Source organism: Alosa alosa, chromosome 1 (genome assembly GCF_017589495.1).
Source record: "Alosa alosa isolate M-15738 ecotype Scorff River chromosome 1, AALO_Geno_1.1, whole genome shotgun sequence".
NCBI lineage: Eukaryota > Metazoa > Chordata > Actinopteri > Clupeiformes > Clupeidae > Alosa > Alosa alosa.
In genome coordinates, this window is record NC_063189.1 from 47,466,912 (window position 1) to 47,539,000 (window position 72,089).

Consider the following 72,089-nt stretch of genomic DNA (forward strand, 5'->3'; position numbering starts at 1 on the left):
CTTGGCATTTGATTTGTTATTCACTTCTTTATTTTGTATATTTGTCTGTTTGTTTGTGTTCCACTGGCAGGAGGCCGTTTCCCCTGTGCTGCAGATAACCAGTGTCTCAACCTCTGTTACTTTGTAACTCCCTTTCTGGTTTGCGGTTATTCCAAGTTGATTTATCATTGGCAGGAGGCCATTTCACCTGCGCTGTTGATAACCAGTGTCTTAGCATTTGTTTTGTTATTCACTTCTTTATTTTGTATATTTGGTCTGTCTGTTTATGTTGCACTGGCAGGAGGCCATTTTTCCAGCTGCTGAGAGCCGGTGTCCTACTCTCAGCTATTGTTTTTCTTTAGTTAATTGGTTGGTTGACTGTGTTGCCCCACTAATTGTCCTACCCTGTCCTGTGTCTTTCCTAGGAGCTGAGGCCTGCAGTGGAGGGTCTGCTATCTTCCTGGTGGTGTTCCCCTTCTGGTGTGCTACTTAAATCACGGGTGTTTCAGACTTGACCTGGCGTGTGTGTGTGTGTGTGTGTGTGTGTGTGTGTGTGTGTGTGGACACTTTTGCAGTGGTGTGACCTTCTCCTGGACGCCTCCTCACTAGTTAGCCGGTCCCCTCACTGGTAAGCCTCAGTTCCTGTTGTCTGTCGCCCCCTTTGTGTGTGTGTGGTGTGCTTGAGCTACATCAGCTGTAATTTTAGACATTGTTAATAAAATTATTTTTTTACTTGGATGAAACCACGTCTCTGTCAGTTAATGAACCTGTGTGCATATTAGACCAATTCACTAAACATTTCCCTGGGTGCAATTCCCAGGGTGGCGTAGTCGATCTTACCTGGGTCAGTACCTACGTACTACTCAACTCCCATCTGCCACAATGGGTTTCATCAGGTCCCTTTCAACAGACAATCAAGCACCTAGATTATGAATGCATTGGTGCTTTATTAATACTCCTGTGCAAGGGACCGTATGAAAGCCATGAATAGGCTACTGCTAGGAAATGGACAATACGACTAAAGTCTTGTTAAAACACACAACAGAAGTTGAGCTATAATGTTTGTGTTGTCAACATAGGCTACAATGTTTACTTGGCCTACTCATTTCTGCATAGTTCTGTCTATAAATTAGTGTAGCCTGGCACGTGAATCAAACTTTCCAGGTGTAGTACATTGTAATCTGTAGGAAAAAATGTGGCTGACAGACCTAGCAAGCTGTTTAAGTTATAGCAGTTGGTTATCAAGATACTTAGTATCAGAATGATCCATCCTTACTCATATGATTATCAACAGCAACAACAGACCCTTTGCCTGCAAAATTTTCTAAGCTGTTTACGTTTTATATTTAAAAAAAAATATGATTAGCTATCACCTATACTAAAACTGAAAACAATAAAACACAGAATTCTGCTTTGTTTGCAATTTAATATTATAGTCTAGTATTTAACTACCAGAAGCTTGATGGTGCAACAATTGTATTGTAGGCCTACTCTACCTTTTTTTTTTAAATTGTCCTAGAATTGTTGAGAGAATTGTTTAAAAAGCTTAAACTGTTTACCATGTTAGTCGTTAGGTTATAATGTGTCAGCCTTATGTAATGTAACAACTTCACTTAAATACCTTAGTTGTATTGAACAATTGTACAATTGCAGACATTCCTTGTTTTGGTATAACTGTTAAACTTGTTTGCTTTTGCCTTTTAGGTTCCAGACCAGACCAGACCAGTGGTGATGACCGTGTATGACATTACGTGTGTGCCTGTCTGTGTGCACACCTGTCAACCATACATCTCTGACAATGTTGCTAGCAACATACCTACTAACATACATTCTTACAAACATGTGACCATATCTCAACATATCTGCACATACCATTTAACCATACTGAGACTTATCTGAGATCTACACTGAGACATTCTGAGAAATATATTGTTATGTGAGGACTATACTCACTAACTATATGGAACATGTATACCTGTGAATCATATTTGTCAACCATTCATACCTTTAATCATACCTGTGCTGTAACATCTGTGAAACATAGCTGTGCTGTTAGACCTCTCTTTTTAGACCTGAGCTGTGCTGTGTGAAAAAAAAGTTCTGTCTAAAACTGATCAACTGAAGGGCTGACTCTTTTATTCTTCAGTGTATATATCACCATCAAATTTGACCTAATACCATTAGCTGAGGCCTCTAGCTGTTGCTGCCAGTTCAGAGTTACCACTGATAAATAGATCTGTCTTAGGATAATATGAATGACATTATCAAGTTCTGTATATATAATATTCACAACTGTGATTTTTACTTCAAGCTTACATTGGTAAGTGTTCATTAGTGTATTCTGAGTATCATTCTGCTGTATTAAAACAAAGAATGTTGATCAATATTGAATTGACAATTTATTTTTACTGACTGTCATATACTCTAAGCTAACATCTAACCAAGTAAGTGGTTTTCAAGAATACTGTAAGACTATGTAATCTGAATAATCATACTGTAAGTAATATAATGTTATACACAGCAGCTTTTTTGCATTTACATGCAATGGTAATTCCCTGGAATTGCATTTTCTAGTTTTCCATGGAATTGCCATGACAATATTGGCAAAAAAGTGACGTCTAACGTCTAATTTCTTTGCATTTGAGTTATTTTTTCAGTGGATATTGTCAGCACATGTGTTCTGTGTATCTGGAATGCATTTATTGACAGCCTACCCAACCCACTGAGGATTTGAGGGAAAAAAAATATTTTTCACATGCAGTTTTCTGGTCAAATTAAAGGGTGCATACACTAAAATGGCCACATTTTTTTGCGATATTTTCGGCAGAGCAGACCCTCCAATTAATTGGTTCTTAGGGTCAAAGTTAACAGAAAAAACACAAATAAAAAGTATGGAAGACCATGTCAGGTTCAACCCATTTTTGAGATTTTGGTTCCCCAACTAATTTATTTATCTGTTGGAACTTGTACATTTACAAATCCAGCAGCAAAGGCAAAAGGAAGAATTAAACACAAGGGAGTAGGAACATTATTTCAGTACATTTCTATCCAATTTAACTGTCCAATGTTCAAAAGGTTGTAAGAACTTAGATTTGTTGAGAATTTGAATGAATGAATTCAAAGTCCCACATGTTAGGGCAAATACATTATGAAAAGTATGCAGAGAAACAAATAATGACATAGCAAGGAATTGAACAGGTTGTAAGAACATGACCAGACGTGCCACTGAATGTGTTGTGGTTTTGTGGAAGTTTAAACCTGCTCTGTTGGAGAGGCTGATATGTAGAAGACATAGAGGTAGAGGTCCTAGAGGGGGAAAAACATTTCTGAGCATTGTCCAGGGGAAACCATGTGCTTTAGAAAAGAGGACTTTCTGATGGCTTCTGAGAGCCAAAAACAGGCAAGTAATATGGTTAGACTGAGTAGTCGTATTGCATCAGGCATTTCATTATTTCTGCGCAGTTCACCATGACACCAAAATACACAGCCAGGATGCCTTGTGTGAGGCTGAATGTGGAGCATACAGGACACAACTTTGCAGACTATACCCTATTGTGTTGTATAAGTGTCTATATATATATTTCAAATCTATATGACTGTTATTTTGTTTGTGTTGGATTAAGGTTGTGTAAACAAGTATGACACACTAACACAACAACTATGCAATAAAATATATTCATGCCACTTTAGTCACACATTAGTACTGTAAAATGTAAATATTATATTAAACATGAAATGGAAATAATACAATGTATTTCTTTCTTTTTTTGATTACATACGGGAATACATGGTTTTATTTAGCTGAAATGTTTCCTTGTATGTGATGGATGAAATCGAGGGCAGGCATGCTTGCCTGCTAGACTCATGAGAATTCATGTGCAGTGATGTGCAGAGGTGTGGTACACTGTACAGTAACCTCATACACATTTTGGTGTGTGCAGGAGGCACGCTTGATGGATTCAGCTTTTGCAAGGATGGGTTTAGAACTGCATATGAAAGTCCTGACTGATGAAATGCCATCAGGAGAGTCTCATTCACAGATGCAACAGCCCACTGAACAATGGGGCCATTGGCCAGAGGTCGGATCCCTGAGTGTCCCTCCCTGTACTTGGTGGTGAGGGGTTTTGAAGAAAAATGACCCATTGTCTCAGTCTTCATCCTGCCATGGAGCCTTAGTTGTGGACAGCAGCCTGAAAGTCATCCCTGGATGTTGTGTGCTGGCACATTGGGAAAGCTTTCTTCGGCCCCCCAACACCCACCATGGAGAGGTATGTGTTTCAGTTTCCGTGGGTCCATCAGATGCTTCAAGCTCCTTCCTGTGCATGAGACTCTGACATAATTATGGGAACAGCATCACTATTTGAAATGTGACATTGGGACGAATGCAGACCTGTCTTAAACTGTTGACTGTGGAGGAGATGGCTATTAGTGAGAGGTTAGATGACTAAAGAAGTGTTTTGCACATATTTTGGTTTGTCTTACAGATTTTGTCTGCATTTGAATCTTAATTTGAACATATTGGACACCATGTTGCTCATATCAAATATTCTCATTTGCAGTGTTGAATATAAATAAATAGTTGACTTCATGTATACACGTGGTTCATCTATGTTAGAAAATAGAGGCATTCTGCTGTGCTTTGCTTTGTGGTAATGAAGATGTCTTGCGATGTTTCTGGCTTATTTTTTTACGAACATACAGTATAGATTTGCCTGATCTTAAGTGCATTTGCATCGCCCGAGGCAGTTGGGCTCTCCATAAGAGAGCTGCCCCCAACCCACAGAATTATACTGCAGACAAATGGTTTCACTGCTTACATAATCGTTTTCTTGTTTCTATACACACTGAAAAATAATTATTGTGCAAAGTACAAAGTTCATACAAATTGCGATCATTTCTTGAGGGATTATTTAAGTTTAAGTTCAGTGATATGCTGCTTTCCCGGAATCTCTTTTTATCTGAGGTCATTTCCTCATAGGTCATTTACCTTTGAACAAACACTACTGTAGGGTGAACATGATGTCTTTGTTCTTGTGTTAGTCATGGTCTGTCTTAGGTCTGCTATCATGCCATCAAATACAGCTTTGGCAGAAGGTGTAGTTCATCAGGTTCACAGGTCCATCATTTCTCTTGTGGTCAGCAATGCTCTATGCCAGATTGTTTAACTGACGTGAGGCAATCCTTACAACATCAGCAATACCAATGAATGATATTAATACTTAATTACTCATTATGGCAAAACACATTATCCTTCTTATAGTGCAATTATACTATTTTTTACTATTTACTATTTAGAATAATGTGAAAGGTAATGGTGAGAACAACCTTTTTAACCATTTCCTTACATAAAGTATAATTCATATGAGAATTCATATTTTTTCAGCACAGATGATCTGTGTGGTTTGAAATAATGGATATCCCTTCCATGCCGTACTGCCAACCTACCACAGTGTACCGACCACTTTACTGTGAGACATGAATTTGTCACATTGAATCATTTTTAAAATTCATACTGGTGTTTTTCCATGCAATGGTGACAGTAAATTGCCATATATGGCTATCACAGACTATCACATTTTTTAAAAGATAGACCACGGGCATATGATTTCATAATGAAGTTGCATACTAAGCATGAATTAAGCCAGTTTCATGCTGCATACAACCCAAAGAGACATCACTTCTTGCCCTTCATATAATTTCCCTTAGCTTGCTTTTGCCCTGCACTTCAAAAACTGACAGAGCTGGATGGATGCACAGGGAGTATGTGTGGCCAAACCTCAGGCAGAGCACCTGATGCCTTCCTCTCAAACAACATGTCTGCAGCAGGAAAAAAATATATCATTTGAAAAAAGTATATCCCGAGATACATGCATAATATACAAGAACGTGAGAGTAAAACATGTGAGAGTAAAACACTGCTCTTTCCATTTTAGACATTCTATGATTTTGTGCTCTGTGCTTACAGTTTATGTTATTAGATATCACTGTAAGATAGAGGTGATACAGCATGGGTCCTCTGGCAGAGGTGGTATTTCAACCTCTACAGGGTTGATGGACTGAACACTCAGCATATATTTTGATATGGCAGAAGGATGTCACTCATCCTCCAATAACAGCATGCATACTAGAAAGTCCTTGGACTTTGGCATACCTAATCTAGTGATTTTTACTGTGTACACATTTAGTGAAACGTGAAAATCTATGTCAAGGACGTAATTAATTCCACCCACATATGATGACCATGACTTCTAAAACTTTGTGGCAATCGCAAATACAACTCACCAGCCAATGGTAATGATCTGGAGATTGGTCTGTCGATACTGTTGATGATTAGTGACTCGTCAATGAGGCAATGTCACGGAACAGTTCTGTTCCATTTCCCTGTCTTTGACCATTGACCCTGTTGAAAGTGCAGTACATGTACGCATTGCCCAGGAGTAACCCTTAAAACTCAGCCAGCGCGGCCCCGTGCCACTTACGCAACCTTGGCAACTGACTGATTTTAACTGACTAACACTTTAATTGAAGTCAAGCTGGTGTCTATTGATCGGTTTTCGGATCCATAAAGTAGAACCAACATTACTGCAACCACAATATGTTTTTCAGAATAAGTGAAAAACGTTTAATCTATGTATTTGTGTTTTTGCCAATAATTTATTTGATAATAAATCAGTCAGATTTTAAATATTCTTTTATGTTTGTGTATAGTTGGTTAAAAAAGAAATGCCATTGCTGTAATCATATTGCTTAGGTTGTGCTGAAAAAAAGGATATAAGATAGTCAGTATTGCCCATGAGACCTCTGTAAAGTCTTTATAACATAGTAATGTAAAAAACTACAAAAAATGCTAATGCTAATAAAAGGGTTTTAAGGGTTAACTCTGTTGCCCTAGAACTCAGGTTATTGTATTGGCAACTGTGTAGCCAACTAATCTGTTGTTGTTGTTATTATTTGCTTGTTTTTTAAAAAAAAACAAAAAAACATTTGTCTCTGTTACACTGCTTCACATGCTGTAGTAATACAGTATGTACCGTAATTCTGTTTTGACAGTAGAAACTTTGTCTCATTCAGCATTATGTAAGAAGCCATTGTCATTCCAATGACTGCCATCTAGTGGTTCAAGAAATTGAACAAAGCATGGTTTATACCTTTTTGTAAAACAATAAAAAAGTCTTCCCTCAAGACTTCACCAATCTTTTTTTATTTTTATTTATTGGCCTATTTTATTGAATAAAATGTCAAAGGCATTACTTCTTTATTATTATTATTATTATTATTATTATTTTTTTTTTTAGTTTATTTGCCTTTATAGTTTATTTAGTTTATTTGCCTTTATAAGATAGGACAGTGCAGAGACTGACAGGAAGCGAGTGGGAGAGAGAGAGATGGGGTGGGATCAGGAGATGAGCCGGGTCGGACTTGGACCCAAGGATGGTACAGGTGCCTTGGCCAGTTGTGCCCCCTCCCCTCCTTTAACGTAACTGTGCTTCTCTTTTTATTACACTGATCCACTTGTTCTTATTATTGGGTCTTGTACCAACAGTCATGCTACAGCCCGGGGGATGCAAAATATGAAATAGCAGAGTAATACATTTTACTGTCAATGTTTTATCCATTAAATTATTAATATGTAAGCCATCCATGATAGCATAATGAAAGTCAAAATCTTGTCTCAGCAGTGAGCCTTTGGCAGGGCGATTCCGGGTGGTGGCCTTAATAACACTTAATGCTCTACTCTGAACAAACAAGTGATCCTGAACACAAGGGCATTTCCTTAGGCTTTCCCTCTGCTATTGACTTGGACAGCTAAATACAGATTTTTGACTAGTTTATGATTAAAGGGTGCTAGAGCACATCAGATGGCCAGAGTCATAATCTGTGACCTCTATGTCTGAAGATACAGTAGATTGGCCACTTTTAAAAACTATTCAGTGACTTCACTTAAATGTACAGTATACATCATATCCCATTACTGAGTTCAGGCTAATTAAGTTGCTGTAATCACACTTGCTATAATTAGATGTTTCATGTGATGCCCAGAAGCAAAAATGCTGCCCTGCAGATCACTGAGGGCTGATTATAAGTGTCTGGCCACTCTACAGGAACGAGTGCCTGCTGACTGAGTCAAGGCCATTGTCGTATCGGCACAGGGCCCAGCTGATGTCACTGACAGTGAGACTGTTTGCTAGTGTTCTTTTCCATCTTCAAACAGCTGTAGTAGAAACACATGGCATGACTGCACCATCTCTGCCAACATTTACTTCATGATGACTCTTTGGGGCTACAGGGGAATCTTCACCATATGACCAACATACTGTATGCAGTGTATGTTTGCTTTATGTCCACTTACAGTGAGAAAATCATGTGTTTCTATGATGGCAAGCCCAGAGGCTATAGAGAAATCTATGTCACAAAGAAGCTTCTAGACATTATTAAATGGAAAGTCTATTATATACCAGTTTTCCGTATTTTGTTTTAAAATCATATAAATAAATAGATATTTTCTCTATTTAGTTTAAATGGCTGCATATCTCCTTTCTGTGCTTAACAAAGATATTTAGACACTGTTTAGATATTTAATTTAGATTTGGAAAATGTTGGATATTTGTCATCTCCCACTGTCTATGGCAAAATAAAAACATGTGCTGTGAACGTGACCTCCCAGCTTGTGAGCTCTCAGTTTGGGGTGATGTGAGTTGAGCTCACACCATTTGGACTCCAAATCAGACATACTTTATTGCATTTGATCTCCAATGCGAAGTGAAGTTCTGGTGTTTGCAGATCATCATGCACTTTAATGCAAGTGTTAGTTGACTCGGAGACTCAGGCCTGGCTGGGGGATGCTTCCAGGGCAATGTTGGCATTCACCTCTGGGCTCCCGTTCCAAGTCGCTTCAGTGGACGCCAGTATCTGTCAGAGCCGGCTGAGGGGCCGCTGACCCCAGGCTGCCAAAGGCCTGGCTGATCCAGAAGAGACATGCACAAATGAGACTGCCACTTCTCTGAGGCTGCCCAGTGGATAGCCCCTCTTTTGATATGATGGCTCCATTGCTTGTCTGAGTGCGTTTGCAAGTGTGTGTGAGTGCGCGTGTGTGTTTGTGTGGCTCTGAGGATGAGGGTTTTGGGATAGCATGGTAGTTTTGCTGGTGCCTTGTGTCACTCTTACTCCAGGGCTCATGTTAGTCACGTGGCATAGCCTGATCTGTTACGTAAACAAGGCCCTCGATGGCCCTCGTCCACTTTCATCAACTTTATTTCCCAAGAACAACTCCAAAGATGACATTGGGGAGGGTACAGACAGGCTGGTGGATGCTCATTTCACTTTGAAACCTTCTTGCACCAGAGTCCATTTCAAAGCATTTCAACATTCAGCATTCAACTAATACTATTATCAGCATTCTCGTTAAATGATCTGAAACGATAAATGTGATTTTTATAGTAAAATCAAATTAAATAGATTTTGGATATTACAATTAACTGGGACAAAATGTGTGCCATGTTTATTCCATGTCTACTCTGTTTGATGATGCTAAAAATTTGTTACTAAAATACTAAAAATGTCCTCACCTCTAAATGATTATATATGGATATTTGATTTGATCCGAAACGATGAATGTGATTTTCATAGTAAAATCAAATCAAATAGATTTTGGATATTAAAATTAACTGGGACAAAATATGTGCCATGTTTATTCCATGTCTACTCTGTTTGATGATGCTAAAACTAATTTGTTACTAAAATACTAAAAATGTCCTCACCTCTAAATGATTATATTTGAATATTTAATTTGATCCGAAACGATGAATGTGATTTTTATAGTAAAATCCAATTAAATAGATTTTGGATATTAAAATTAACTGGGACAAAATGTGTGCCATGTTTATTCCATGTCTACTCTGTTTGATAATGCTAAAACTAATTTGTTACTAAAATACTAAAAATGTGCTCACCTCTAAATGATTATATTTGGATATTTAACATTTAACTGAGATTGCTTAAGGGTTGTTGACAACTGGTCCACCATAAGAAAAATGTAGGCCATGGTGTTTAGAGACCTTGCTTACTGTTTAAGGAGACATCAGAGGCATCCACAGACATTTCCTCTCAAATCCCAACACACTTGGAGTAAACAGAGCTTGTCATGGGACCGGCCATCTGCCTCTTTGGGTGGCTGAGAGATTTGGGAGAGATGTGCATGATCCCACTTGGGCAACACGTGCTAGCCTGACTCTGTCACACCCTTAAGGAAGAGCACATGGTTGGGCAGCAGACGCTCAAATGCTCCATTGCTTCCCGCGCCCCTCTTGCTCCGCGGGCGCACCAGGGGGGCCACGCCATGCTGAATGTATTCTGTTGGACATGCTGACATAAAGGCAAGGCCTTTGGATCCTGCACACCACAAGGCAAGAGGGGTGGAGCCTGCTCAGTTGTCAATGCAAAAGGCAGGGATCCTTTGTAGCCAACTTACTGCCTCATGTTCGCTGAGCATACAACAGTCTCTCATGCCTGCTCCTGCTGTGAGTGTGGATGACCCCTCCAGTCAATGAGGGCATGTCTCTTTCCCTGATGTTGGCGGAAAATATAAGCATTACATAAGGAACTGGGGCTGGTTTGAACTTACACATATCTCTGTCAAACCTTGACCGGAAAATTTCTGAATGTTCTGTTTTTTTGTTTATATACATTCTTGTCCTCTGTTAAGATAAATGCTAAACAAAGAGAGACAGAGAGAAATCCATGAGGAAATATTATAGAAACATACTAATGTGAGACTGCCAGGCCTGTCACAGAGGAACTATAACATTTACAAAAGGATCACTTGCATACGTTTCAGGCTGTTGTAGATTATCTCAAGTGACACTGTTTAGCATGAAGCTCGGAAGCTATGTGTTAATGGCCATTCTGTAAAATATCTGAAAGTTCCAGAAGTAAATATGTTATCTGATAGATGGGGGTGGGGTGGGAGTTCTCAATGCAGATTGGTAAAAGGCTTTTAAACTTGTAGGACTTTTTGTGACTATTGTTCTCATATGCCACACCAGACTTTTTATTTTGAGTATATTGCATATAGGTTGTTTGAAACTCCGAGCTTTATAGAAGCAGAGGTAGATGTGTTGTGACAGTCTTACAGATCTGCCAAGACGAAAAACAGATATCTTCTCTCAACATAAACCAGGTACATTTTCTTTCCTAGAAGAAAACATAAAAGGTGTTTTAATCACTTAGATGACATGAAAAGTTCTCGTCACTTGCCAAATTTTATCTTAAGTTACTCAAAAAGGGAACACATTATTTGAAAACTGTGTCTGTATTAGACAGAGGGATTCCAGAGCAGGAGAGTTTTTTTGATGAGGAAGTGAAAGTCATTTAAGCTTTGGCATTTGTTTGTACCAACTCTGTTTTTTGCAAAAGATCATACTGTGCCCAAGTGACCTAGGTATTATGTGCCCTCTACAGTCGAGAGCCCTAGAGCGGAGCTGGTCCAGATGTGTTCCTGGTCTGACCAGTTCTGCTCCTGATGCCACAGCAGTCTGGGCACCGTTCTCTGTCTCTTAAATACAGTACTTAACGCTAATGGGCAGGCTGTACCCATATGCTATGTACTGTTTACGAATAGAGCAGAGTTATTTTTAAGAGACAGGCTTGCCACATACACTTGTGATATTGTGTGTTACAGTGCTCATCCCGCTTAACAAAGAGTCGTCAGTGTAAACACACGAGCCATATGTCAGAAAGGCACAGCGCAACGCAGAGCACAACTTGCCACAGACGCCTATCTCTGGCTCGCTGCCTAGATGGAACGTTTAAATATTATGACACTGGATATGACTGAGCGTACCAGTGGGGCACACTCCAGCAGATCTGCACTGTGTGACAGTGTCTTCCATCTCTGTGAATGGACCTGCTATGGCAGTCTCAATCACCATGGTCATTTTCTGCCATCCACTGAGGCCGATGCTCTTTTCGAAATCAAAGGTTCGCTGTCTAATGTGTTCATAGGTGTGTGTGTGTGTGTGTGTGTTTGAAATGTAAGCTCTGTGTGTGCACATTTTCTTGCATTTGGGTGTGCATGTGTTTTGTTTGCATGTTCAAAAAGAAAGAAAAGAGAGAGAGAGAAAGAGAGAGAGCAACTCAAGCCCACAACATCTGTCACAGCGATTCTGTTTCTGCAGAGGTCCACAGCAGCATGCATGTATGACACTTGAGTGGGAGAGCGGTCTATATGCCAAAATAAATAAATAAACAAAACAGACCCCAACTCCTGAATGGACCACTGCTAATGAGCTCACCCAGCTGGGTGCTCATTTCTTCTCCAGTGTCAAACGTCCTCATGCTTGACCCCTAGATTCAGGGTTGCAAGCCAGAGGCGAAATCCCCCTGGCCCTCTTGCACCCCCCCACCCCCGCCTTTTCTTTCCACGCTTCCTACTTGGGCAGAAGGCTGGCGTAATACAAACCAGACTTGGGCAGAATGTGAGGCATTCAAGAGAGTGGCTCAGTTCCTCTGAGGAAGGGGCTGAGCGAGTAGCCGCGTCCTCGGTCTCACACACATACACACACACACACCGCCACCGCCGCCTGGCCTTTCGCCATGCACACAACCAGTGGCTAGGGTGCGGGGAGGCGAGCGCATCACCGTGGACCATGGGCCGCGTAAGGGAGGACATTCGGACGGTGATACTTAGAAAGCACTGCAACTATGCAGGGAAAGTTGAGGCTGGACTGGCTGTACGGGTGCAACTCCTCAAGGTGGGTGTTGTTGTCAGATTCTTCTTAACGTCTCCCAAGTCCTGGAAACCTGATGAGTAGTGTCAGTGCAAGTGACCAATTGGAGAGGGCTTTTTAGACATTCTACTTCTTTGTTCAATTGCTCTCACTAGTATCAAATTCTGTGTGTTGGGAGTTGTGTGATGTGAAAAGGTGATTTTTCAGTTTAAGATGCCGGTATTGCTTTTTTAGCTGTGCTGTTACTGTTCAGTAATTACAAACTTACAAAAAATTGGTATAGTCTTGGTACAGTTTTTCAGACGGTTGTGTCTATGATTGTTTCTATAACAATTCATAGTAGTTCAAAATGTAGTATTACATTTCACATTAATTTTACTGATTCTTTATGGTGTGAGGACATACATTTTGGTGAGGAAAAATACTGCAACGTAAATATATAATGTAAATTATTTATATTTTACTTATAAGTGTAACATGTACCTATAAATACATTTTTCAAAATGATTGATACATTGCAGTAGTCAATGTTTACTCTCTTTGTTTAAATAGTGTGTATTACTCGGTTTAGTCATTAAAATTATCTGGAAAAAGGCCGTTGGAAATTGTTTTGATTATGGGTAGTGTCACAGCTGACCCAGAGTGCTGAGCTAACCTTTAACCTAAGCATCTTTATTGTGTAAGCTTTGAGCCACTGCCCTTTCCATGTCATCAGCCTGTCCACAAACAAAGCTCTCACAGTTTTCTTAGAAGTGGCTCCAGTGAAGCAAACACACCTCATGTCCCCAAGAACTCACGCAACTAGGAATTGCCCACCACTGTGCCATCTGTGCCCATGCAGTTTTCTCCCCTCGGTGCAGACGCTGAGCTTCACGCCTGGCATCGGGCATTCCTTCCTCTTCAGATGGCAGGGGAGGTAGCATCTCGCGCATCAGCAGAATGCCATGGTTAAGTCATGACAGCAAAATCTATGCAGGCATGTAGAGCAACTGCTTGCTGTTGACACGCAACCAAGAGCCACTTTGTATGCTACCCATATATGTGTTTTCGGCTTTGGTTTGTTGTTTTGAATTAGTACTGTTATCTTAAGCCAACACTCAAACATAAAAGACCTCTGGCTGATTCACTGAGAATGAAAGAGACTGAAGTACAATAACAGAAAAACAAACATTTACACATTTACAGAAATCAGTTACTAGGTAACTGTGTTCCTTCTATGGGTGTCTGAGGACAAATGAGGACAAACTGAGGACTAACCTTACATACCCCCCTGGGGCGTGTGTGACCTAGTTAATCTCCGTTCATCTTATGGGTGTAAACACGGCTTCAACTACACAGCAAATGCAAACAGTGTGGGAGGCATGGAATGTAGTCAAATCCACAACACCGCAGCACCTGCGCTCCCTAAGTGAACCCTCACACTGTTTTCTACCCCAGGCCAAATGTCACACTTGTCTGCCAAATCGCCAAAATAATTGGTTTGCGCACCTTGAAAAACAGTCTTACTGGAGTATTGTCAAACTCAAGCTGAGCTAAGCAACTATCAAATAAAACAATCTTTTGACATTCTTTCATTTTACAATACCTCAGTCTGAAAGAGTGATAAGGGGGGACACATTGCTTTGTGCTTCTGCTTCAAAGTGAATAATTGCTCTTTCTAATGCTTTGAGTTGTTGTGTTTTCACAGACTGTAGTTGAAACAACTTGCTGAGCACCATGAGTTGGAGCTTCCTCACACGTCTTCTGGAAGAGATCCACAACCACTCCACCTTTGTGGGGAAAGTGTGGCTGACTGTTCTCATCATCTTCCGCATTGTGCTGACCGCCGTTGGGGGCGAGTCCATCTACTCGGACGAGCAAACCAAATTCACCTGCAACACCAAGCAGCCTGGCTGCGACAACGTGTGCTATGACTCATTCGCACCTCTCTCACACGTCCGGTTCTGGGTCTTTCAGATCATCATGATATCTACACCCTCTGTCATGTACCTAGGCTACGCCATCCACAAAATCGCTCGCTCTTCAGAGGATGAGCGGCGAAAGTTCCACAGGTACCAAAGGAAGAACCACAACAGTCGCTGGCGAGACAGCCATCCACTAGAACAGGTGCTTGAAGAGGAAGAGGATGACGATGCAGAGCCGATGATCTACGAAGATGCTTTGGAAGTGCAGGAGGCAAAGCCTGACGTGACCAACGTTCCCAGTAGGGATCTGCAGAAGCATGACGGACGGCGGAGGATCGTGCAGGAGGGCCTGATGAAGATCTACGTGATTCAGCTCTTGTCCCGCGCCATCTTCGAGATCGGCTTCCTCGTGGGCCAGTACCTCCTGTACGGCTTCCGAGTCAATCCGTCCTACGTGTGCAATAAGATCCCGTGTCCCCACAGGGTGGACTGCTTTATCTCGCGGCCCACGGAGAAGACCATCTTCCTGCTCATCATGTATGTGGTCAGTTGCCTGTGCCTGGTGCTCAACGTTTGCGAGATGTTTCACCTGGGCATTGGCGCCTTCAGAGACAATCTCCGCAGACGGAGGAACAAAGGTCGGCAGCCTGCCTACAGTTACTCTTACTCGAGGAACATCCCAGCATCGCCCCCGGGATACAACCTGGTCATTAAGTCCGACAAACCTGGCAAGATGCCCAACAGTCTCATATCGCACGAGCAGAACATGGCGAACGTGGCCCAAGAGCAGCACTGCATAAGCCCTGATGAGAACATCCCCACTGACTTGGCCAGTCTACATCGCCACCTACGGGTGGCCCAGGAGCAGTTGGATATGGCCTTTCAGACTTACAACACCAAAAACAACCCTCAGACCTCCAGAACCAGCAGCCCAGTATCAGGGGGCACCATGGCCGAACAGAACCGGGTCAACACGGCCCAGGAAAAGCAGGGGGCGAGGCCCAAAGCTGCCACTGAGAAAGCTGGAACAATAGTCAAAAATGGCAAGACATCTGTATGGATCTAAAGTCACTGCAACAGTGTACAGTAGATGTGTCAAATGACTGGGCATTAGTGGGACCATGCAAGTATTCAGTACTGTATGGGAAGATTTACTGACTAAAAAAATTAACTAACACCACATGATCCAGCACAATGTGCCTGATCTTACATACCAGTGTTACTGTAAGAGTGTCAAAAGTTATCATGAACACTGTGGGAGCAAAACTTGTTGAAAGGAAATGTAAGTCTACCATATTCCATACATTATTTGAGATGTGTTTTTCCCTTGTGCTAGCCTCAGCATTCTGTACTTTTCATGTATCTTACTGGTCTAATTTTAGCATGTCTGAATCATATTAGATATGAGTCTCCTTATATATACTGTATTCAACAGTCTGATATCAGTTTACAGTACTTCCTCATGATGTCTTACATCAGTTGTGTGAGTAGGATACTGTATGTTACACGTAGTGATATCTCTCAGAAAGGTTATCATAAGGTGTGCTCTTTAGCATGAATATCAGTAGTCCCGTCACATGGACTTGGTAAATGAAGTGTGCAGCTTTTGGTTAACACTTATTTTCCAGATGGATGACTGACATATACATCAGAATATTTATTTTTAAAAGGTGTTTACAACAGAGTGACCATTATTGTTTGATTTTTTTTATACAGTTCGCTGGATTGTTTTAACTTCATCCATTTATATACCGAGTTACGTCTTTATTTTGCGTTAATAATATTCTTAGTTTTGTTTAAAAATGTGCACAATTATGGATAAGGATTTTTGATGGGTTTGGGTTTTTAAAGGTATTATATTTCAATATGGGCATTATACAGTTTTTTTACATTACATATGAGTAATGCAAAATGAGATTTACATTAAGCACAATAATTGAGCTACATGGAACTGCCGACCATAAAAATGACATTTTTGTCCCTTCATCATTCATGTTTAAAAATACAAAATAGTTATCTTGCATTATTGTTTTTGAATATATTTTATTTGGGAATATTCATTGCGATGTACCCAGAAGTACTGACCAGTGACAGGTTCACTCGAGTGGAAGCAGAGTGTGTTCAACAGCATATTGCGCATGCAGTTTTGTGTCCTGGTGATTGTTAGCTACAGTGTATGAAGGAACAAAATTCCCTTTCAATCCAGAAGCTTTTTCTGGGTGTTTCTTTGCACCAGTGTGAGCGTATGAGACTAATAATGTCACTGACTCATGATAATACACTGGGATTTCTGATCTGACTGATATATTGCCCATTAAAATACCTTTTCAATTACAGATATTAATCTGTAGGCCTGTGAAACTGTAGGCGTATTGCATAGACAAACAACATGCAAATATTTATGGTAGGCTATGTAGTCAGCATTATTCTGATTGTCTGACCATATGCATCAACTGTATACTGTTTTGAGACATCAAAACATATGCTACTTGGTGAACTACGTTTGAGGTGCATAAAGAATATGTGCATTTCCAATTTCAACCAACAATTTATTCAAGCAAACAACCTGCATTTTCTTATCTTTTATTACAATGCAAGCATCCTACATTATGTAACCATGAACCAGTCAAAATAATATTACAACCTGTTTACTGAAGCCAAATACATCACATGCATTGTCAGATATTTGCAAGGATGGCCCATTGCACATCAGCTGAGCAAATTTAAACATTGCAGGTCCTGACCACAGCACGTGTTGTGTTGGTTGTATGTTGTGAAGCCAAATACCTCACAACAAGTCTATTATAGAGACATGGGAGAATGTGGATTTAGTTACATGCATCGTCAGATATTTGCAAGGATGGCCCATTGCACATCAACTGAGCAAATTTAAACATTGGAAGTCCTGACCACAGCACGTGTTGTGTTGGTTGTATGTTGTGAAGCCAGATACCTCACAACAAGTCTATTATAGAGACATGGGAGAATGTGGATTTAGTTACATGCATCGTCAGATCTTTGCAAGGATGGCCCATTGCACATCAACTGAGCAAATTTAAACATTGCAAGTCCTGACCACAGCACATGTTGTGTTGGTTGTATGTTGTGAAGCCAAATACCTCACAACAAGTCTATTAGAGACATGGGAGAATGTGGATTTAGTTACATGCATCATCAGATATTTGCAAGGATGGCCCATTGCACATCAGCTGAGCAAATCTAAACATTGCAGGTCCTGACCACAGCAGGTGTTGTGTTGGTTGCATGTTTTACGCTGAAGTGGCTTAGTCTGGGGACGAGGCTGTTCCTTTTGTGGTTCTGGATTACGTTTTTAGCAAAAACAGGAAATATAAGTCCAGTCAGAATGTTCTTCCACTGATGGATTTAGATTTGAAAGTGTGATCTGCATCGCTTTAAAATTCATATGGAATTTACATTTCTTTGACTTAAAGTTTAAACATACACAAGCTCTTACTTTGGCCTAGAGGAACCATGAACTAGTATGTGACAGGCTGAACACTTTACCAAGGTTACAATAAATTAGGGGGAAAAGCTCATTTGATACTGCTACTGATTTACTACTAGTACTACTATTGTTACTGTTATTATTATTATTATTATTATTATTATTATTATAAAACAAGACATGGACTGCCCCAGTGTAGGCATGGGAAAGCACCTTTTAGAAACTATTTTAAATGTCTGTGCCTTAAAAATAAAGACTGTTTGTGTGGTTATTCATGCAAATGTGGAAATAAATATTGGGATTAACTTAATACTATGTTGTTCTTTTAGTATTATTCACAGGCATCTTCATTCAGAGGAATACATGATGCAGTGTACTGCAATACATTACACTATTTTATTAAAGGTTTTATTTTGTTGAATAGAAACAATGCTTTTATACCTCCAATAATTCTGAATGCATAAATTGTATTTTTTGTTATGTCAAAATCCATCAGAATTCTAATGACACATGTCCAAGGCCCCTTTTAGATTATAATAAGAAAGAGTAACAAGTATGTAGGCCCTAACCTTTCAGTTGATAACTGCTATACAGTATAGAATTCTAAGCGACCTTTTGAACTTTGCCATCCTTGGTAATTGGTTATGCATTGATATGAAATGTTCATACAAATAGTATTCACTGCTATGTCATGATAATGGTTTCCAATAATTTCTCACTACAAGCATTAAAATGTTATGAATTCACAGTCCATTGGGATAAAGAATACTTAATTGCAATAATTACAGCATTTGAAAAACTAAGGTTATATTAGGCTACTGTATTATGCTATATTGTCTATGTAGAGATGTCCCAGATCATTATATCTTCTTCATAATTGTATTTATTTATTGGCGTGCATAAATGAGAGCCCTAATTTAATTAATTACTATTTAAATAGTGGGCAAAGAGCAAAGGCTAAAGTCTAACTAAAGGTAGGTCATCTATTTCCTAATTTAATACCATGAGCAAGATAAAAGCACACACACATCGGTGGGTTAGCTCACTATGTTCTTAGTGTGATTTTGCACTTTGCCTGTAATGTCATTTTATTTGAAGTGTTCTTGATACAAGGGTTTATGGTTCTCATATTTGGATGGCAGATAACCACATTAGCTACGCTCATTAATAAATACATTTAGGATACATTGAGGACCCTAATTTAAGGAACATGATTACATTTATCTTGTCAAAAAATATGAACCTGAGCCATCAAAGTGGTCATAATTCTAACAAGGCCTACACTTTGCTTTTCAGCCATTTTTTTTATTATAGCCCTATCAGCGACTGCCTATGAGGAGAGGAAAACTGAGGACAACCTTGTGGCCTGCTAGTCAGTGGAGGTCATGAACGCTGCCTAGTGCATACTCAGCCATTTTATTTGCTCTGCTTGCCCTCTTCAGGCCGTTTGTCACACATACACCCAGCGACTTTTAGAACATAACTGGCCTCTGGCCTTGGCGTTACTTTGTGTGGACAATCATTTGTCGTCTTTGTCATGTGATTAGCATGCATTCAAGGCATGTCTGACAAAACAAGCTGGGAGCACTCTTGTGTCTCAAGGTTATGGCAAGCTAATGGATTATGGATTGTTTGGAAGAGATCAGACATGTTTCCTGTAAAATATGAAATAGACCTGTCTTCAGCCAGACAGAATTAAACAGCTTAAGGCAATGGCAAAAAAGCAGATAAGAGTACAGGTGACCCAAGGCACATTGTACACTCAGGAAGTAGCCTAACGCTGGATAAACAAGTTTAGACTTATTTGGGATTTGGGACCATTTCAAGACTGACTTATAGCCTATAAACAGCACTCGACTCGTCTGTGTATGCTAAGAAGAATATAGGCCCTATATATATATATATATATATTATAGATCAAGCTTCAGGCTACAGTGATAGGCCTAACACAGTATTGTTAGGATAAGTTTTTTTTTTTTTTTTTTTTTTAAGTGAGACAGGCACACTTCTCTCTCTTCAATAGGCCTGTGTTGGTATCAAATAATTTAGCTACTATGTTAAACTTTTAAACATGTTTTTCCTTCGTAACCACGTTCAGTCACTCACCCAGCAACCGCACTCGAAAGAGCTAGTTTTGGGATACACGCGCTAAGATTGCGCAATAGAGCAATGCATTGTGGGAAGTAAAATGGTGATCCTCGTCAGTTAGGCTACTAAAACGATACGATGTATGCCTCGATGTCCTTCTAATTTAGTGTCTATAGAAATATAAGCGTCTAGTAGCATATAACCGAATCTGTGAGTATTCTGGGTACACAATGCTCAATTTAGGGTTCTTGCCAGGCGTCGTCAACACTGCTATGAGAACGCAGGCTGTAAAAACGTTCCTCACTCTGTCATCAGTAAGGACCTTAGTTTGGACAAACAAAACATTACAACTCAGGACTTACAGTCAAGATCAGGCGAAAAGTGGATCGGCTAACTTTGTTTATTACAGTTTGCCGCACAGGACTTTAGTTAAAATCAATGGCCATGAGACTAATTCATTTCTTCAAGGACTTGTTACAAATGACATGGAGTTACTGGAGGACGAAAGATGCATGTATTCACACATGCTGAATGTGCAGGGGAGGACGCTCTATGACCTTATTTTTTACAGGTAGGCTGTGTGAGTGTTGCAGTTGCAGTAGTTACTATTTAGTGTGAATTATTTGTCCAATAAGCTAACTGGTGTCCTGAAGCCGAACAGTTGGAATGAAGCATTAGTAATATGTCTGCATTGTTTCACACTTATCAGTTTCAGTTGAAGTTGTGTGTCTACTGATAACAACACAAATTAAGGGGGAGGGAGGTCTGGTTGTAACAGATATCTGGCCTATGGTGGTGACTGGGCTAGTTGTAGGATTCATGGTCATGTTTGTTTGACCTGTTTTCATATTAGACTGGTTCCAGGAGAGGGATTCAGAAAAAACATAAATCCTAGGTGTGCTTAGCATTAATGAGAGGCTTATGCGTTTGAATGTGTGAAACAAGTCCATCTCATCAAGCCAGGCCACTGAACTATGAATTAGAAAATGTGTGAGGCTGGGTATCACTTTTTAGGAAGTAGTATACCCTAGATAGTAATGTGGCTACTGTTAATATGGTCAAGTGCCAAATCAATTCCCTTGTTGTTGAATTATTATTATTATTATTTTTTTTTTTTTTTTTGTTTGAGAGGAAATTCCACAGAATCCAGTCTTTTACTGGAGTGTGACAGCACAGTGAAAGACGCAATCCTAAAGCATCTGAAGGTGTACAAAATCCGCCGTAAGGTTTGCATCGCCCCTTGTCCTGAACTTGCCATATGGGCCCTGTTACCTGTGGACAAGAACAGTTCATCAGGCAAACCAGAAGTGACTGCCAACAAAGACAATATTGTGCTGGAGAGGGACCCAAGAACTGAGCTTATGGGGTGGAGACTGATTGTGAGCCATGAAGTTAATCCAAAGGACATCATTGCTTCCGCTCAAGTGGGAGACGCAGAAGAGTATCACAGGCACCGTTATAAAATTGGTATGTTAATCTAATTTATTTGTGGTATCCTCTTATTTTAGGTGTAATGCTACCTGAATGCTACTGTATCTCATATTCCATCCATATGAAGTTGGTTTGGGAATGTGAAGTAGTATTATGGACTAAGATGTGTTTTTTTGTTGTTGTTGCAGTAGTTGGTACTTTGTGTCGTGTGTGTTAGACTCAGGCCTATTGTTAATGTACTGTCCAACTTCCCAGTATTTGAATATTGTTATATTTACCTATGTCTGATTGTAGGCTTGCCAGAGGGTGTGAGCGATCTTCCTCCTGGTGTTGCTTTGCCACTGGAATCCAACCTGGTGTACATGAATGGAATCAGCTTCAGTAAAGGCTGTTACATTGGCCAGGAACTCACAGCCCGAACCCACCACACGGGTGTTGTGCGCAAGCGCTTAATGCCCGTGTGTCTATCCACGCCAGTCGACGGACTGAAGGAGGGAGTGGCACTGCAGACAAACTCTGGGAAACCAGCAGGGAAGTACAGAGCTGGGAAAGGAGAACTCGGACTGAGTCTCATCCGCTTGGCACACGCCAAAGAGCCACTAGCACTGAAGGCATCTGGGGATGACAACACTGTGACTCTACAGGCCTCCATGCCTGAATGGTGGCCTAAAGAAGCCAAGTGAGCCAAAGGCAAAATTGCACAACATTCTGTTAAAACACATCAGGATCACATCAAAGTTTGGCCCTTAATAAAAATTATGTGGCAGCTTTTTAACTAGTTCTACACTGCATTGAAGACCACACATAAGATATTACATTTTATTTATTTAGGTTCTGAAACTTGAAATATGATCATTCACACACAACAATAGAACACAACAAAGAAATTATTTGTTTATTTTGTTTGTTGAATAAACATTTTAAAGCAAAATGTGTATGTTTTCTGGTGAGAAATGTTTTGTTTAGGGTTTGACTGTCATACACTAGACCTTGTAGCCTCTCGTATTTCTTGAAGTAGTGCCTCTGGCTGGAACTTTAAAATTGAAGGGTCAAGTCTCTTGAAGTCTTCATTGTTAAGCATACTTTCAAGAATATAAGTGACTCTTTGAAGGTCAAATGTTGCATGATGAGGACCCAAAGATTCAAGGGCTTCAGCAAGATGTCTTGACTGAAGAGAGTTGCTCGCTGGATAAGAGTTCAAAAAAGATATGCGACTGTTTGCAATTATCTTTAAAAATGTGGCAAACTCTCCATAGTCAATTCCAGTGCATGACTTCATGATTACCTGCAAAAAGTCAGAAACATGTTTCAATCACGACTCATAACCAAAACTTAATGTCACTGATATTTGTTTCATACCTGGCAATGTTGATGCCAAGAGTCCATGGTTTCCCTCCATTCTTCAATTTCTCTTTGGACAGAGGCAAGTTCATCTTGTAAGAATTGCCACATGATGTCCAGATTAGAACCATTTAACCAGTTATGGTTAATAGAAATGGTATCCTCCTGCAAAAGAGGCCATTGTTTGAATTATATTTTCTTTCTTCTGTTCTAGTTATTTCTGCACTTGGTATTATTTACTTTCCCTAGACTTGACCACTGAATTAGTTCTCACCAGATTGTAAACTTGATGATGCCAGCCACTTGGCACAAAAATAATTTCCCCTGCTTCCTGAATGATCTCCAGAGGCTGGCATGCTTTGTCTATGTGTGGGTACTGCCCTTTATCTTGAAGCATTGGCGCTGTAACATCATAAGCCAGAGTGCCATGGCGATCTCTTAAAAACTCCTCTTGGCCGGGGGGATAGAGGAGCCACTTCTTCCTCCCACAAATGTTAGCTGACCAGCTGTAGGAGCGGAACACATCTGCATGGAAGGGAGTCCTGGCTCCGGAAAGGCAAGAAGTGCTTCATGTGAGTATCACAAATAAACAACTGTTATAAAATACTTAATTCATACTTATCCATGTGTACCAGGAGCCTTTAGGACCCATGTAGACAAAGCGATAGTCATCCACTTCAATTGAATCCCAGTATTCATTGAGCCAGTCTGAAGAAAAGTATATGGGTGTTCTGTAGCTGTTGTGCTCAGGAAAGTTCCTGAGATGAACATAGAACAACACACAATACCAACCTGTGTATATCATATGTCCTCAAAGACAGGTACATTTACAGACATGTGCAGTAATTAACCAGACAGCAATTTACAAAATACAATTGTATTGATATAAATATACCCCCATACCTGTGCATATGCCAGTCTTTCAGATAAAGACATCCTTTGGGTGAGGAGTGTCCATTTTGAATATATTCTCTCCAATACTGGATGAATTCTTTAAATGGGATTATTTGCTTGGGATTTGCATTATATTCCTTAACATTACAGTTTGCCACAGGCACTGGTGTTTCTTCTGTTGGGATGACATGGAAACAGCACAATTTCACACAAAAAAAATCTGCAGTAGTCTATGTGATGTGGTGTGTGTCTCTGTGTCTGTTTCTATTGACATACCAAACTGTTGCAGAAGCCTAGAGAAATTAGGCTTCCCCTCCTCTGTGACCCAGTATTTCCTGCAGTTCCACTCTTCTGTAAACTTCTTTGAAAAAACACAGGGGTGGTTTGGAATCAAGTAGTTTTTAAAGAATCTGGAATAGCTCATGTTCTTTTCGATGTAGTCGACAAAATGAGAAGAACACCGCTGATGCGTTTGTCTGGGTATTTTGATAAGACCGGAGGAGGTATGTAATGTTTCCCTGTCCATATTGATGAACAATGACACAAGCACAATCCAGAAGGTTTCAGATTCGGATTTGTCCAGTCACTAAAGACAGAGGTTTGTTCATCCAGCCCAGTTCACCATATTTCAATTCAACTGCTTTGTGGTAAATGCATGCTGCACTTCATTAGGCGAGCATGATATTTCACGGTACAAGGCCCATGAATGCATAGATACACCTAAACGTCGTTAAGCCAAGTACAAGAATAACCCAGCGGTGCAGTGCACGATAAGTAGCAGATCGTACGTGCAAAATGCGTTGCCTACGGGCACGCGATAACAATAGCAAATCTGTGCAAACTATATCGATTTTGTTTCATCCATTAGCTTTTTTCCTCATGTCCCTCTACGTGGATATATAAATGATCGGCTAGGCATAAGAAATGGCATAGGCGCAGTGTCATGTTCTACATGTTTACTTCAATTACAGAATCTTGTGGGCGGTACTGATGCCGACCGACACTGTGCGCCGGGTAGCCCACAGAGCAAACTTGCTGTAAAAATATTGTGACCTTGTTCATTTTCATCAAGCCAATGACATACACGATGACTCTTTGACTTTTTAAAACGCCCTGAAGTACCCTTTATTTTATTTTATTTCCAAACAAATCCTCTCAGCCACCTTGATATAAATCGTGGTACATTGAAGACTGCTAACAGAAACTTTCAGTACGGACTGTAAATAGGAGTGTTCCAGCTTAGGGCAACTTCCGGTTTCGCAGTAAATCGCAGCAGTGTTTATATTCTACTAAAGGCCGTGGTGCTGGCTGGCAAATGAGGTTGCTTAATCAAATACGTTCACTGGACTTTCTTTGACGATTGGACTGTTAATGATTTGATAAACACTGAAATGCGTTTTTTATAAGTTATACGCCACAAATACAGACACAGTAATTCATTATTTTTACATACCTACGTCATTGACGAGCCATCGTCAGTTAGATACATCTCATGTCTACAAAGGTACTGTGAATCAGCAACTTGTTTTCAGTAAATTCAATGCCTTTTTAGGCAGTACAGTATGCTGACAGTTCTGCTTTGTTTGAGGAGCTGTGGCCAGTCCAGTAGCCATGCTTGCCATATACTGTTTTTAAATTATTATTATAATTATTTGAAATATTATGTTGAATAAATTAACTGAATTCTCTAATTGTTTTATAATTAATGTGTTGTGCCTCTAGTGGAGTGTTCTTTTGAAGCCGCCTGGACACCCCAAAGATGAGTCGTGACTCTTCCATTCATAGTTGGCCTGGGTCCTACTACATTAATAGTGAGAAAAGATGGGTCAGTGGCACACTGTCGCTGAGCAGAACCACCCTTCGCTTCACCACAGAGCAGAGCAAAGACAGCCTGGCCAGCGTTCGCCTCTCCCGCATCATGGAGATCAAGATGGAGTCCTCAAGCTTCATCTTTAGTACTCTCACTGTGCTAGAGGAAGGCAACATTAAACACTGGTTTGGGTCACTGCGCCCCAACCGGGTGGTGGTCTACAATGTGCTGGAGCACTTCTGGAGGGAACGCCTGCTGTCTCCCTCACAGAGCCGTGGGGCAGAGGCCCCACTCAGCAAAGGCAGGGAGCTCATCAACTTGGTTTCTGGGGCCCAGCGCAGACTGGAGGATGCAGGGAAAGTGCTCAACCACCAAGGAGAGCAGTTTGATAATGTGATGCAAGATCTGGGCAAGATTGACTCAAATTTGGGTGTTGCAGACAAGTAATTTTTTTTATTTTCACTCTATGATGTTAGAAATAAACCACAGGGAATTTGCTGTGTTGCTTAGTTTTTAGTAATTATTCCATATGCAAGTACATATGGTACGCCTACTAAGCTATGCCTGGAGAATTACATGAAGAATTACAGAAGAAGATTGATTACTGTTGTTGATCTATGTTGACCTCATATAGCATTTCTGTATGGACTGTAGACCCTAGACAATTTGTCAGCCTTTGACTGCTGAGTTTGTATGTTGCTTCTGTTCCAAATGTTGCCTGTATTTCACACTGGGTAATAGTGTACATAGCTCAGGGTCATAGCAGACGCATGAGTTTGTGCCAGCTTCAATTTGGGTTTGACTGAATTAGAATCAATATCAAAGTCAGAATCAAAATAACTTGCATGATTAACACACCCACAGGACAAAGAGGCTCCCTTTAATGGTATATTTTTATTTCCAATTTAATGTAGGCTATTGTCAGAATTGGAGTCGCCCCCCTGGTGGCCCTTTGGAAAGCTACCATGGAAGAGCCAGCAGGACGCCAAGAGCATGCAAGCAGCGATGGCCGCTTCCTGTAAAGGACCCGGGAAGGGCCCAAGGGTGATCACAAGCATACCTGCTCTCATCTCTAAAGGCGCAGAATCAGACTGGAAACCTGGGTGTCTGGTGGTGCTGATATCCTCACTGGAGATCAGGGATGCAAATTCACATCTGCTGCACCACTTTGAAAGGGATGAGGTGGATGACATAAGGATCCACAGTCCGTACGAAATCAGCGTACGGCAGCGGTTCATTGGTAAACCTGATATCTGCTACCGCCTCCTCTCGGTGAAGATGACAGATGCCCTGTCTGTGCTGGAGATGCAGTACAAGAAAAAAGTGGAGTTCACCAGTGACTTTGCAGCCTTTCGGGCCAGCCCTGCTACAACTCCAGGTGCCATACAGGAGGACGGATCAATATGGACTGCCGGTGGAGGTTGGCGGTTTCATATTATCCCTGCATCACAATTGTCAGTCTTATATAATGTGTGAGAGTTATGTGATTGTGTTATCTTTTAGGGCTTAAGTTTTTGAAAAAAAATATGTGGGTGGTTTTAGGGGAAGTGTAATTCCAGCATCTGGCCTTTTCAGTTCAGTTCCCAAATATTGAATAGGCCTGCAGAACAGAACAAGAGCTATTTGGACAGCTGAAAATGTCTGGCAAGGTGCCTAGCCATCCTCATGATAACTTGACTCATGTGAATTACAAAATAAGCGTGAAAGCAGAAATAAAAAATAAATCCTTTGGGATGTTATAGATGTAATAGAAAGTATTCTTTATTAATTTACAAATAGTCTTTCTTGGAGAATGTAATACCACAAAAGACAAAGTCCCCAGCTAGTTACATGAGCGAACACATTCCACATGGCAAGACATGAAATGCTGCTTTCAGTGTATTACATACTCTTTGCCACATGGTGGCAGTTATGTACTGTGAAGATATGTTCAGGCACCAATGCAAAAATGATTCTATTCCATTAACAAACCATATCTATTTCAGTAGATAGTTTTGAACAGTTTGATGCATCCATGTATATTTTACTGGATTATATTTTAATCTGAAATTAAGTCTCATTCACCCATCATATCTCTTATGTTCAGGCTTCTATGAATCTGCTTAAATGTGCTAGTCTGCCAAAACAAATCACTGTGAGTGTTAAGAAAAGCCCCTTTCGACTCAGCAGTATTTACCTTCAGCTGCAGGGCAGTTCCAGCTCGGCCAGGAGACAGAGGTTCCTGTGGAGATCCCTGCTGGTGAACTTACTCAGGTCCAAGTGCAGGTCCTTCAGCCCACCGTCACCGATGCCGAGGCCCAGGAACTGAAGCAGGTATGTCCGCCCTGTCCGCTTGCCTGCCTTTCTCACTACCCCGAAGGGTCACTCAAAATGTGCCGATTTTTCTTCCTTTGACAAAGTTTCATTGCTGTTGAAATTTCTGCTTGCCAACAATGACTCCAGTGCTTCCTGCTAAAGCTGGCAATGGATGATGGCCCTACCTCCAAGATACCAGTGCACAGAGAGTTCAAAATGCCCAGTAACAGGCTTGTTGCGCAAAGCCATTTCAAGTGCGGGAAAGGGACACTTTTCTCATCATGTGTCCTTATCTGATTGAATCCTTTTTTTTTATTTAGTTTTTATTGTCCCTGTTGTTTGAAATGATGGTGCACAAAGACAATGCGAACTCCAATAAGGCTGTCACATAGCAGTGTTTCTTTAACAGCATTGTTCAGGATTACTTCTCATAACTCATAGTTACTTTTCAAAAAAGAATATACGGTGCATTCCGCAACTAGTATCAATTGCTAGCTACTTGACAAGCTTCACATCACCAAGGTGTTCTTGTCATGTTTTAACATACTGAAGATCACAATCAGCAGCAAGTGTTCAAGTAATCTCTCATGAGTACCCCATACATTCTTGAATTTCCCCTTGAGGATCAATAAAGTATCTATCTGTCTGTCTATCTACAGGCCCACTTTTCCCGCCTCAGTTGCGGCAGCTCGATGTGCTCTCTGTAAGTCTCTCAGCAAGCATAGTTTACACTTCACCTCCAGTAGATTATACCAGCGAGTACAGCAGCCACACTTGAGATGGGTAGGGCGGAGTATTTAGGGCCAGTGTAATCAAGGCTGTTCCTGGACGGCCACAGTGTTTGCAGGGTCTCTGCTGAACATGTGTGTGTTATTTATTTATCAAGGGAGTTGAGATGAAATAAAGAGGGTGGAGAGGGATGTCAGTTGGTTTTTCAGGCCTTTTTACAAGAGAATAGTTTTTAAAACATACATGATTTATCTCCAGTAATAAAGTGGCTGACTGTTGGTGTACTTTTGTGGAAATTGGTTAGCTTGTTAAGGATGTACATGTATTGATTTAATTATCTGTGAGTAGTTTGCAGTCAGTGTGTTCGGTTTACCTTGTGAATTATTATGACATAACATTTATAGTCGATGTAAAGTAAGGGACAGCTGATCAACTTCTGTGTTGAGAAGTGTAAATCGCATCCTTGTTCATGGTTTTTACCCTTAAAGCTGACAACAACCGATAACAAATAATGATTGAGGCATATGAATGGCTATAGGCCACCAGTCAGTTGTTGAGACCTGATCTGTGAAAGCATGAGGTTGGTCCCATGTGCACCCTGCCACCCTGAAATAGCCTGGTCCTACCAGACTCTCGTACATTTCATAATGTACAGAGAGTCTGGCCACTTTCCATTGCCAAGCGTTAACTTCCTTGAAGGCGAGTACTCTGTTGAAGTTTAAAACTATTGGATCTGTCATAACCAATCTCTAACGTTTGGTCGTGACTTATGTCATGCTCAAACTAGCACACGACCTCAACGTCATCGTTCTCAGCCACCCCCTCTGTTCGTTGATTGGACAGGTAAAATTTGGCCTGAGAAAACCTGCTAATATAATCCCAGACAACGTACTGAAGGGAAATGAAAATTGAGCGGAAGTACATAGGAGGGCGGAGCCAGGCTAACCCTGAAAGTCCATTAGCGAATTGTATTTAATGTTAAAGATAAATTTAAAGTTGACTAGTATTTAGCAGACGCTTTTGTGACATGGACTTGCATCGAAGCAGTTGCTCCTCCACAATGCCTGCAAAAGGCACTTTGACTGACTTGGAAAGGATGCAGTAACCAGTAATACAAAAAATCTGAATATACAAAGGATGGTCAAAAACTGTGAATTGAGTGTATTAGAGAGTTGACTGGAATTTAGAATTCCATTTGATGTGTGTTGCAAAATCACAGCAGATAAACAAACACAGATATTTTTATTTTTATTTCCACGCAACAATGTTGGTGTTAATTGTGTGCGAGGTTGCTCAGTCCATGGAAAATTCCAAGTCCAAGTGGTTCTTGTTTCATGGCAGGTCAGCAGATGTGTTGAGTAATCTATTAGATAAAGGGAAAAATGTTTTATTGAAACGCATTGTTTTTGATGATATGAACCTGTAGCACCTTCTGGATGGGAGAAGCTGGAAAAAGAGGGGTTGGGTGAGAGATGTCCTTGATTATTTAATTTGCACAGTTAAAGATTCTGTGTACAAAGTGTGGAATGAGGGAAGGTCACAGCTAAATATATTGGCAGCTTTGGTGACAATCTGCTCCAGTTTCTTTTTCGTTTGAATGTCTGAAGACACTGATAGGAGTGTACAACAGGGATAATATACAATAGATCTTTTTTTACAACAGGGATAATATACAATAGATCTTTTTTTACAACAGGGATAATATACAATAGAATTATTTTTTTACCCCCCGAAAAATCATTAGAGATCTAAATTTAGGTATACTCCACATATTTTGTCACCTCTTGGGTTAGGCGTCATTGGGCAGTTGTGGTCTGTAGACTGTAGCCTCTGTGTTCGTGTCGATTGCAGGAGCAACTTGTAAAAGAGTTTCCCCTTCGTCCACATGCACACACACACCCATTAATGTCATCATGTCTTTGCCCACTAAGCATTCGGTGCAGTAAGCATCTGCTAAGGAGGGTCTTACTGGGAGCTGCATGGTCCATGGCAGCCAGACATAAACAGTGACGCATAATCGCTCCATCATTCTCCCTTTAACACGTTATTATGGGTTGCAACAGAATGTTGCTCTGTATGTTGAAACCATTTCAAAACACAATATTATTGCTGCTACCAAAGATAATTTATGGTTGGTGAACCATTACAGGTATCATTTTCAGTTCAGGATGTGTTGGGGTTTGGAAATACAAGAAGCCGTAATATGCGAAAATGTGATGAGAAGGAGAGAAAGTAAGTTCCAAGGGCTGCGTTTTTAAACATCATATGATCTTGTTTTTAAGCAAACATTCTGGTTTCTCATGGGATGCGGCGTCTCTCAGGCAGCTAAATGTGTTTAGACAACATGACTGGTTTCATAGTCTTGGCCCATCACTTATAAAACCATTTCAGCACATTTTACCCATATTTTCACCACGTTCCAACTATATTTCCTTTATATATAAAACTAAAGGAGTATAATAAATACTTGCAACAGCATATTCATTTGTTTTTCAACATACAGATTAGATTTTATTTTATGTCAAGTAAAGGCACAAACTCAATGGTGCACTGATGCAGACTTTATGAATGCTATGGTCTTCCTAATACCCTGCAGTCTATAAAACACCTCTTAGTCGCTAGTGTGCAATATAGATCACATTCAAGGTAAATATTGTAAGTTATGTAATTTCTTTGAGAAAGTAAGTTCACAAAATATTGGTACATAGAGAGGCCATTTAGAAAGTCAAGTTCAAAGAGACTAGCTTACTTTAAGAGTGTACTGTGGTGGAATTAATGCTTTAAGCAAACCATTAAAATGATAGGATGCCTCTCAAAAGATTGTTTTATGATGCAAATGCCCTTTGTCTTGCTATCAATAATCAAACAAATTCATCATAACCTTGACATTTTTTCGAAAGTTAGAATAGAATAGAAGAATAGAAAGCCACTGTGAAATCTTTGGTCATTCGTTTTACTGATAAGTCGTAATAATGGTCTTTTAAACTTCAAAAGGTGATGCTTTCAGTTGATTACAGTTTAGAACACTCCCATTTGTCAATAACTAGAGGGGATATCACTGAGAAGTACATGAAAGCCTTCAATATAATTTCCTTCTTTATTCTAGATAATCTTGTGATAATATGCAGTCTAGCAACGTCAGAGCGTCATTATTGAATAATGAGCTGTTTATACCTATGTTCTCCATTTCTGTTCCTCATGTCCTCTTCACAATAGACTCCTTGTTCTAGTTAAAGAGTGTCTGCTCATTCATACTTATACTTACTCATTTAAAACTTAGTTAACAAATTTAAAAATCAAATTTTAAAAATCAGTGAACAAATCACTCATCTTCATATCCAAGAGGGCTCCACCACTGTTTGAGGACCATGTTGAAAATAAGTGTTCACACTTTAACATGTTATCCTTTGGATTATGTTGTCTGTCAATCCAAAAATAAATAAAATAAAATAAAAATGGCCTTTGAAATTTGGACAGAGGTCAAAGCAAAATGATTGGCCATTAGATAACTGATAACTGATTGATAACTGATTTTCTTCCCAATAATCAGAATTTAAATAAAGTCTTTGATCAATTAAAAACGTTAACTTAACATTTTATTAGACACTTGGACAGGCAGGAAAAAAACACAAACTTAAACATTAAACATGTTTTTTCTGTATACTTCCTAAGATTATACAACATTTTTTTACTTCCAGCTTGCTACCACCCATAGAGCACTCAGTACCTCATCCAAGACCCAACAGTCTCCTTAAATGCAATACTAATGTATTATTATGTCCCCCAATATTAAGTACCCCAAATCTTGCTCCAAAAAGGTAGAAGAACATTCTTCCTCGGTCCATGCTACATCTACCACCACGTTTCCTGATTGGTCCAGTAGTTTTTGTTTAATCTTGTTTATGTTACACAATATGTGTTGAAAATAACACAACTTGCATTGTTTTTTAAACACATCTCTGTGTCCAGATAGGGACAACACGTTGATTTTAAGAGTGTATTAAACTTCAGAATGTGTATGTTTCTTAAACTCTGGCCTCCATCAGCAGATATGTATGGTCATTAGAAGAAGGCTTAGCACAACATAAACCAGTACTTGAATGCAATTATATCATTTACACATATCGTGTGTATGAGACACATTTACCCATATGCAGTGTCTTATATGCACCTAAGCAAACAGAGCCCAATATATGCTGTTGTCACCAAACCTGTGAGGAAATAGCATCACTCTCCATGGCCGTCTGGCACAGTCCTGTGTGTCTGTGTGTCTTGTTGGTTTGTCCATGACTGCTGATTGGTGAAAGCTGTCATAATGTCATTGGGTTTGTGTGTGTGTTGGACAGCATACTATTAGTTCAGAAACCACAGTGGTAGGGTTTGGAGTGAGTGTTTATTAGATTTTACTTGGCACATCAGGGTTTATTTGAGTTGTTCCATTGACCATAACATACACTGGCCGTTTTTGGAGCTCAGCAGATGGGGTTGTGTTGTTCACTGGACATGAGCAAATTTACACACAAACGCACATACACATACACATACACAGACACACACACACACACACACACTGATGCTGTAAACTACTATATTTGGACTGGCGCTATGTGCCAAGTGAGTATGGAGGAGGTGTGTGGAACACTGACACACCTGTAGCAGTAAGGCAAAGCTGGCTCAGCATGGTCTGAGAGAGTACACCAGAGTGAGTAAGGGAGCGTTGTTATGGCAACACAAACCTAACATGGCATAAGGAAAGGGGTCTGGGTTGCTTTTTAAAGGCATTCTGTAGATATAAAGAATCAATGACATCAACAATGAAAATGAATCATTCACGTAATGTTTCTGTGGGACTACTGATCTTAAATTTCTGTATTTGCATGATTTTAAAAGTTTGTGTGTGTGCGTTTGCACGTGTGTGTGTGTTGCATGGGACAGATGCTGCTGCAGCTGAAGAGTCTGGCTCTTGAGGCAGAAACTGAGCTGGAGAGGCAGGACGAGGCTCTGGACACCTTGGTGTCCACCACCGATCGCACCACCATGGCCATTGACAAACACACTCGCCGCATGAGAAAGCTACTGTGACTTCTTCCTCTGACATCCCATGAAATGTAAATTAACAGGTGGCCATACACAGAAACACTGGTAAAGTATATAATTGACTGTATGTTTCATGAGTTATCAGTACAAAAAGAAGCTTTCAGTACATAACTGTTGATTGCCTCATGTACCTGCACTTCATAATACACCTTTGTAAGTGTAAGTACAGTATTAAAAGACCCTCTCCAGTGGCCCAAAATGATCTCCCAGCTCTACATACTGCATGTCTAAGATGAGTCCCTTGTAGTAAGTCCGAACACTCCCAAAAGGGAGCAAAGAGGAACGAAACAAGATGAGTTATATACGAATTCTGGTTGTTTTTAATTAAATCATATCGACCCTAACTATGAATGCACATCTGTACCTCTCTCCAGCCCCATACAACTGTTAATATTAATCTATACTGTATATTTGTTAAGTGGCTAGGAAAGTCCTGTGATGTAATTTTGTCTGTCGTGTGTTGTAATGGTTATCATTGTGAACAAGTTCAATAAACTCCAAGATGAAAGCTGCTCTTGGCTCTCTGTGTTTAGATGACCCAGTCACTAGAGCTCTCTTTTCAGCAGCTCTCTGTGTCTGTAACTTGACTGTCACATGACTCTCCAGATGATAGAAGACAGGCCCAGACACTACCCACAATAAATGAGAACGCTTGTTATGAAGTGGCAAAGAGAATGTCAAAACACTGCTGAGCTGGAGTCGGAAGCTATTTACTGTCGCGATGGCGGCAAGCGCCGCTGAATGAGACCGGGGTTGGCTTTTGTAAACAGGCCTGCATACTTCCACAGGAACCCTGTCATTATAACATCCTGTTGGCACCGGGGGCTTCGCATCTGTTCGCCACCCTGGCGTGCGACTTTCACGAGCGGGACCACCGTGCGCCAGCCGGGGCAGATTGAGTTTCACTTGGCAGGGCCCGCCGGAGCGCCCCGCGATCACCGCCGTGGAGGAAACCCTCTTGAAATGAGTTCAGAGGCAATACGCCGGCCCTCCCCAGCCCAGCGTCTCTCCTGTGCTCACAACAGGCCCTCGGTATATCCTAGGAGCACTAATTTGGGATTACAACAGAGGTGCAGGGGCTAGTGTTTGGACACGACGATGCCTTTGAACTGGAACGTCATATGATTAATAGTCTCCGGGCTTTTTTGGGTGTTTTGTCTTCACAAAGAGCAAGGGAAGTGGACTGGTGTTGGAGAGGCCACTGTAAGGTTATGTTGATGTTGGATGGGGCAGCTGCGACGGAGGTGCGTTCATAGCGCTCACAGTGGAGTAGTAGCTTGTGCTCTGGCCGCAAAGTACAGCAGGAATTCACATTGTCTACCACGCTGTTACTAACTATATATGGTAACTAAGTCTATCTTTTTACAGAGCCTGCTCTTTTCCAAGCTTTTCACATGACAGACGTTCCTCCATTGTCCATCTTGGTCTTTGGAGACACTAGTCACCTGAACTAGGTATTCCTGTTATGAAGAACAAATAAATACCACATACAAATGAATTAAACCACCTCTACCGACTCCTTGTGACATTGCCTGTTTCAGGTGGTGAGGATGGAAGAGCCATAAGCGTCAGGGCTGTTCTCTTTTGGCTGCTGGAAAGAATGTCTCTTACTGCAGCATGGAGAAATGCACCTCATGGTGAGGAGAATTCCGCTGCCTAAAAACAGGGGCAGGACGGAGTGAACACATAACTGGCGTGGTTAGGAGCAGCCATGCAATAAGAGGAAGTGGCGGCGGTCTCGTCTGACCACAGATACATGAGATCCGGCGTTGCCTTTCCAGCGGATGGTGCAGAGACACCAGGGATTTCACTGGCCTTGACTTACAAGTCTGTTTACACCATGGCCCTGTGGTGAGCGGCTCCTGCCTTACAAGAGACGTCTCCATTGATGGTAAATCAATCAACTGTCCTGGGAAAATTTCTGCTAGGGTTGTTGTGCGTGGAGGTTGAACTTTGGTTCAGAACAGTAGAATGTCAGGTGACCTCTGTGTCTCAGAGTATGTATTTTTATGACACCGACCGTAAAAGCTTTACCTTGCCAATTCATATTTTGGTAAAAAAAAAAAAGCACAGAACTTTTCTTCCCTAACTGTGTGAGTTAGCAGGTGAGATGCTCTCGTGATAAGAGGAAACATTGGAAGCACATGGAAACGCAAACAGTTCTTGTGAACGGGCCTCTTTTCCTTGTTCTTTTCCCAAGGCCAGAGAAAAAGCACAGCTCGTCCATTATTTCAGCACCATTAGAACATGTCTCAATGCAAGAGCTTGGGCCTTTGAGTCATGTCCTGGCTGGCCTCTCTCAACTGCAGGTGCTGCTTCCTCTCCCCTTTTCTGTGGGAGGGTTGAGTTTCAGGAAATAGGGCTTGTTGGTTAATGCTGGAGCTGGGTGGGAGGGAAGGAGGCATGGGGACAAAACAAGGGTCTGGAGGGTGGAGTCCACATGGCAACCTGGGGGCCACACTGCACTTTACGGTAAGATAAGGCACTTCTCTACTAATTGCCTCTGTTCTTATGAGACTTCCAAAAAGAGATGCTTATGAGTAATGCTGTGGCTTGACAAATAAAAAAAAAATATATATAAAAAGATTTGTTCACGTCCTTCCATTTGTTCTTGTCTTTGGGAAATCGATTTTTTTAGGTCTGGTCAAGCTTAACCATCCAAGCTAGTACGTCTTCTTTGTGTTGTGGCAACGCTGCTCTCGCCGTACCGGAGAGTGTTCTGGGTGCTTTTCCTGCTGCTGGGAAACCGAATGGAGATGAACATGATATCATCAGCCTCCTGCACATATTATTGTTGCCTTTTCTTCAGTACCAAATGTGCCTGTGTTGTTTTGTTTCAATTTATGCAAGAGAGGCCCTCTTTTCATCTCAGCTTGAGGGAGGCGGCGCTGCACACGGCCCCAGCCAAGACAAACTCTCCCCCAAAAGAGCTGTCCCTCTCACGTTCGCCGAAAACAAGGGGGCACAGTTCCAGCTCTCAGATACAGTATCTATGTTCGTGCATTTTAATGATTATGCGGTATAGACACGCATGACTAAAGATTGGGCCGAGTTCTCCGGGTTTCACTCATCCACGTGTGCAAACACACTGCAGGTGTTTTCAGACGGAAAAGAACGCATGCGCTCCGTTTAGGACCGCCCTCGATGGGTTAGCCCTGTGTGGTCCGGGACATTACTTAACATAGAGCTGTTGACATATAATGAAATAGTGGCTGGCCGCCAACAACTCTCAGCACAGTGAATGTAGATAGGTTCCCTGGGTTTCACCCTAACTGCATAGCTGTGAACGCAAGGCCCCCGGTGGCACAGTAGGGGGCAGCAGTGACTACATCAAACTAACACTGGCAATCGATACCTACACACCTCAGTGACTACATCAAACTAACACTGGCAATCGATACCTACACACCTCAGTTACAAGTGCATTTGGGTCTCTTTTTTTTTCTTTTCCAACCTGAAATAGTAAGCTATGTCACTCAACATTTTGACAGAGATCTTTGTTATCCACAGTGCAAATTTTACAGTAGTGGTAATCAATGCTGATTGCCCCACCCTACTGTCCATCTCTCTGGCGATGAGCTGGCCCAAGAGAGTGGAGATGTATGAAGCATGCACTCTGGCGAACAGGTTGAAGGGTGGAAGCAATTTATCTGGCAAATCTCAGAGCCATTAGACTCGCATCACTCCATTAGGCCATCACTATTGTTCCTCCGTTTTATTCCATTCTCGGGTTTATTTTTCTGTCTGGGTTATAATCTAAATTTAAAGAGGGGCTGATTTTGGACCTTTCTGCTCTCTATTCTTACACATGGAAATTCACGGAAGACGTGGTAATGGAAACCTATTCTTTGTGTCGGACCTATATTGATTTTTTTTTTCTTCACAGAGACGTCTTCTGCTTCTTCATGCTCTGTAAATGAAAACATAATGGTCAGGAGTGGACCTTTGGCAAGTGCATGGGCTCCTTCTCTCTCTCTCTCCCCTTTGTGTGATGACTGGATTATGTATTCATTAAAATCACATCTATACAGCTCCCCAAACAGGTTGTCAGGCGATGAGCCAGCTCCCACCGCATCAGTATTTTTACGAGTGGGCCCCCCAGAAACCTTCAGCGAGACTGTTTTTAGTGGCCCTCGTGCAAATGGAAACACTTAGCTCCCACAATAAATTACTCACCGAGTGATGCCATACTCCTCTGGCCCCTCAGGTTCTGCCACTGCCTGAGCCCTAAAGACACTCTGGAGTGTGTATGTGTGTGTGTGTGTGTGTGTGTGTGGGGGGTATTCATTGCCAGGATGGAGATAAGATTACAGGATTCTGAAGGTCTTGTTTGAGTGGAAGGGGTGGAGGACACAACTGTGTCAGAGTGGTTAACAGTGGACGTCATCACAGTGACCCAGTCACTGTGTTTGCCAAGAGAAAGAAGCAATGCTGTGACCATGCTGTTAGGGTTGGTGTCACGCTACAAGCCGTCCACCTCCTGGAGAACAGCATAAGGATCAGTTATGTGGCCTTTGAGCTGGACTTTAGGGTCATTCAAGGATAACAATGACCATGTCAGTGACAGTGTTTAGCGGCAATTGAGCACCAGTGTCTTGAAGGTAACTGCTTTGGAGTAAAACAACTTTGGAAAGATCCTCTTGGTATTTCCCCATATGGGTCTTTTGGTGTGTGTATGTATATATATATATATATATATATATATATATATATATATATATATATAAAAAAATATCAGTTCTCAGCCAGTTTTACAAGATGCAATCTAGTGGTCATTGACTGGTTGGGTCAAAAGGTGTGTCAAAACTAAGTATGTACATTGCTACAAGTGGCAAGCGTATTACCATGTCATGTTATCAGATGATAACATGCCATTCTTTTATTATTGCTTTGTTGTAGGGCCCTTGATCATCAAAGCTGTTTAAAGAATAGCCAGATAACCTTCTTTACTAGGTATTTCTCTATGATAGGAAAAAATGCAACTTAGTAGGTTTACAAAGCTTTGTACAGGACTAGACATAGCATTTAAGATAATTAAAATAAATATGTCATTAGAAGTTTGGGTAACGCTTTAGAATAACATGTGCTTATTAGGTATTAACAGTGCATAATAAGCAGTTAACAATACATTACTAACAGTTAGTTAACTGTTGTTATCCTTTAATAACATTAACTAACTGTTAACATACAGCTTGTAAGTGTTAATAAGCAGCCTTTTAAGTTACTTACAAGCATATTTGTTAACAGTTGTAAGTGTTGACAAGCAGCTTGTTAATGCTTGTTAATGGTGTATAAGACAAAGAGTTGGATAACTAATACGCTTATAAGACCTTTCTTACCTATTTGTAGTAAATTTTGCAGCCCCCCAATCTAAAGCGAGGACCATGTAGCCTATAGCTCCACAAGTCCGACCTTCTATCTCTAGGGTCATTCCACGTCAGTTCAACCAGGGCCCACGCACTTAGGTCTCAAAAAATTCTGAAAAAATTACCAGGTGTACCTATGTTACCCAGGAGACACAATGTAAAATTACTCTTATGTAAGATCAATACTTTCCAAGATACAGCCAGTTTTACAGGGGGAGGGGGGTGCCGATTTTGTTCGGCCTCTTTTTTTTGTCAAAGTTCACAAGCCCACAGCGCAAGAACTAAATCATGTAGGAGGCTCAAATTTTGCATGCTGGTACATAAATAGGAATAGTATGTAGCAAAATCTGGATAATCCTGCATGGTCATAGCTGTCCCTCAAAGTTGATACAAATTTTATTGGAGTTTTTGGCTGGGCTCTGTTTAAGCCTTCAGAAGACATATTTGTACTCAACATAGGCTCTTGATTTATTTTCCTTACTGAGATAAGTAGAAACACTCTCACAAGTCAAAAGCAATGAACAGAAGACAAATCCCTTCAGGGTCTGAACAGCAGACCTCACAAGTCTGAAAAATCATTTTGGTTATCATTTTCAGAGCACCCAAACACCTTGTGGGAATATACATACTATTCCTATTTATGTACCAGCATGCAAAATTTGAGCCTCCTACATGGTTTAGTTCTTGCGCTGTGGGCTTATGAACTTTGACAAAAAAAAGAGGCCGAACAAAATCGACACCCCCCCTCCCCCTGTAAAACTGGCTGTATCTTGGAAAGTATTGATCTTACATAAGAGTAATTTTACATTGTGTCTCCTGGGTTACATAGGTACACCTGGTAATTTTTTCAGAATTTTTTGAGACCTACGTGCGTGGGCCCTGGTTGAATTGACATGGAATGACCCTCTATATATCTACTGTATCTATCTATCTAGCTTGATTTAGCTGTGAGACATGCACCTTCAAAATTGCTGTTAAAAGAGCCTTTCCAGGTTTCTTATACATTGACGTGCTAATGTCTGTCATTCAAGATGAACTATCATATTTATATTCACATCTTTTATGTGCATAAGTGTATGTGTATGTGTGCGTGTGTGTATGTGTACAGCTGGGGGTCCACATCTGGCATTGGCATTGTTTATCAGCTCGACTGCAGTCTTTGCACCCGTAGCTTTGGGGAAGGCCTAGCATAGCCTTTCCCTGCCCATGGGAAATAGAAGGGCTAAATTAGACCTGTCAAAAAGCAGTCGACCCTTCCAAAACGAAATAGTCAACTGAGAAAGACTCTGAAATACAGACCTGTGTTGCTATTGTAGCTGCGCTTTGTTAGCATTGTGCATTAGTTGAGACTGGTACGGGCGTACGTCTCCAAACACAGCTGACGGCGGAGTTTACATTTCAGCAGGATGACGGTGCACGCAGCGCTTGGGTGAGACTTGGGAAAATTCTTGAAGCCTGGAAGGTCCCCGGCCCACCGCCAGTAGGGTAAGCAAAGCTCCCACCAGGTGACCTGAGTGAAGTCACTGCTCAGATACCTCTCCAAGCCCCAGCCCTGGAGGGAGCATTCCAGAGCACAGCGACCAGGTACAACGCCACAGGATGGAGGAGATCAGTATTATGACACACAAGCTAGTCAGTGTCTTGGTGTTCCATTCCTGTTCCTGAGTGGAGTTAGCTTTAGCTGATTAGTTGCTAACTCTGTCTGTTAAAAGGTTGGAGTGGACAGCTCTGGCCAGGGAAAACAAAAGAGGTTTTGGTGAGGGCTTTCTAAATGTAGATCTGTAAACTATCCAGGAATGGAGTGGGCCTGGAAGATATAGATCATGGGTCATCTATGCAAAAATATTCCCCAAAAGTGTTTTTTAAAATATTATACTCAAAATATTTTACAGATGAACTTTTGACTCACTTAAATAGGTTCTTAATTGAAATGGAAATCCGTCTTCAATAAAATGTCCTGTTTTTATACTGTGCTGTCAGTTAAATATCATGTTGGTTAGCTTGGCCCTCTACTTCAATGTATAGGGTTATGTTGTAGGTATTCTCATGTATACCATTGCTGTAGTATGCTTTGAAACATATATATTAATGGGTAAGGGTTTTTATTTGGAAAGGCCTTTTTCAACAGAAAAAGTGAATGCTTGCCAGCAACCTTCAACACTGAAATAGTATGACTGTGGTTGATATCGAACCATCTGCCCTGAAGGCACGAATATAAAAATATTATGAACCGAGGACACTCTGTGATTCCTAATGAAACTAGACCCCATGAACAAAATGCATAATAGGTGGTACACCCACCCACACCCTTTGAGAGAGAGAGAGAGAGAGAGAGAGAGAGAGAGATACTGACACAGTCAGGCCGTATGGTTTTATTTCAGTAAATGCTTGGAATTTTCAGGCAACACCTATTTAGTGGAAAATCCTCCTGTACTCCCATGTGTTTATGAAAGAGGTGGCAAGGGAAGCTGGCTGAGATGCACTGTGTGTGGCGAGGGCCCTCAAATCAGCTGTTGCTGGGAAAAGCTCAAGTGCCACTAATTAGACTCATTACCATATGTCACTACAAAGGAGAGAGAGAGAGAATGAGAGAAAGAAAGAAAAAAGGTTATGAACCCTCAAACTCATGTGTCTCGTGAGGCTGAGAGGAAAAAAGGAAAAACAGGCAATTGTATCATGACCATTGCCTATAATGAGTGGAAAACAATGACGTGGTCCATGGCACTCTCTCCCTGTTGAGGAAATGGAGTGTTCCTCAGGATATCACACAGGAATCCCCTTCAACTGAGGTAAACCATGGTGCCGTCAAAACACTGCTCTGTAATACCGCTGGCTGGTTTCAATTAGGGTGTAGAATATCCAAGACAATCCCCTCCTCTTTTAATGTGCATTTTTATGTGCACTCAAGTTTATTTGGACGGAAAATTTGTAGGTGGGGCTCTTGCTAATTGGTATGGAAAACTTGCACCTGTGGTTGACCAGTGTTTTGACAAAGTTAGGAACGTTGCATATTTGTGTATGGGTTCAACAAGGAGGAGTTCAATTGAACTCAAACAGGCTGGCAGGTCTCTTGGATAGGTTTGAAAAGATGGAGAGATACTTGGATGTTTCCCGTTAATGGAATGTGGGTGTGCTGGGTTGATCACAATGACATGGTCAAGTACAACATGTCAAAGATCCCATCACAAATCACTGAAATACATCACATACTACAATCGAGTAAAAATCAGGCCATGCATCTGGAAGAACATTAAATTAAAACACCTGAATTCGACTGTCCTCTATGATGGTCATACAGCAACACTGTGTTACTGCAGTATAGCTTAAGAGGAATTTCTGCCACAGAAAAATATATTTTTATATTTAAGAGGGAATCCCATGACGTAAATCATTCCTTTCATTTGGTGGAAGCAAAGCTAAAGAAGTGGAGTTATATGTGACACTGTGCGTCACTCTCCCTCCTCCGCTTCTGGGCTTCTGACCTTGACAAGTTTATCCTGTGTCCTGCAGTTTGCTTTCTGTGTTTTCTGGGATTTGTGGTGGCCTTTAATCTCCAAATTAGAGAGTGGAGTCATTAGGCAAATATTCCAGACATGTAAGCAGAAAATGGAGGCCATTCCTCTCTGGATGGACAAGGGAATCGGAAAGAAAGATTAGCCGCTTGCTAGTTTGTATGGGATTCTTTACGACCAAAGGGAAACATGTTCTCATATATGACACATTTACTGTATGACATGACGTGTTTTAAGAGAACAGAAATAAATCATTTTATCCTAAGTCATCACGTCCTTTCCTCTGGGAGTGATGTTATTTTATCCGTTAAATATCAGTCAGTTAGGTAGATTATGGACATAATCACAATAAAAATGAGGCCACATTTCTGTCTATCACTCAAACATCACTCATATTGTCAATAATTGCTGCTATATTTCACCGCACAACACAGTCGGGAGTCCATCTTCATAGAGCCTTGCGTTCCATGTTGGTATGGTTATGGTTGTTTCAGACATACACAGAAAAGGTGTTCAATTATTTGTGGTATAGAGCAGTGGTTCTTAACTGGTCTGACTTTGGGACCCACAATTTACCATGTTCATTTAGTCGCGACCCATATTTGTTTTTAGTGTTCAAGCCAACAGATAAGGTGAGCTACATGGTAAGACACACAAAGTGCCTGTAGGCCTACAGTACTTGTTTGGAGCATGCTGATGTTTGGCATTACATTTCAAGATATTAGGATATTAAATCTGACAAAGTAAAAGTTAAAATGGGTGATTAAAAAAAATAATAATAATTACCCACAAGCTCCTTGACCCACCCAGAATAGTTCCGCGACCCACTTTTGGGCCCTGACCCACCAGTTAAGAAACACTGGTATAGGGGATTTCTCACAATAAACAATCAAGCCTATTTCACATTACACAACATGACGTGAGAATGCACAATTTACTTGTGGCGGTCCCAAACACGCCGCATGTTGTACCCGCGATCCTTCACGATACAACATAGACTTGATCGGCCTCTGTGGCAGTGTATCTTTACTAGTTTGTGTACTTGCCAGCCTTGGTCCCCTGCTTCTGCTGCCAGTTCTGCATATCTTAACTTCTTAATTTCAAAGCTTACTCCATCACATCTTATCATTTCTTAGAATATGCTTTAATCCTACATTTTAATAGACAATAATAATACATTAAAGGTGCTCTAAGCGATGTTACGCGGTTTCTAAGCAAAATCATTTTTTTTGTCACAAGCAGCAAAAAATCACCTCACCATCCTCTAGCAGGTGGAATAGCGGTCACCATCCTCTAGCTGGAATACACTGTAAAAAACGCAGTCCTGGACCATAAAAACATAACAAACTGTTCCAGTCAATCACAGACGAGATGCGCGTTTAGAAGAGTTTCAGTTGCACGGGAGGGAGGGAGAGGGAGTAGCGAGCTAGCTCTCTGTTTTGTTTGAACGTCAACAGAAGTGACGTTACCCAACATCACTTAGAGTACCTTTAACCTTTTAAGAGCATTAAAGGGGTGATAGAATGGATGAGCAGATAATTTTTCCTTGTTCTGTGATGTTAACACAGAAGGTCTGCAGCTTAGGTCAGTCAAAAAAATGCTCAGATGTTATTTCACAAGCCCAGTTACAACCCTATAACTAGATACAGAACGATACAAAATATGACCGTCGCCCAGTCCTGCACATTCTCTCCACAAAAATAAATCACGCTTGTCAATTTGTCTCCATCTCCTACTCCATCCTGTACTTTTGTGTATGTAAATGAATGTGTGCATAGTGTGTGTTTGTTTTAATGTATATATTATAGGAGTTCTGTTCTGATACGGAACTACTGAGGTGTCACTGACGCAGGTAATGGCTAGGCTGACGCACTAGATGTTACCTGAAGTTACTTGCTGTGCTACTCTATTGACTTACTGTGAATTAAATTCAAACGCCTGTAAACGGTCTTCAAATTGAATCAAGGTGATCCATTTATTCCACAAGAGTCCATTATAATAGGTAAGGCAAAGTATTCACCAAACAGTCAACCGGAATGAGCAAGCATAGCGTTTCACTCCTTAGTGCAGCGTTAGTGGTCAAAACCCTTTGCTCTTCCGGGTCGGACACCTAACCCGAAACACGTTATTCCTACCTATATACCTGACAAATTGGTATGGAATATGCGCCACCCAGTGGAAAACAAAAACATTGCACTCAAAAAAGACACCATACATTTTGGCTCCTACACACCGGCCCCTAATTGTTAATGGCAGGCAGACACAACAATTCAAATAAATGAAAACAAAAAAGGAACCAAAATGTAGCAAAACACCAAGTGATAAGTACAATGCAATAACACATTCAGAATTATACCCCATATACTAAGCAGAGTTTGGTCACAGGTCTTTCAATGATGTTAGATTTTGTCTGCAACCTGTAGGGCTGCAGCTATTGATTCTTTTTGTAATCGATTAATCTAGCACTTTATCGATCGACAATTTTATATTTATTATATAAAAATTAACAATTTTTTTTGTATTTTTAAACAACCAAAACAAATAATGCATAATGAAAATGACATTGCTGTAAAATGATCAAGCAATTGGCACAGAGGTATTTATTCTAACTCCAACATTTGGCTCCAAAACTAAGCCCATTTATTGCAATTTACCCATTTAGTGTTTATAAGTGCCAGTGCCAACAATTAAATAATGTTCAAAATACTCTCTCTGTAAAATTGCAACCTCTTGTGCATGACTTAGCTGGGCGAACAAAGCTGTCCATACTATGTTGTGAAGTGCTGAGAGGGAGAAGAGGGAACGCAATGTAATGTATTAATATGCACAAGTTTCATGCTGTAATCTAGACCTGACATCAAAGTAAATATCTGTTTTATGTAGATTTCTACACCTGCAGCATTTGCCATTAGGCTACTAACAAATAATTTTACCATTAGGCTACTAAAAAATATTTTTGGGGGTGAGCCTATTTGCTGTGGTAACCTAGCAACCTGTGTGTGTGTGTGCACGCGTGCGGTGCGTGAGAGAAGATGAGGGTGCATGCATATGTATAAGAAGGGGTTCTTTTTAGGCATAACCTACTGTCTTGCAATTGAACGTGAATAAGTTAACTACTTAAAAACATCAAAGCTAAACATTATATCACGACATCGCTACAAATACAGTATGTGATTAAAATCAGCCAACATCAATGTAGGCTATAGGCTACGTAGATAGATAGATAGGCTAGATAGATTGATAGATAGCCTACTTTATTGACGTTTAGTGAAACATCATGGAGTGGATGTTTACGGTTCAGATGCTTGTTCTTTTCCTTTTTGAGTAACCATCCCAAAACTTTACTTGAAAACTTTATAGACATTCTCTGCCATTTATGGACATCTTGACTCCGCAATTCAGAATGTATCACGATTCACGCGCTAATGGTGTGCTTCCTGAACAACTGTCCGTGTGGAACAATCAGATCCCTGCACATATAGTGCGCGTCATAGGAATTTAACGAGGCTTCGAGGCAGGGTTTTTGCCTCGAGTAATTTTTGTAATAGAGTTATTAGAGTAACTCGATGAATCGTTTCAGCCCTAGCAACCTGACAGATCGTACCAGGCCCTGCCTATCAGGAAATACCTCAAGCACCCTGGCAAGTGGCCAAGATCCACGGGGGGCAGAGGCATCCATGATGACAACTATGTCTCCAGCTTTCAAACTCCTCTTCTTCTCATTCCATCTCTGTCATTCTTGGAGCAAAGGCAGATATTCATCTCTTCCAGAACAAATCCGCAATATATTGCACTTGCCTCCATCTTCGTCTGACATACTGTTCGGGTGGTGGTTGGGCGTGAGCGGTTCCAAATCGGTTGGGTCATCGGAGTGATTGGTAAGGGGTCTGTCATTCAAGATAGCTTCTGCCTCACAAAACACTTTATGCAAAGAGTCATCATCCAGTGTCTGCCGACATACCACTGAACTTAGGATCCTTCTCACCATGCGGATCATCCTCTCCCATACACCACCATGATGTGAGCCTGCTGGTGGGTTGAAACTCCAGCGTATTCCAACTTGTGAGAGGACTACTGCAATGCGCTGATGGTTGAGCGCAGCTATTGCTTCTCTCAGCTCCCTGTCTGCTCCAACGAAGTTGGTACCGTTATCTGAGATCAGTTGAGTCACTTACCCTCTCCTGCTTATGAAGCGCCTCAGAGCGTTGATGCAGGCATCTGTCTCCAGGGAAACTGCCACCTCCAGATGGACCGCTCTGCTGGCTAAGCAGGTAAATAAGGCTCCATACCGCTTGTAAGTTCCTCTTCCTTTCCTTACTTCCACAGGACCGAAGTAGTCTACCCCAGTGTTTCTGAAGGGGGGTAAGTCTGGCTGAATCCGCACTTCTGGACGATCCGCCATCTTCTGTTCCAGGAGACGTCCGTTGTAGCATTGACTGAAGCTGCATTCTGAAATTACTTTCCTGACAGCTGCATTTGCCTTGGTAATCCAGAATTTCTTCCTTACGGAAGACAAAGTGTGTGTGCGACCAGCATGACCTAGGCTCTGGTGAACATGTTTGAGGATGAGTGCTGCGAGGTGCTGCTCTTTGCTGAGGATAACGGGGCGTTTTGACTCATCAGGCATTGCTGCTCTACTCAGCCTTCCTCCAAGTCTTACTAGGCCATCGACCAAGACTGGGTCAAGCTTATATAGAGAACTTTGGCAATCTCTATCATGTCCAATCTCCTTGAACTGCTGCTGCTGGCAATAGCGAACGACTGCATTCTCTGCCTCCAGCAGATCGTCTACCGTCAGGATGCTACCCCTGGGTGTTGCAGTGAAACTTTGGCCATCAGCTGCACTTGACTGGATTGTCACAGGCCCCTTCAGCCATTTTCTCCAGCGAGCCTTCTCCAATAGAACGGCCTTCAAAAGGAGAAACCAAGCCGCTGCTTTCTTGAGCCTCTTCCAGTCAGAGAAATAACTAATGAGCTGGTCAGTTGATGTAACAGCATTGCACACATTGATTGCATTCGTGGCTGCCTCTCTCTTCACCTCCTTGTCATCAGCACTTGTATCCAAAGAAATTGTCATCAGCACATGTATCCAAAGAAATGCAGGCCCTTCCCACCACCTACTGGTCTTCAGGAAGCCTGCCACCTTCAATCCCCTTGACGCGTCGTCCGGTTCATGACTCCGGTCCAGTCATCCGGTTCCGATGACTCTCTGACAGTGGAGATCCTGTTGGCCACGAATATGTGAAATCTCCGATCCTCATTCTTGATGTATTTGAGGACCGAAGTACTGTCTGTCCAGAAGACAGAATCCTCAAATGTCCACTTCAGTTCTTCCTTCAGCATCGAGTCCATCCGCACAGCGAGAACTGCTGCAGTCAGTTCAAGCCAGGGAATAGTGACTGCTTTCAGTGGTGTAACTCTGGCTTTGCCAAGGAGAAAGGAGACCTGTACTTTACTTTGCCCATTCAACAGGTATGTCACGGTCCCATAACCATCTTCGCTGGCGTCGGCAAAGTGATGTAGTTGGGCTCGAGCAACCTTGCCATACGTCGCTGGTTTGACACACCTGGATATTTTGAAGGTGTTGAGCAGGTCCAAGTCCTCCAGCCATGAGTTCCACTGACATAAGATGTCAGGTGGTAAGGAATCGTCCCATCCACATCCTTTTCTGCATAGCTCCTGTAGCATGATCTTTGCAGGCAGTGTGACTGGGGCCAGAAAACCCAGAGGGTCGTACACTGAGCTGATGGTGGACAACATACCACGTCTGGTAAGTGTCTGTTGCTTCAATTCGATCTTGAATCGGAGTGAGTCTGTTTCCACGCACCAGAGTAGACCTAGAGCTCTTTCTACTGGCAGCTTGTCACGGTCCAGATCCAGTTCCTTTAAATCCTTAGCCCTTCTTTCTGATGAAATGGCTTGCAAGACACCACAACTGTTGCTGACAAACTTCTCCAGGGTGAAGCCTCCCTTCTGGCACAGTGCAGTCAGGTCCTTGATTGTCTGAATGGCATCTGCTTCTATGGCAGAGCTTTTCAAGTAGTCATCGACATAAAAGTTTTACTTGACAGACTGACATACAGTAGCAGGGAACTCCGACTGGTGGTCCTCAGCATTTTTTCTCAGTGCGTAGCTAGCACAGCTTGGCGAGGATACTGCACCGAACAAGTGCACGGTCATCCTATATTGCCTCAGCTCCTGAGTGATGTCTCCAATCGGCCATCACAGAAACTGGAGAAGGTCTCTGTCTTCCTCTGCGACCTTTTACTTGATGGAACATCGCCTGTATATCACCCATAAACGCCACAGGTTCCTCTCTGAAGCGCAGCAGGACTCCCAGTAATGAGCTTGTGAGGTTAGGCCCTTGAAGCAGCTCTTTGTTTAAACAAGCTCCTTGGTAGGTGACACCACAGTCAAACACCACCCGAAGGGTACCTTTCCTTGGGTGGTGGACTGAGTGATGGGGGATGTACCATACTCTACCAGGTTCGCCTTGAAGCTTTGGCAGTAGCACGGGTTCTGAATAGACGTTGCTGATAAGGCCATTCACAAACTCAGCATACTCCTTGTGCAAGCCTTGGCTATTGAGGAACCTTCTCCTCAGGCCCTGCATCTGCTGGTTCACCACGGCGATATTGTTGGGCAGAGAAACCTCATTTCTCTTGAAGGGCAACTTCAGAGTACTTTCCATCCTGCAGCTTTGCTGATTGATCCATGGTTTCCATAAACCTCATGTCATCTCTGGACATTTCCTTTTCCTCCGAAGCCCTTTCAGTGAAGTCGTGGTTGTATTGACTAACCAGCATTTGTTCAAGTGTTTGAAGTGAGATGCGGTTCACTGTGGCGGAGGGTGCAGGCGCGCCACTGCTTCCACTCAGTGGGCCATTGACTACCCATCCTAGCACGGTCCTGATGGCATAGGGCCCGTGGTCACGGCTACTGATGACTTCCCAGGGCTCTAATACCCTGAGTGCATTGGTGCCAATCAACAAGTCAACGTTTGCCTTCACACTTGGGATGCGCACTTTCGACAGGTAGGGCCACCTGGCCAGATCCTTAGATGTAATCATGTTCTCCACAGTGACAGGCATTTCCTTCTGTGTGAAGACTTCAGGCAAGGGATAGAAGTTGTTACTGTCCGCCTCAGACACCTCTAGACCAGACAGGGCATATGCTGGAATGACCTTTTCTTGTCCCATTGTCCTCAACAGAAAGCTGGTTTTCTTGCCTGTGATCTTCAGTTTTTGCATGAGATGTTCAGAGCAAAATGTAGCCGAGCTACCAGGGTCTAGAAAGGCATATGTTATAATGCGGCTTCCCTTTGCAGACTTCAGCTTCACAGGCAGAATGGACAATACACATTGGTCTCTACCGGCCCCTGTATGCCCACATGTTTCACTGGAGGACTGCTGAGTGTCAGCAGAATCCTTTGACTGTTCTGGGGTCTGTTGCTGTTTAATATGAAGCACAGTTGGATGAGGCTTTCCACAGGTTTGACATGTCGAGCGCTCCTCACAGTCTTTGCTCATGTGTCCAGGACGTAAACAGGAGAAGCAAACGCCTTTTTGCCTCAAGAGAAGAATTTTGTCTTTGTGTTTCTTTTCTCTGAACTGCCTGCATTCCTCCAACCAGATGGCGACGATCACAGCACATGCACCTCACTTCCTCCACATCTTGAGTCTGTTCCTTGCCATCATCAGCCACATCCGTTGCAGCAACAATGTTTCCCCTTACATTGCCCCTGTGCTGTGACTTGAACGTTGACGGTGGCCTTGTAGTAGATGAGGCGGAGGGTGGATCCTGAATATCGCCGAACAAGGGGTCAGACAGAATTTTGACACGCGGTTCAATGAACCGCACCAGGTCAAAGATGTGGGCTCTATCATGAGTTTTCCCCATGATGTCATGTGCTGTAGTGCGCCACTGTTCTCTCAATTTAAATGGCAGCTTAGAGAGAATGATCCTCATGTTTACAGGCATGTCCAGTTCCTGTACATAACTCAATTCCTGCATAACATTACAACAGCCACGTAAAAACAAAGAGTAGGCCTGCAGTGCCTTCATATCCTCCGCTTTAACAGCTTGCCAGGTCAAAGCCTTCTTCATGTAGGCTGTTGCCAACTTGTATGGGTTGCCAAAGTGTTCAGTGAAGAGGCCCTTTGCCACTACATACCCACTCTCGGGCACCATATGCTGGCAGCTGCGCACCAATTCCTGGGGTTGACCTCTAGTGAACTGTTCTAGATAGTAAAGGCAGTCTCCCTTTTCAGCCTTACTCTCCACGCCCTGTTCGAAAGCCTTCATTAACGGCTGAAACTGGAGAGGGTCACCATAAAACACTGGTATCTCTCTTGATGGTAGAGATGAGATGCGCTGTTCTTGAACCAGAGCGGCTGTGATGTCATTTTGCCTTTGCATTATTTCCAGTAGGTCAGGTGAGTGTGTTGTGTTGTGTGAGGCATTACTGGTAGGAGGAGGCTGTCGATGTGCTCCTTGTGATGTTCCATGTTGTAGCTGAGGCATAGTGTGTTTCAGAACATCGTTGCACCACTGCTCAGTTTGTTTTCTGCATTCTTCTGTTGACAGTATGTTGTTAGGTGGTAGTGGGCCTTTGGTAGACACATGTTGCGTTTGCTGTGGTAGACCAGGTTTGTACTCCATTGCATTGGGGTTAAGGTTAACCACTTTCACTTTCTCCTTATGCAGATACGAGTTCATGCCATCTGAGTGTGCTGCTGAGTGACTCCTTCTGTCTGAGGCCTGCAGCACGGCTAATTTAGCTTCTGTTGCAGCCAACTCTGCGTCCAGATCAAGCTGCTCCTTTCTCCTCCTCAGCTGTTGCTCCTGCTCCTCAATGGCATGTTTCTCCTTAAACTGATCCTGTAATGAGTCATTTAACCATATACCGACTTACGAAGATGTTTAATTAACACGAAAACGTTGCCTGGTGTCCCTTTAAGAGTTGTAGCGCTACAATACCTCTTTCGTCGGGCGCCTGCAGTCATCAGCTGGTTGTTGGATGCTCTGGAGTATTCGTTTCCCCATCAAACGAAACTCCTTGTCATTGCCCACGATCAAACAAATAATCCACAACGAAAGCTCTTCATGCTCCTAAATCCACAAGCGCAGAAGACTCCGACGTGCTTTCGTCGGGCGCCTGCAGTCATCAGTTGGTTGTTGGATGCTCTGAAGTATTGGCTTCCCCATCAAACGAAACTCCTTGTCATTGCCCACAAATTCAAACAAATAATCCACAACGAAAGCTCTTTATGCTCCTAAATCCACAAGCGCAGAAGACTCTATTATAGGACTAATATTATAGGAGTTCTGTTCTGATACGGAACTACTGAGGTGTCACTGACGCGGGTAATGGCTAGGCTGACGCGCTAGATGTTACCTGAAGTTACTTGCTGTGCTACTCTATTGACTTACTGTGAATTAAATTTAAACGCCTGTAAACGGTCTTCAAATTGAATCAAGGTGATCCATTTATTCCACAAGAGTCCATTACAATAGGTAAGGCAAAGTATTCACCAAACAGGGCCTGGTAATGGGGTTAAAATGAAAATCAATGATTCCTTGTCATCCTTGTGGGGATACCAAACCCACCAAATTTCGTGCAGTCCGGTCTCAATGTCCCGGGAGCTCAACAGTCCCACCCACCTCCGATTCCGGAACTAAGAATCCCATTAATTTTCTCCATTGAGAACTAGATTATACCCATACAATCATAACCATTTATGGTATACTCAAAACCAGCTATGGCATGATTAAGCGGTTGTATATGCTCATATAGACATCAAAAGTTAATGGGGCATCAACTTTGTTTTGAGAAAATGTGTTTTATTCGTGGTTCCACACAAAAGTACTACACTACCCAAAATCCTAAAAAAATGGAAGTTATGCAAAATCACACAATGAAACGCCCATTTCATGTTGTCTATCGAGAAGCAATTGTAAGGATCTGTTCTTGTTTGGTTTCCCTGTCTAGTGTTTTTGTATTCCATTGTGTCTCCGTTGTTTACCTCCTGTGCCATGTGCTCCTGTGTTTACTTCCTTGGTCTGTCATGTGCTTCTTGTTCCTGATTTTCCTCGTCTCCGCCCCTCTCACCTGATCCTTATTAGTCTGTTAGTTTAATTATGGTTTTCACCTGTGTCTTGTTCCTTGTCCACCTGTGGCCTGTTGCCCCTGTGTATTCAAACCCTCTGTCTCCCCTCAGTCTTTGTCGGTTATTAGTCGTGCATGTGGTTTGATAAAGTTCATATTACAGATGCCTGTATTTCTCCAAACGTGCCTCTCTTCAACTTGCCTTGCACTTCGGTCCAGCTCTCCCCAGCAACCGTGACAGCGATCTTGTTCAAACCAGAGGATCCCCAAGTTTGGCAGAGAGTTCTTAGACCTTGAAAACAAAGATGGTTGTGCCCTGTGTTTGTGTTAATAGGTTATTTTACTCTTCTTTTTACTGCTTAGCAAATGTGAATTCCAATGCCTCAATGGTAGGCGTATGTGTTATGTTGTCTTGTTCATGGAATGTTGTGGAATGTGTTGTTTATCTGTTGGTGTTGGTAAAAGTGGCTAGCAATGTTGCTGTGATGCTAAAAACAAACGCTAGACCACGCTATGTTACTTGATGTAAATACCATGCTCTCTTACTCATTGGGCCCTATTTCCCGACGGGGCGCCTGGTGGAAAGCGGATTATCCCAGCGAGATATAAGTGTTATGTCCGTTCAGGACGCACTTACATGTAGCTGTGTTCGCTTGGTAACGCCTTGCTGCATGTTGAGTATGCAGCTGTTTTTGTCTGAAATTGTCAGTTTCAGTTTGTTGAAAGTAAAGTGACTTGCGTGCATAAACCTCTCGTCCAGTGTCCTTTTTATACACAACAGTAAGCAACTCCTCTGCAGGATAAAAAAAATGATTTAGTCATTCAAACATTATTCGGGTAAGTGTTGCTTTTTCCAGGCTATGTTTTTCGATGGTAACCTATTGTTAGTCAATAGTGTTACGGCTAGCTCGTGAACAGACCGCAACATAAAGAGAGACAACAACAGTTTTCAAATGTAACTAATTATTAACATTGATCGCAATATTAACAAATTATAGTGTCTAGGGAAATGAGTGTTGAAGAATGCGTGTATGCGTGAATGTAAATGGTCATATCAGCATGTAAGATTAGGGTTGGGTATCGTTTGAATTTGAATGATTCCGATTTCTTATTTCGATTCCGGTCCCTAACGATTCTCGATTCCGATTTTTTTTAACGGAGTGTCTATTCGTATCCCTGGTACGAATAGCCTTGGCCACACAACTGGGCCCAGTTTCCCGATACCGACGGAGACACGCTCTTACGAGGGTTTTCTACGGTTCATCTTATGATCGTTCGTTTGGTTTTTCCGACTGTTTCCTAACATGCTCAGAAGCGTGAACGCCAGCACTGCTCTTAAGATGCTCTTAAGGGGAGCTGTCGACGTTAATAGTTCTGAAATATCCTCTAATTTAACGGTGATGTCAGGTGACTGCACGTCACAGCTATAGGCCTACCATTTAAACTTCGGATCTACACATTAATTCACATCAATACGAAAATAGAAACACTTTGACATCTGCATGTAAGCATCTCAAGTAGGTTATATACCACACAGAGACATAAATAATTGTAATTATTTTAAGATTAGATTGTTGCACCATGCAATAATTTTTCGCAGTGTCAAGAACACGTTTGAAGAGGAAATGTGTAGGCTTAGATTTTGATGCAGTAGGCTACAGACTAAACCACATGTTGCTTTCTCTGCTTTTTACCTCATAGGCCTAATAAAATATAGCCTTCACTTAGCAAAGATAATGTCAAACTATTCTGGCAACCTCTCGTTTCATAACTTGATTGCATTTTTGTCCGCTTTTGATCACATTATTATGACCATTAAATGTAGGCTATTTTGCACGCTAAAATCTGATTCATCACAGGTACACAATAAAGAATGGGAACGTAAAATGGATTATGTATTCTAAGTTGTAATTCCTCTGTATGTCCTGTTGGTGACCTCAGTGAGAAGTACTGTTAAGATGCTCTTAGCCGGTAATCGAGTACTCTGGAGCACTCGTGAGATCTACGAGTGTTTTCAATGACGCCTTAAGCTACTTATGGTTTCGGGAAATAGTCGGCAAATCTTAAGACGTTCGTAAGAGGGACTTTACGACGCTCTTAGGCTTAAGATGCTTTCGGGGAACTGGGCCCTGGGCTATTCACACCCTGTTACATAACAACAAAAACATGTTGCTCGCGTGCCCAAAAAACATGGCCGACATTCGTTTTTTCGTCATTAGAAAGTGAAGAATTCTGAACGGTTTCAGCACTAATATCTGTTCAAATTAAATATGAGATGGAAAAGTTGTGTTTTATTTTCATAATCTTTGTTCAGTGAACACATACAACCGTCAGTTTGTTAGCTAACAGAAATTTCGTGAATATGACGTTCAGGCCTATAAACTATAAGTTTACCTGCAAACCACACCTCTTTGTGGAAGCAGATAGTGCAGTGGTCATAGGTAAGGGCTGGCATGCGGGAGACCCGGGTTTGAATACCATGTGATGCGTTTTGGCAGAGTGAGTGTGCATGTGTACCAACGTCTAGAGAAAAGGCGCGCAATTTGAACAAGAAATCAGTTCTCAAACGGAAGTTTTGATTGCAACAATTGGCTAGTTCTTGCACCAGGGTGTAAATAGCATGCAGTACTGTAAACACCAGGCTACGAATAGCATCCACTTCTAACTGTACATTGATGCAAACAGCATACCTTATTCAGAGTGTCTACACAGCTGAGCTATTCACATGTTGCTTGTTTTTTTTTTAGAAAAAAAAAATTACATTGTGTGATTAATATGCCAGATTAAATGCACAGGGGTGCAAGTAGCATACACTGATATTTGTACCAGACGGGGTACTAATAGGACACATTGCTATGTGCACCGGGGTACGAATAGCATGCATTGATATTTGTACCAGACGAGGTACTAATAGAACACATTGCTGTGTGCACCGGGGTACGAATAGCATACATTGATATTTGTACCAGACGGGGTACTAATAGGACACATTGCTGTGTGCACCGGGGTACGAATAGAATTCACTTCTTATTGCACCAGGGTACGAATAGCATACACTGCGAATTGGACCAGGGGTGCAAATAGCCTTACCCTTTTTTTAAGAGGCAAGATCAAAAACAGTTTAGGATATTTTTAATGAGCTAGCTAACCAATGGTCTTTCTCAGGGTATCTGCACATTTTCCAAGTGCAAATTTAAAGACTTTTAAGACCTTTTCAAGACATCTAAATGAAACTTAAGACTTTACCACGGCCAAAAGGTATACATGACTGTTTATTCAATAGTTTTTTCCTACTAATTTTAACCCCCACCCCATTTTGAATGTCTACAGAAGTTACCAAATATATTTTGGCGAAAGAAAAATAATTGTGTGTGAATTACCTTCAAAGCTATAAATGCCCAATTTTAGGGGCTGGGCTGCTTGCTTTTGAAGCTGGCTGTACATATTTGGTTTTGCTTACTGTTCTTCACCTGTGTCTAGGCTACTTGCCAGAGACATGTGCACTGGACTGGATTCCCTTCAATATTTTTTTCAAAGTTAGACTAAGCTATTTACATATTTTAATAACCCTACTTTATATAATTTACTATGTGCATCTATTGTCCAATATGCAGCACAGCAATTTAAAGTTAATCCACTACTTTACATGTTGCATACCAGTTGTATCTAAACCAACCAAAGCTTGACTGAAACATTGTAAAACCATTGACTTGTTTTAAATTAATTAAGAAACAGGTCCTCCTCGCATGATCCTGCTGAAAACTGCTGGTTTCATCTCAAGCACGCACATATTATGAATGCACATTTTTTTTTTTTATGTAGCCAGTCGCCGACATTCAAAAAAATATGCGGTTATATTTCACAACTTTTTCGAAGTAGGCCTAGCCTACTAGGAAACGCTGGCAAGCAAGCTGCTGGCAGATATTACAGGTAGGCTATTATAACTTAGAGATATTTTCTTCCCTAGGCTAGGCCAGCAACACACGCTGGAAAGATGCAAACAGATCAACTTAACATATACAGTATTTTCTACTGATTACGAATCACTGCACATAATTTGACCAGCAGTCTTCGCGTCCATAGTTTGTGAAACGATTCTGCGTCCGAGCAAAGATTTTAGATGCCCAGCGCAACTCCAAAAAGGAGAAAAAATTAGCGTCCGGCTTGAGGTTGCGCCGGACAGGGCTTTTAAAATCCATATGTCTGGCCTAAATTCGAACGTATGCCCAACCTATCGCTAACTGGCTTACCAACTCTTTCTCCCGCTCATTCTACCGTAGGCTACCTGTCTATCTCTCAGGCCTCAGCTACACCACGAAAACGTCAGGCATATTATTTTGTACATAGGCCTACTGTATTATTACCGTTTTTACACCTTTAACCACACCCGTGAAAAACATCTTCACTCTGCAACCACTACACTTCCTCCTGTAGCCTAATAGCCTAGTCTCTTCTACAATTGCGTTTTAAATACACGAAACTGGATGGAGACATCACTCGCTCTTTTGCACTCGCTGGCGGTCCCATACGCACATTTAATACCTCTCTTTCGAAAATTCTGTTGTATTTAAGACTTTAAGGATCCGCGGGAACCCTGCTTTCTGAATGAAATAGTCTGACCTTCTCTATGAATTTTAATTCTATGAACTATGCGCTTCTTCGTTGGTGTTCAGCCGTTTGGTTGGCGGACTGGGAATCGAAACTAGGAATTGAAATTTAAACTTTTGAACGATTCCGGGAAAATCGCAAAGATAGTCCCGGTTCCAACCAATACTCGATATTCGATACCCAAGCCTATGTATGAAGAAGTGAAAGGCAAAGGGGGAAAATAGAAATAAAGAGGAGAGAAAGACTAACGTGCCAGTGTAGAGGACTATCAAAGTGCCTGCAAGAAAGGAGGAAAAAGTGCCTATATAGAGAGAGAGAACCCCTTTTATAGCCCCACAATACAGGTGCACCTAATAATGTTATTAGCCTAACCAGGCCCAGCCCTGCCCGTGCACTGACAGGCCAGGACCTGAAGGGGGCACATGGGGTCGTAGCAATAGTGAAAGTGATTGACACTACGGTGAAGTTAGTTTCACTTTGCCAATGAGTTCAAATAATAGACGAGTGCAAATGCATGTAGGCTTTACTCTCCTAGTAAAGCATGGTGTGGAATAACTGTTCCATATGGTCTCGCATGCAAGCAGATACCTTCAAATGCACCGCCTGACTATGAAAATACCGATGCGCGGTTTAAAGTTGCACTGCTGTTAAAGGGAAAGACAGATGTTATTCTCATTGGTTTAAATGATGTTACGCCAAAAACACACCCATGACTGATTAAGAAATCTAGGAACGCCTTGTTGCCATCCGCCCGACGTTTGATAACGAAAACACTCCCAATATGGACTGGACATCCTACTAAATTTAAATAAGCTTTTGATTAGTGACCATGCGCTTTAGACCACGATGATAGGGCCCATAGTGTTGTGATTAGCGTAAATGCCAGAACGCATATAGCTCGGTCTTACGAGGAAGTGACATTATTTCACAAGTTACAGGTTGTCACAAGCCATCAGCATGGACACACGATTTGATTGGTAGAGATCATCGTGGCCATGGAAATGTTTATGCCTTAACTCCCGCCTTTACTAACATGGCTTCTTGCTGAAGATGGATGCCAGACAGTCAGAAGCGATATGTAGTCATCCGATGAGATGTTGTATGATTACGTGAGTCACGCATAGCTGGTCAGCCTAAAACATGGTCTAAAACTCTTTATATACAGATTTTCCCAGACATCGATTGGAGAAATTAAAGGGAAACTTACTTCGGGAAACTAAGTGCTCTCGGAGGAGGGGCAGGACTGTTGAGCTCTGCGTGGCGGTCATAATGGGCTCTTTGCACGTATGCCTCGCTTGTTTCCGGTGGAGCCAGGTGTGTTGTCTTTCAAATTCCCTCTGCACGCAATAGGATAGCGCTACAACCCATGAGTCACATGCATTTTCCCACCAGTGGAGCTAGTTTTGGCAACTTAAAAAAAGCTTTACTCGAGTAGCGGCAAAGCCAATTCAAAGACAGCTGTTCGCCAGCAGCATCCATCTTCTTTGTTTTCAAGTAGCAGGGAATTCATGCGGAACTGTCACAACTCTGTCGTCATAAGCCCGTCCACCGACTCTGTACACGGTGTGATTGGCCTGGCTAGAGTTTGTTTTTTCCAGCTCGCAAGCCAACGGAGAGTTGCTAGACTATCCTGGCTGCAAATTACATTTACTGCCACTAGGGTGTGTCTAGATTTCTAGGCTAATCAAATAGGTGATTTTCTACACAAACTTGAAACTATGTTCTCATTCAGGAAAAGCACTGCTACTTGGGCGGAGTGATTTGCATGCAGCACGTAAAAAACTGCAGTAGTTGTGCTTTTCCTGAATGAGAATGTAGTTCCAAGCATGCACGTGCTTAGAAATCGCTGTGTTGCATTTGACATTGAAATTTGTACACATTGTAAAATTACAATTAAAATTATACCAGTCACAACAGAGTAAATAGAACAGTGTTTGAGTTATTTTGTCACTTTTGGGAGCTATGCTAAGCTATGCTAATGGTGGCTTCAGACTAAGTTACTGCACACACAGAAACGAGAAGGGTATGTATCATCTTACCCTACACCTACACAAGAGAGATGGTGGATAAGCTAATTTCCCAAAATGTTGGCATGTTCCTTTAACCCCAGGCCATATCAATGGGCATGTTAGCTAAGGTTGCATTTCGATCACAAGGGTCCTTATGCTGTATTCCCTAGCCTACTCCCTACCCACTGCACAGGGTGTAAAATTCACAGGGAACTCGATTGCTAAAACAGTTTTATTTGGAATGCACTGCTACTCTTTAGTTATCATCAAGATGTTTGGATTCACAAGGCTTGTCCGTTTAAAACAGTGGAGTGTAGTTAACTTGCTAGCTTGCCAGCTTGCTAACATGCCAATGTCAAATAGCTTACACAACATTTCAGACATGTTTTACAATAAAGGCTTTTTTAGAATGTACAGTGTCTATTTCTCACGAACAAAATCCAAACATTAAAGATACTCTAAGCAATGTTGGATAATGTGACTTCTGTTGACGTTCAAACAAAACAGAGAGCCTCCCTCCCTGCAATTGAAACCTAAATGCGCATCTCGTCAGTGATTGGCTGGAACAGTTTATTATGTTTTTATGGTTTAGATTGAACCAAGTTGTTATTGATGCCTGGGCTGTCCACAGAGGCCGTGGCTTTTTTTGACAGTGTATTCAGGGCAGAGGCAGCTAGCGGATGGTGAGTTGATGTTTGCTGTATGTGACAAAAAATGTTTTAGCTTAGAAACCACGTGACATCGCTTAGAGCAGTGTTTCTCAAACTTTTTCAGACCAAGGACCACTTAACCAATAAATAGAAACTTCACGGACCACCTAGCTAAAAAATAAAAAAAAACAGTAGACCTACTTCTACTAATTACACAATAGACATACTCACTGAACAACCTTGCTTATTATCTTGGCACCTTGCTTATTGTGTCAGAGGACTCATATGATTTAAACTGGCGTAGCTTAAGCAGTGTTGCAGAACTGTTTGGATTTACATACAAGTTGGTTCAATATTGCAAACAACTCATCTATATTATATTTTACCACGTCTGCCCGCGGACCACTTGGTATAGCTTGCGGACCACCAGTGGTCCCCGGACCACACTTTGAGAAACACTGGCTTAGAGCACCTTTAAGAAGCCAAACAAATGATGTTTACCTGCAAATAAAGTCCAGTGTCATCGAACTTCGGTGAAGAACCTGCTGCATGAAGCTGGAAGTGGGCTGGTGTGTATGTAAATTTCAGTGCCGTTACAAAGGTACAGACCTGAGCCAATTAGTTGTCGCCATCTATTAGCTTTGTTGCGATTCAACCGTTTTACAGCAGCAGTTTCAAGATTTCCTGTATGTTTATTTTACATACCGAACTGCTGTTATTCAGCTATGCCAAGGTAAACTCGGTTTTGCATTCTATCACTCCTTTAATTATAGTAGGCTAAAACAACCAAATAAGAACAAGAAACAGTATAATAGCATCAACTGTAGTACATAGCCAATTAGGAAATAAGAAATAGCCTAAATGGTGAGGGTAGAACCTATAAAACACATATAACACATACATTCACACTCACCCTACTCTTGCACTCAGCAGCATGACATGCAATGCATTATGGGATGAAAGAGCTGAAACTTTTGAAATCAACCGGAACCAATCAGTTCCAGCAGGTTGCAGGTGTAACATCGCGGTCTTGTTTAGTGGGAAAAACAGTGTGAGGGAGTACATGTCTCATGAGCCTCTCCCATGGGAAAGGGGAACAAACAATGGGCCCGGGTGACCCCCTCCCCCCTTGCATGTGCCCATGTAATTTCAGATGAGTTCATGGCTTGGTAACTGCAGTGTAATTCCTTTTTGCAAAATATCTGGTGACTAGCCCAGGGCCAGATCCCAGCCACTGCTGCTTGTGAATGGAGGTTTATTATTTCCTCATGTCATACAGTGATCTTTGTCCTCAGAGCATCGAGACTGAAAACGTAGACAATGTTATGTGAGATATAACATCAACATCTATTAGTGGTTCCACTATGTAACCAGTGTTGTAATAGATAGGTCTTCTTTGAACCCTAATTAAGCTTCCCCAAACAACCATAGCATGATTCATCAGCTGCCTGGGAATTAATGTGGCATGACTCAAAAGTCATAGAGAGAAAGAAAAAGGCAATAATCTATTAGCCTCCACCATATTGCCTAATACATCACTTAGTTCATTACTGAAAACAGGAAAACAGTATAATGCCTCTCAAATGGTCTTTCTGTTGTTAATTCTACTGATTGCTCCATACATTTTAAGCAGGATTATCAGAACGATCAGTGGTTATACTGGGCTTTAGGAGTTCATTGAATCCTACCTTGCACTTCATAATTTCTTTCTGTTATACATGCCCAGGCAGATGGCATAAGCAATACCACCTGGTTTGGATATGACTGTAAAGGCATAATGTAACATTTAATGTAATTTTAAATGTGCAACAGATTTATCTTTACAAAGATACTAAAATAACTATTGAAATCATTTTGCAATGGTTAACCATGAAATGCTTTCCATTTCAAGTTTGCAACATGACTTTGAATGGGCTTACGCAGGTTGCAGTCCCAAAGCAGACCTAAGGTCAGCAAAGGTCCACTACATTTGCAGAATTGTCAAAATATCTCATTGTTAATGATTTATTATGTGTTCCCACTTACGTTCAGACAGGAAAGAAACAAAATGCAGGCAGGTTGAGGCCATGATAAAAATGTCCAGCTGTTGCACAAGTCCCCGAGCTCTCCGCAAAGGTACTCTGACTAAACATCCCCCACTCCTCAGACAGGGCATTTCCCCGAAGCATCACGCTTCTGCAGCATTGGTGCTTGCCGCAATGCCTGCTGTAAGTATCCATCGAGGGAGAGCACCCCCCCCCCCTAATCTCCCAGCACTGCTACAATTGCTTTGGGAATTCATTCAAACTCATAAATGAAATAAAAGCACAAAAAAGCTTCCAGGGGGAGTGCTGGCGATTTCTAGAGAGAACCTCCTAGAGGAGAGGAGAGGAGAGCAGAGGAGAGGCTTCCAGGGGGAGTGCTGGCGATTTCTAGAGAGAACCTCCTAGAGGAGAGGAGAGGAGAGGCGAGGAGAGCAGAGGAGAGAAGAGGAGAGGAGAGCAGAGGAGAGAAGAGGAGAGGAGAGCAGAGGAGAGCAGAGGAGAGGCTTCCAGGGGGAGTGCTGGCGATTTCTAGAGAGAACCTCCTAGAGGTCGACTCAGTATGTTTTTTTCCCTCTTCTTCTTCTTTTCTGAACACACATCTGGGAATCTGTCTGTGTAGCGAATGGTGTCGATAATTTATGACTTGCGACTGACTTTTGGAGGAGGCAGTGGTCTCACTGGACTGGACCACACCGTAGCTCACACAGGCAGCTAAGGGCCAGGGAGGAGGGGAAGAGCATACAACTGGCCCATCCTTCAGGAAAAACTAAGCATTTCCTCCCCATGAATCACGCCGGACACACGACATCTGCAGCCAGTGCATAGACGCTCAGGTTCAGGCTTTCTCCAGATCCGACCTGAGACTATTACGAAACCTGTTTGCCATCACCTTTTGCGATTCCAGTTGAGCATAACGTAAAGGAGCAGATTGTCAAATGCGTCCATTTTCAGTCAAAAGTTGAGGCAGTGGAAGGTCAGCTATAGTGTTTTTGCTAACTGAGCATCTTACAGTGTGTGTATTTGACATGCAGACCAAATGGAATTGTGATATGGAACCCTCAGTTGACAGTTTTAATCTTCATATACTGTGAGAGGTACTTGATGAAATTATAAAACCTTACACACCCCTAACTCTCTAGCATTGTTCTACACCTGCACAGTTGAACAAGGAAGCAGAATGTTTGGGGATATCACAGTGCTTTCTCTCTAACTGGGCAGGTTTATTTCACATATAAATTTGAGCGAGTGGAGTTCACAGAGTTCTCCTCCAGTGGGTGAAGTAAAACAGGTCTCCCCAGAGACAAGGCCTTGCGTAAAACACCACCACACCTGCATAGACACAGTGGATCTGAGGCCTGTAGCTCAACTACCTGGACCTGCCATGAGTTCTTCTCTTATTCACAATGGGAGCAATTATCTGTACATTAGAGATTTGGTTGTGTGCTCCACAACTGCTCCATTGCTTTCCCTGGCCATGATATGCCTACGTATATCCAAATGACTAAAAAATTGAGAACATCAGAAAGTGAAAATAAATATAACATTTGAATAATAATGCAGCATTAAATTTCCCTCGAGGCATAGTTTGTACCATCAATAGACTAATTATACTATCATTCTATAATGGCGTATAGCTCAAGTTATTACAACTGTTTTAACAGCTCAGTGAAGGACAAATGAGAAGAGTGCAGTTAAGGATGCTAAATTCTGCTCTAACACCCCTTCAAAATATATGGACCCATATTACTAGCTCATGTTTGTCACGCTAGAAGCATGGGAATTTGGGTAAAGGCATGTTTTTCCTGGATCAAGGCTAGACCTGGAAATGTGTCAAGAAGCCTTTTGCATTGATCTATGTTTTTACAGTTGTTGTTGCTTTATATAGGTTTAGTTGATGGTCTGTGTGATGGTCTGTTCGACTGCTGATGAAGTTAGGCCCTTGCCACAATCATCAATGTCTTCAACACCCCCCCACACACACACACACACACACATACAAAAAAATCACAGACAGTCCTGTCTGTTTGTGCATGCGTTCATGGCATCATTTACGCACATGCCACATGTTTTATTCAAGCAAAAAAATTGAAGAAGAAAAAAAAACCTGGACGATTGCCACAGTGCCAGTTTACGTCAGAAAGCCACAAAATTGGCATGTGCAAAATCAATCTAAATGACTCCACCTTGTTTCAGTGCCTTTTCCGAGTATCAGCGGTGAATAAAATATGTCAGGGCTCTGGCGTCCCACGTTTCCAATGCTAACCCACAGGATGTGTCGGAACAATTCACCCAAAAAGCATCTGGCCAGCCAACCCACGGGCTGTGTGTCCCTGCTCCAGCAGGCAAAGAGAGTGACCTCAAGTTTAGAGACTAGAGCGCAGGCGAGAGGCCTTAAGGTCAATCCTCAGTTTCTCTTTGGTGCATCTAGAATGTTCTCTCTTGCCCTTTATTGCAAAGTTCATACTGCTTTTTTTACCCCGTCATATATATCACATGATGTCTGCTCTGCAAAGACATGGATGTTAGAAAAACAATGCACATATGGTGCTGTTACATAATGAAAGGTCATAGAGGGCATCTTAAAATACATCCATTCCATGATACTTGTTCTGATGGTAATAATTACAATGAACACCAAAATTGAGTCACTTGAGCCAATTCAGCCACTTTACATGGAGCATAAAATACAATCTCTGGGTGCAAAATACTTTTTTCCTGCAAATACACAAGCCATTGCAGACATGCTTTCATCTTGAGACTGATACACAAGTTTGTAATTCTCATAGCCGAAGTGAAACTGTGTTGAAATAACCTCTGCACTTACACATAAAACGAGAGACGACTTGAGTTCTTTGTGACTTTTCCCAGCAAAAACATCCGAACCCAATGTACGCTGCAGGCAGAAACACTTTAGATGGGAAAACAATGTGTTGAAGGGAGTGTGCTTAATATCGGGTTGCGTGCGTCATCTGAACAAGAGTGCATAAACGAAACAGCACAGCAGGTAACGAAAACTGGTCATTAAATATGCCTTAGATTTGGTAAGCATTTGGGTAACTGCAGACTTTTAAGGAAACATGTCTTTAGTAATGAATGCATAGATAGATTGATAAATAAAACCACAGACCGATCGTCAGTCAGTGAGATAGATAGATAGATAGATAGATAGATAGATAGATAGACAGACAGACAGATAGGTAGATGTGTTGATGGATAGATAGGAGGAGACAAGTAAATGAAATGAGATACATCTAGTAACGATAACGAAGGGATTTCGAAACCCCAGTGATTTTGTCTGCGACGAGAAAACCATATTTCCTGCCTGACCTTGAGTGCGATGTGAGGCCCTGATTGCTTCTCAGCTCCAAGAAAAAAACATGACATCTGCTCGGGCCTGGCAGCGTCTTCTCTACCCCACCAACCCCCCAACACACACTCACACACCTCTCTCTGCCGAAAACACAGCACATTCTTATACAGTCTATGGACGGGATGGGGGCGTATGTGTGTGTGTGTGTTGAGGAGTGTGTGTGTGTGTGGGGGAGGTAAAGAGCTCCCCATTGATCAGGACCAACTCGAGGTCCAAACAGCTGGTGTGTTTCGCTGGGGAAGCCGTGCTTTCCCGCATGATGTCATTGGCCAGCCATGCACAGCAGGTTCTAATTATGCCAGACGCTTTACGATAGAGCCGCGTGTGGATGGGGATGTGAATGGCCTCGCCGTGCTGAGTGAGGACCCAGGGCAAGCTGGCCCTCTCTGCTCAAATAAACACAGTGACGAGAGGCTGGCCAGGGGGAGAAAACTTTTGCCCAGGCCATCCCACTGATACCAGTCTACACTGATTAGTAATGATTCAGCAATGGTGGAGCACTCTGGAAGGAGTTTATATTTACAGATTATGAACAGTGTAATTAATATCTTGGCCATAATGTGTTTGATGGTTTAAGTAAATGTATCATAATGATAGGCATTTGATCACTGCATAAGTTTGAATTACTTCCCTACCTGTGGAAGAAATTTGCCATGATAGATGGTTTGTGTGAGACCTATGATGTTGACACAAGGTGGCACTACTGTATCTAAGAGACGGCAACACATGGCATTTTTTAGTTTATGGGTTAAGGTCATGGGGTCAAGTTTTTTTAAGTCTGATCTTTAGAGAAATGGCATTTTCCTTTACTGAAATACACTGTGTATTACCCGACCCTAACATTTTCTGACAGTTTTCTGAGTTTGGGGTCAAAAAATATTTTGTCTGTTTATTTTCAGCCAATAACATTTGAAGGCTCCATCTGAAGTTATTGATGTTGTTAGAAATATTTTTTTTTATTAATGGGGCCAAGTTTCGGCTGAAATTGGAATGGGATACTATTTCAAATGAACCCTTGGGGTTGGGTAAGCTTTTTCGACAGTCATTACTATAAACAGCTTGCTGCCATGGTAACTAATCTGTACATAAAGATGAAAATGGTCAGGAAGTACAACACAGCTCTTTAATTATTTCTAATTATCCCGCTTAATTAGCACAATTAATGCTGTATTACATTTGTTTTTCATTTAACTCAAAGACAGGTACATATTATTGTTTATATCAGTCCTGCACTGGGAATCAATTACATTTTCTCGCTATGTCCTGTGCATGTTTCACTAATGCCACTGTTTAGGGCCCTCCAGTAGGGGTCTGCGCACTCAAAGGAGTTTGGGGTGAAAAGAATCTTAGAAGTCATTAGAGCCGACACTGTGTTTGGTGGGGTGGTCTGGCTGGCTAAGTAGGCCCACCTTTAGAAATAGAGTGATGAAAGCTTAATGGCCCCCTTGCCCAGAGCACCACACCCTGCCTGCCGGTACGAAGGACCCTGTTTCAACCATGCACACCTCATCGCATATTTACACACTCCCTCTGAAGAGACTTGGACTTGGAGAGTTGTGTGTGTGTGTGATGTCAGGTGGCTAATACGGTGCTCCTTAACAGCAGTATGTTCTTGGCCAGTTAAATTACGGGACGGGGACGGGAGGGGTGGGGATGACATTAGTGTGCGTGACTGCACAGGGATCTCGCGCTGCTCTCGGCCTCTGCCACGGCTCCCAGTGCTACCATTCATCTCTCATTTGTTTATGCTAATCAGTGTGTGTGTGTGTGTGTGTGCCACTCCGCAAGACTGTTGAATGAGCAGATGAGCTTAAACATGGAAACATATTGCGTTCCATGGAGGAGTAGGACCATGGTCTAATAAGGGTGCCATCATTCAAAAAAAAAAAAATGGACTGATAAGTTTTCCATTACACAAATCATTCATAGTGAGAAAAAACAGCATTGGTCAGCCTCCCAGGCTAAAAATCTGTTGTGCACAAATCACTGCTTTAAAACTTGGTTTTGTTAATATAACACTCTTCCAAAAGTCATACAGTCATACATGTAGGACTAGTTTCCAGAGATTAATGACTATTGTACATAATGAAATATGGAGTCATTACTTCATTTTCCCATTCCATTTCCCATTTTTTCAAACTTATTTTCAATGGTATATGCTATGCTTATGAATACATTGGTTTTCAACATATCAATACTGAATAAATTGATTTTCTTTGTAAAGTTTACTTTTATTGGCTTTGTGCAGTCAATACTGCACAGAACCAAAACAGCAGTTCATGTGGTAGACCTACCTTTCTGTTCTTCTCTCCACCATATTCCAGTTTAGTGCACACATTTCAGTGTGCTTGGTTTTGTGTTTGTTCAAAGCCATGCAACTCAAGCCAATCTTTGACATGACAAATCAAGACAGAACCCTTCCTCTCTCACTCATCACTTCACTCTGACTGATTGCAACGATTTGGGTCTGAGAGCGGTCTCTTCTCCATTTTGTGTGTGTTTTATTCATTAATGTGACAGGCAGTGCAACGTCCCTCAGTGTTCCTCTGCTGTTATCTCGGGTATGCACGTTGAGATAGGGCTATTTAGTCATTCATAATCCCACCCTCGTAAACACTGCCGTCCGCCCGGGGGAGATCCATTTACTTTCCAGTGCCATGGAGCCCAAGCGCTGAGCTCCGGTCGGCGCTGAGAGCTCACTGGAGCGGGAGCGACCTCTGTGGCCTGTCAGCGTGTCTCGCGTGAGGCTCCCCAGACACAGCGGCACACTTTAAACTGTCATAAACAACGCCGCCGGACGGCTGGGCGGCCGATCGGGCCTGGTTAGGCCAGCGGTGGTAGAGAGCAAAAACAAAACTGCTGATGTGACCTGGCAAAACGACCATCATTAATAAAGATAATGAAACAGATGGCTCCCCTCATCTGTCTTTTGGAACACGTTCGTCGAGAAATCAGTGGGGGTGGGTTTCGCAGAAAGTTGGGTGGCCTTGGTGGGAAAGAGGATCTATGCAGTGAGGAAGGTGTGCTGCTTAAGTCGTTTGGTAGTGGAACTTGTGCCAGAGGGTGGAGATGCGCAGTGCAACTCATGAAGCAATGATCTTATGAAGGCACATTTGCTGCACTTGAGTTCTTGTAAAAGTAACAAAGTAATGACCTTTATATGTCTTTGATAAATACATGTACCGGTATATAGTACAGTATGTTACTTGCTTGATTTAAGCAGTAATGTATAGGCCTAATGCAGAACAGTCTTCTGGTCGTTGATGTTATTGAATGAGTTGAATAAATTGCCATGATTACTAGTTTGGCCTTTTCATGGTTTGACCATTTTTCACCAGTGAGGACAACATGTCATCCAGCATGTTCTGTGTCTGTGTGAAGCCTAACTTATTAGCAGAACCATCTGCATGATGTAATGATTATACTCGTTAATATATGATAAAGACTAAATCCGAGAGTTCCTAGAGTTCTGTTTGGAGCAAGTTATCCCAGTAATTGCCTTGACTGTATTGGTCACTGCATCCTCTGTTCCTTAAATTCTCATGAAAAAACAGCTGTAGTTTAAGCAGAGGTCAACGGCATTACACATATACACATACACACATATACACAGAGATAAATTCAGCCAAATGAATAGACTCTGGTTAGTTCAGATACTATGAAACATCCCAAATTATCTGGACATGCCAAAATATCTCTCCTTGACTCTCTAGAAAATACAAGACTTTCCAATAACATCCAGATGCTTTGGCAGCCATATGCGTATTGATATTTATTTGTGTGTTGGTCTAAATTGCTTCTTTTTGTGGCCGTGGTGGTGTTTCTAACGCCAATAGCAGCTAGCCCAGAGAGGGTCGTAGGCAGAGGAGAAGGTGGAGTTACTATTTGTCTAACTCATGGGTGAGCCGGCTCGTCTGTGGACTTGGAGACAATAGCATCATGAGGGCAGGGCTGGTGCCAGGGCCTGGTGGAGTTTCCCTGCCTCAGACGCTGGCTCACGAGGCTTTGATGTAGACGGAGGGCGAGCCCACCTAATGATGTCAGAGACAGATTTGCTTCAAAGTCTTCACATGCAATAGCTTTGAATGCAGAGTGAATATCAGCCCAAGCATATGCTCTACCAACTGACGTTTTTTTTGGGAACACACACACACACACACACACTAAAAAAGGGAACCAAAGCTAAAAGAAAGCCCAGATTTGGGTTTTCATGTGAACTACACCTTGACAGTGCACAGAGGTCATCGCCCCTGGACAACAGAGCCATCGCCTGGAGACTGAGGCTGTCTGTGAAGGGAAACGCTGTGTGTTGATACGCCCAAGGGCAGTGGAAAAACTGCCTGTGTGAACTGTCAGCACCAGATAGCCACAGGAGCAGCTAATCTGCTCCCCCGGCCACTGTGCCACTTGCACTTTCATTGACCGACTTCCTCTGGACACATTACAAGGGTAGGGCGGGGGCCAGGGGTGCCCACAGCTGGAAATCCTGAGCCAGGCAGGACCAGGTCATGGGCAAGGGGGAGGCCTCTGACATGCGATCAGACTGGATTCAGGGAGACCCCCTGTTTCCTGCAGGAGAGACGATGTCGGTGCATCACCACAATCACATGTAGTGAGAGAGTCCATCCAAAGACACCGGGACCTGCGGCGAGACAGAGCTGCTTATGTCATGCCGCATGCTCTGGAGGTGTTGACATAGGCCTCGTAATTGAATATTCCAGTGTTCAGACAATGGAAAGTAATCATTTAATCAACCTCTCCCCCCTTATAAATGAGCAGAAGGAATACAGTATTGTTTGCACAATGAGTAAGATGTGGGATGGATGGAAACATCTCAATAAACATGGTTAAGAGGGAGACCAAACCCCATGATTTCATAGCTTTGCAAGCCCTTCCAGAAGGCTCTTCTGAGAGTTATTAGACTTTAACACATGAAATGTACTTGTCGCGTCAAATAATGTATGGAACTAATCAACATATGACCTCAACTATTTTAAAATTATTGGAAATAATTTCTTTGTTTGATGGTAATTTCATAGCATGAACACACAAATCTTTTTTTTTTTTAATGTTTTTTTTTGCGTCCTATATTCTAACTTCTGTCTCAGTGAATTTAAAGGTGAACGAGCAGGCCAGAGGATGAGAGGGATTAGCATTGAACCTATAATGAAGGACTTTTGCTCTCCTGGACTAAAGCAGTACTTCATTATGGTGATGAATAGTGGTTTCAAGAAAATCTTCACTGCGTTTATTTTTCCAAAGGCTATTGGTCTCTCTCCAAAATCTGTGCAAATGTAACAGCAACTGGCTGTGAAAAACAGGCACTTCATCTTCCGATAGTGTCCGGGGTTTTGAAATTTTTAGACAAGTTTTCTCTTGGAACTGTTAAACATGTTTTCTGCTTATAGTATTTCTTAAGCCAAGTGATATTCTTGTGGTTATTTATGATAATAGATTTCACAAGACAACAGTTGCTTTGAGACAGCAGTATCCTGCTGATATTGCTATAGTGGAGAAAGATGTTAGAGATAGGGCTAAAGATCTGACCTCATGCATGAACACAAATAAAGGTGAATCAGATGGGAAAGGCATAAATACATCATGATGGCTGCCTTGATTGTGTCACACATATGCTTTAGGTGTCCCGCATGTGCTTTAGTTTAATAGTAATAGGTTGAAATCCTTAGTCTTTAGACTTAGCCAGTGCTCTAAAAGCCAAACACTTTTATAGTTGATGCAATCAAGCAGTAAATCGATAACAAATGCATCACATATTTCACAAAGTTAGAAATATTGCACCAGGTTGATTTGATAAAGGGACAGGCCTCCATTAATAATTGTTTTAAAAGTTTTGTCTGCAAATCATTTTCAGCTGTGACATGGGAAGCACAAAGCTGTAAATAATGTGTACTAATGACACTGCTGACATGAGAGTCTCCTTCCTTGGGCTCAAACCCACAACCACATGCACACGACCAGATTGCACTCTTCGGTTCGAGTGGAAGTTGTGCAATATACCAAAAACACGATCCCTGAGTACAGTCAGTCTCGGGGTCACTGCCATTGTAAGTTATTATGTACAGTAATTTCCTGTATATTAGCCGCATTGTGTATAAACCGCAGGACAGTGTTTTATGCAAGTTAAAAAAAACAAAACCATATTAATAGCATATTAATTCCCCCGTGTATTAGCTGAAGAAATTTTGCATAATCAATGTAAACCTCAGCTAATAGTTGGTAAATTACGGTACATCCTGATTTTTCACGGTATCTCTGGTGCATATTTGGTGACAAAACCCTGAAAATGTAAACACAGGTGATGGCATGGTTATTACACTTCCCTGATGCTTCAAGTTATTAAGTGTCACCTACTTCCCTGATAAGGCGCCCATCCTCAGTGAATGGAGATGGCCTATTTGTCCCTTATTCAAAGAGCAAAAGTGATGATGGTATCCTAAATCTTTGGCAGCCCAACCTACATGTCAACTTACAGGCAATACCCTGCAAAACATACATGGGATGTGAGTTCCTCTGATGGTAAAGAGTTGTTTCACTAAGGAACTTCAACGTCTAGCATGTGGAGGCGGAAAACAGTGAAGCTCTTATTAACATCTTTGTATTATTAGCTTTGCAACTTGGATGCAAATCCCTTTTCAGAAATGTTCACAGACAAGAGTGACATC

General features: G+C 41.8%; 4 protein-coding genes across 6 annotated transcripts; 3 read left to right on the forward strand and 1 right to left on the reverse strand.

The window, feature by feature from the left end:
• Window positions 1–2,539: 2,539 nt before the first annotated feature.
• Window positions 2,540–18,384, forward strand: gjc2 (gap junction protein gamma 2). 2 transcript variants are annotated; one of them, XM_048260426.1, is made up of 2 exons: window positions 2,540–4,247; window positions 14,392–18,384. In XM_048260426.1, the coding sequence occupies exon 2, from the start codon at window positions 14,421–14,423 to the stop codon at window positions 15,672–15,674; it is 1,254 nt and encodes a 417-aa protein (XP_048116383.1). In that variant the 5' UTR covers window positions 2,540–4,247; window positions 14,392–14,420; the 3' UTR covers window positions 15,675–18,384. The 2 variants fall into 2 exon arrangements, with proteins under 2 accessions (XP_048116383.1, XP_048116391.1); XM_048260434.1 differs by lacking the exon at window positions 2,540–4,247 and adding an exon at window positions 12,476–12,728.
• A 1,815-nt stretch (window positions 18,385–20,199) lies between these two features.
• On the forward strand, window positions 20,200–22,524 carry iba57 (iron-sulfur cluster assembly factor IBA57). The gene is made up of 3 exons (XM_048263471.1): window positions 20,200–20,733; window positions 21,286–21,629; window positions 21,888–22,524. The coding sequence occupies exons 1-3, from the start codon at window positions 20,393–20,395 to the stop codon at window positions 22,274–22,276; spliced, it is 1,074 nt and encodes a 357-aa protein (XP_048119428.1). The 5' UTR covers window positions 20,200–20,392; the 3' UTR covers window positions 22,277–22,524.
• jmjd4 (jumonji domain containing 4) lies at window positions 22,475–24,815 on the reverse strand. Of its 2 annotated transcripts, none has more exons than XM_048263459.1 (6): window positions 24,105–24,815; window positions 23,838–24,003; window positions 23,567–23,692; window positions 23,209–23,476; window positions 22,953–23,099; window positions 22,475–22,866 (listed from the first exon to the last, which is right to left on the reverse strand). In XM_048263459.1, exons 1-6 carry the CDS (start codon window positions 24,352–24,354, stop codon window positions 22,570–22,572), a joined length of 1,254 nt encoding a protein of 417 aa, XP_048119416.1. In that variant the 5' UTR covers window positions 24,355–24,815; the 3' UTR covers window positions 22,475–22,569. The 2 variants fall into 2 exon arrangements, with proteins under 2 accessions (XP_048119416.1, XP_048119406.1); XM_048263449.1 differs by having other exon boundaries at window positions 22,475–22,878.
• A 241-nt stretch (window positions 24,816–25,056) lies between these two features.
• Window positions 25,057–34,271, forward strand: snap47 (synaptosome associated protein 47). The gene is made up of 5 exons (XM_048260073.1): window positions 25,057–25,332; window positions 25,551–26,081; window positions 26,553–27,058; window positions 27,821–27,951; window positions 33,598–34,271. Exons 2-5 carry the CDS (start codon window positions 25,588–25,590, stop codon window positions 33,742–33,744), a joined length of 1,278 nt encoding a protein of 425 aa, XP_048116030.1. The 5' UTR covers window positions 25,057–25,332; window positions 25,551–25,587; the 3' UTR covers window positions 33,745–34,271.
• The last annotated feature ends 37,818 nt before the right edge of the window (window positions 34,272–72,089 follow it).

Coding starts and splice junctions, on each gene's coding strand:
- gjc2 (XM_048260426.1), top strand. CDS start 14,421: ATGAGTTGGAGCTTCCTCACACGTCTTCTGGAAGAGATCCACAACCAC.
- iba57 (XM_048263471.1), top strand. CDS start 20,393: ATGCTCAATTTAGGGTTCTTGCCAGGCGTCGTCAACACTGCTATGAGA. Junction 20,734..21,285: donor TATGACCTTATTTTTTACAG/GTAGGCTGTGTG, acceptor TTTTTTTTTTTG/TTTGAGAGGAAATTCCACAG. Junction 21,630..21,887: donor CAGGCACCGTTATAAAATTG/GTATGTTAATCT, acceptor GTCTGATTGTAG/GCTTGCCAGAGGGTGTGAGC.
- jmjd4 (XM_048263449.1), bottom strand. CDS start 24,354: ATGGACAGGGAAACATTACATACCTCCTCCGGTCTTATCAAAATACCC. Junction 24,004..24,104: donor TAGGCTTCTGCAACAGTTTG/GTATGTCAATAG, acceptor TCATCCCAACAG/AAGAAACACCAGTGCCTGTG. Junction 23,693..23,837: donor AAAGACTGGCATATGCACAG/GTATGGGGGTAT, acceptor TGTTCATCTCAG/GAACTTTCCTGAGCACAACA.
- snap47 (XM_048260073.1), top strand. CDS start 25,588: ATGAGTCGTGACTCTTCCATTCATAGTTGGCCTGGGTCCTACTACATT. Junction 26,082..26,552: donor AATTTGGGTGTTGCAGACAA/GTAATTTTTTTT, acceptor AATTTAATGTAG/GCTATTGTCAGAATTGGAGT. Junction 27,059..27,820: donor AATATGGACTGCCGGTGGAG/GTTGGCGGTTTC, acceptor ATTTACCTTCAG/CTGCAGGGCAGTTCCAGCTC.